This window comes from Phoenix dactylifera, chromosome 11, assembly GCF_051530095.1.
Source record: "Phoenix dactylifera cultivar Ajwa chromosome 11, Ajwa_hap1_PhDact_Kaust_v1.1, whole genome shotgun sequence".
Lineage (NCBI taxonomy): Eukaryota > Viridiplantae > Streptophyta > Magnoliopsida > Arecales > Arecaceae > Phoenix > Phoenix dactylifera.
In genome coordinates, this window is record NC_143200.1 from 28046952 (window position 1) to 28117360 (window position 70409).

The 70409-nt window shown below is 37.8% G+C and overlaps 6 protein-coding genes across 29 annotated transcripts in view; 3 read left to right on the top strand and 3 right to left on the bottom strand.

Annotated features, from left to right (window-relative positions):
• The window catches only part of LOC103710416 (U-box domain-containing protein 45-like), a 2974-nt gene extending 1897 nt beyond the window's left edge, over positions 1-1077 (top strand). The window contains exon 3 of one of the 3 annotated variants that reach the window (XR_604621.6): positions 681-1077. The gene's annotated coding sequence lies outside the window, so the exon portion shown is untranslated. Of the gene's footprint in view, positions 35-680 lie in introns of those variants that run through there. The other 2 variants (XM_008796112.5, XM_017843613.5) reach the window with 2 other exon arrangements.
• A 3697-nt stretch (positions 1078-4774) lies between these two features.
• On the bottom strand, positions 4775-10161 carry LOC103710417 (stromal cell-derived factor 2-like protein). The gene is made up of 6 exons (XM_008796113.6): positions 9769-10161; positions 9531-9671; positions 6574-6714; positions 5525-5574; positions 5313-5442; positions 4775-5118 (listed from the first exon to the last, which is right to left on the bottom strand). Exons 1-6 carry the CDS (start codon positions 9868-9870, stop codon positions 5035-5037), a joined length of 648 nt encoding a protein of 215 aa, XP_008794335.4. The 5' UTR covers positions 9871-10161; the 3' UTR covers positions 4775-5034.
• A 5514-nt stretch (positions 10162-15675) lies between these two features.
• Positions 15676-23286, top strand: LOC103710477 (NADP-dependent glyceraldehyde-3-phosphate dehydrogenase). Of its 4 annotated transcripts, none has more exons than XM_089926271.1 (11): positions 15676-15881; positions 15959-16270; positions 16591-16941; positions 17731-17924; positions 18011-18139; positions 20592-20711; positions 20810-20946; positions 21050-21205; positions 21520-21898; positions 22615-22731; positions 22927-23286. In XM_089926271.1, exons 3-11 carry the CDS (start codon positions 16797-16799, stop codon positions 23038-23040), a joined length of 1491 nt encoding a protein of 496 aa, XP_089782397.1. In that variant the 5' UTR covers positions 15676-15881; positions 15959-16270; positions 16591-16796; the 3' UTR covers positions 23041-23286. The 4 variants fall into 4 exon arrangements, with proteins under 4 accessions (XP_089782397.1, XP_089782395.1, XP_089782396.1 ...); XM_089926270.1 differs by having other exon boundaries at positions 15746-15881; positions 16588-16941; XM_089926269.1 differs by having other exon boundaries at positions 15732-16270; positions 16588-16941.
• A 3659-nt stretch (positions 23287-26945) lies between these two features.
• On the top strand, positions 26946-48414 carry LOC103710418 (sister chromatid cohesion protein PDS5 homolog C-like). Of its 17 annotated transcripts, none has more exons than XM_008796116.6 (16): positions 26946-27104; positions 27249-27422; positions 28661-28864; positions 28989-29170; positions 30293-30419; positions 30517-30714; positions 33118-33168; positions 33262-34131; positions 35458-35550; positions 39868-39953; positions 40926-40977; positions 41088-41174; positions 41256-41299; positions 46778-46852; positions 46939-47607; positions 48165-48414. In XM_008796116.6, the coding sequence occupies exons 2-15, from the start codon at positions 27321-27323 to the stop codon at positions 47558-47560; spliced, it is 2793 nt and encodes a 930-aa protein (XP_008794338.3). In that variant the 5' UTR covers positions 26946-27104; positions 27249-27320; the 3' UTR covers positions 47561-47607; positions 48165-48414. The 17 variants fall into 17 exon arrangements, with proteins under 17 accessions (XP_008794338.3, XP_088563790.2, XP_088563786.2 ...); XM_088707664.2 differs by having other exon boundaries at positions 46942-47607; XM_088707660.2 differs by lacking the exon at positions 48165-48414 and adding an exon at positions 47699-47958.
• Positions 48415-52036: 3622 nt separating this feature from the next.
• Positions 52037-55834, bottom strand: LOC103710419 (bHLH transcription factor RHL1-like). Of its 2 annotated transcripts, XM_008796121.6 has the most exons (7): positions 55045-55833; positions 54861-54947; positions 54615-54764; positions 54329-54394; positions 53343-53408; positions 53047-53115; positions 52037-52751 (listed from the first exon to the last, which is right to left on the bottom strand). In XM_008796121.6, exons 1-7 carry the CDS (start codon positions 55705-55707, stop codon positions 52329-52331), a joined length of 1524 nt encoding a protein of 507 aa, XP_008794343.1. In that variant the 5' UTR covers positions 55708-55833; the 3' UTR covers positions 52037-52328. The 2 variants fall into 2 exon arrangements, with proteins under 2 accessions (XP_008794343.1, XP_088563800.1); XM_088707674.2 differs by lacking the exon at positions 53343-53408 and having other exon boundaries at positions 55045-55834.
• Positions 55835-62899: 7065 nt separating this feature from the next.
• LOC103710420 (ubiquitin carboxyl-terminal hydrolase 23-like) overlaps positions 62900-70409 on the bottom strand; it is a 10191-nt gene continuing 2681 nt past the window's right edge. Inside the window, exons 3-10 of one of the 2 annotated variants that reach the window (XM_026805933.4) lie at positions 68721-68831; positions 68363-68535; positions 67943-68269; positions 67725-67850; positions 66435-67259; positions 65661-66348; positions 65461-65554; positions 62900-63348 (exon numbers count right to left, since the gene is read on the bottom strand). In XM_026805933.4, the coding sequence (XP_026661734.4) occupies positions 63192-63348; positions 65461-65554; positions 65661-66348; positions 66435-67259; positions 67725-67850; positions 67943-68269; positions 68363-68535; positions 68721-68831 (2501 nt within the window). In that variant the 3' untranslated portion in view covers positions 62900-63191. The remainder of the gene's footprint in view (positions 63349-65460; positions 65555-65660; positions 66349-66434; positions 67260-67724; positions 67851-67942; positions 68270-68362; positions 68536-68720; positions 68832-70409) is intronic. The other variant, XM_026805934.4, reaches the window with a different exon arrangement.

Consider the following 70409-nt stretch of genomic DNA (forward strand, 5'->3'; position numbering starts at 1 on the left):
GTCCCGGACTCTGTTTTGTTGTCATCTGGCCTTTTACGTCATTGGGTGAGTGATGGAAGTGTCGTCCGTTTTCTCAGTTTCCCACCTCCACGGCCGAATGGCAGACCAGAGCCAGATCTCCTTCTCTGCCTCTTAATTCCCCCGCTTTTTAATACATATACATACTTTGGCCGTTGGTATGGTTTTGAGCAACGGCTGTGATATTTTAAAGTTAAAGGTTTCAGCATGTTACACTGTGGCCGTTATTTTGATCCTGTGGACTGTTTCTGGAGTAATTCTATATCTATTTTGGTGTTTCGTTGATAACACATGCGTTCATTCTGTAAAAAAATATAAAATATATAAATAAATTTATATTATTCTATCATAAGCTTTTGAAATAATTAGTAATTTCAACATGATATTAAAGCAATTATTATAATTTTTGCAGTACATATGGTTACTGTGACGAGTTGGGAATCTTTAGGTCTTCGGGAAATGGCATATTAGAGCTGAAAAAAAAGAAGAGAGAGCATGCATGGATCTTAAAGCTGAACTAATTTCTTTCTAGAACATATGGTTTACAGAGAGATCAACGCTATGCATACAAAAATCCGCTGAAACGGTTTACTTTGTCTGTTTAATTTATAACTTATTTTACTTTAATCATGCTTGCTGATGGAATGCACGTGTTGTTACAGGAGGGAGGAGGGAATGCCAGGGGAGAAACTTGTAGTTGAAAAGCCCTCTCGATTCGTTGTCTTCTATAGGTAACGGTCTCGTATAGTTACAAGTTAGCTGGCCTCTCTTTTCTTTGTGTTTGTTTCGATCTGTCTATAGGAGTTTATTTTATGTGAATTTAATGATAATGGTTGTTAGATTGTATAAGAGAAGAGCGAGTGGATGTATAAAGAGTTAGTGTTGAATGTTGGATGAACCATCTCAGTTCTTTAATTTTTTTAGTATTCTAAGAAAAGGGTAGGATTAGAGGTCCAAGGCAGTTTTGTCTTTGAGATTTTTTCTGCAATGGACCGGCCTAAGACGAACTCACAGAAGGTCTTTTTCTTTTCTATTTTATCTTCGAGGCCTTTTCTGCTATAGGTCTTCTTTGGATCGGGGCCTTAGACGACTGCCTCAGTTGCTTAAGGATTGGGCCGGTTCTATAGAAGGGACAACCTATACCAAAAAAACAAGGAAACTTAAAAGAAAGGAGAAGGGGCAAGAGATGCAAGGGAGACTTGATGGTTGGTAGGGTGGAATGGTACTCCTTTTGGAATTATGGGTGGTTGGTGGTGTATGGCTGTCATGGCCAGCCGCTTTCTAATGCCTGAGCTGTTTGGTGCTGATGGAAGAAATGGATGAGAAAGCGAAAGGGGCAATTCAGGGATGATGTTTGGAGGTATCTCTAGTTGCCGTACGTAAGACACTTCTTTACTTGGGAATGCAATGCCCTGTGAAAGCATGAAGATTTTGAAGTTTTGTGCCAAAGCCACTAAAATGTTGGCTTCTGGTGGTGAGATGAAAAAGGAAGTTGATAGGAATGTCTCTCTGGTATTTATTTTCTAAGGTGGTTGGGATCACATTTTATTTTTGAATATATTCGTCCGGACCAAGCTAAACATAATTTTAGCATCACAATAATTTTTTTTTTCCATTTTCTGCTGTTATAGTGCGAAAGTCATTATTCAGTCCATAGTATGTGTCACTTCTAGAAGGTGCACTTTGAAAACTTGGATAGTTTTTTAAGGTTGGTTTGTTGAGAAGGTAAATTTTCTAGCATGCATTGATTGAGTAAAATTGTTATGTTATTCTTATTTATTTAGTATTTAAATAAATATTATTTAGTATATCAGATATAAATATATTCATATAGTGATTGGATAAAATAATTCATTTTGCTCTTAGATATTTTCATTATTTAAGCAATATTAATAATAATTCTGATAATAATTATTAAAATAAAATAATCAGTAATAATTTAATTATTCTATAATACAATAATAGTATAATATAATATAATAATATCATCATTAATTACTACGATAGTCAAATAAAATAAATATAAGTAATATAATCAATATTAAATTATTAAATTTAGAAGTAAAATAATTAATTTGGTAATAGTATTATATTATAATGTAGTAATAATATTATTATATTTTTAATATAGTAATATGTAATATTATTAATAATTATTATATAATAATATAATGTTTATTAATAATAGTATAGTCATTTCTAAGCTTCATGGCCATTGGATAAAAGTCAGTTTATTTTTTTCGCATCCACACATTGCAAATGATCGGATATGCACTTTATGAGGATTTGGGAAGAGCCCTGTATAGAGTACTGAATAAGAAATAGCCCATCCCATGGAAAAAATCCCTTTTATCTTTCTCCATGTAAAAATTCAAGATCCGGGCAGCTTATTCAAAGCCACCTACTCCTCATTCCACCCTCTACGAGTGCTTGGGCATCATCTCACTATCAACCCTATCAAATAAATGTTGACGGTGTTTAAACGTACAGGTTTCTATAGATTTCATATCCATCGGCACCGAGTGAAGCGAGTTATTCTATTAGTAGTTCACTACCTCTTCATGTTGGTTTCTATCCTTAAGCTGGAAATGACGCTGGTCTCTATCGCCATGCATTTAGCGAACTGGACCGGTCTGCTTCAAAGCCGGTCCCGTTGGGCCCGACATCCGGATTAGCACCCAACACCAATCATTGCCGGTATTTGGCAAGCTAATTAATGCAGGCTAGTAATTATTTTACAGTGTTCCTATGTGACAATAGAAGAGCTCCGGCACATCATGAACAATTTCGTTTCATGCTCTTCGTTCTATCCTTCTTCGGAAAAGGGGAAATATATATTTATCACTTGTTTGCTGTATCCACATCAGATCATGTCCAAGCCACTTGAAAAAACAATGTCACATTTTATTACATATTTTTGCTCTTCAATCGATCAGATGGATCACGTGATAGTAATTCCCATTACAAATAGAAAATGATGGAAAGGAAATATAATGCCAAACATTTTACTGATTTACTGAGATGGAGAAATAAGAGAAAACAAACAGAAGCAGAGTTGACGTGGCTTATGTAAATCTGGAAGGGGCGGAGGTTTGTGGTTGCCTTTCTATGCTCACACCCAACAGCAACCTCCCTCATCTTCACGCGCCACCGCCTTTTTCTTTTCTTTTTTTTTGGTTTGGTTTGGTAAAAGCGGTAACTTATATAGCTCTAACGTGAGTATATTCTGCCAAATCACGAGAAGGTAAAGAGTACAAGGAAGAGAGAATGTCTTCTATAGATGTTCAGAGAAATTCTCCGAAATGCCGGACGACGAAGGAGGCGATCCAGTCTGCTGCCCTGTTCGCCTTCTGAAATACATGTATTGCCTGGAAGCCGTCCATCTCCTGATCCAGTCTACGGATCTATCTAATGAGAAGATGATCATTATTATATCTATCCACACCTCAGATCCAGTCAATCACCACAGAAAAATCTCCCTCGAGATACACCGGCTCGGCTCCGAGAGACTTCCTTGCATATGACAGTCCCTTCCATGTAGCCCGAAGCTCTGTTTCTACAACAGTGAGCCCAAGCATACGCCGACCCCCGGCTGCATGTTTTTGCCCCATGTTTATTAAAATATTTTTTACCGTTCCCATCTATCCAAGCGCCATTATGAGAACAAAGAACACTGCATGGTTGGTTCCCCCTATGATATATCCAATAAGAGCAAATGAATGTTATTTAAAGGAAAAACGCAGAGAGAGAGAGAGAGAGAGAGAGAGGTAACTAAAAGACTGTTGCTTGCTGGGCCATCCTAATCTCCGATCAGCACGCCAGTCTCATGCGGCAGTGGAATTGCCGTGGAAGACGGTCACGTGATGGACAGGTGGTGGGCTCCATATATCAATCCCCCAAGCAGTGCCGGCCCGTCTCCTTCTAGTCGTACTCGGTTCCTGCATTCGTTTGGTGTCGTCGATTGACTGCAACCCAAGTTCCGTGCATGAAGGTGCCTGCAATTATTTTTGACAGCAGAGAAGGCTTTGTACCCGAATTGCCCCGCCCAATCATCAAATCTAGAGCAGTAAGTGCCTGGCTTTCTGCGTCGCCGTCTTCTTCTGATTAGCTTCCGCCATGCCCCCATGGAATTCTTCTAGATCCATGCCAAGGGCAGGAGAATAAAGGTAGTCCACACAATATTGAAATTTAATATATATGTACATGTGCGGGTATACATACATACATACATACTACAAATCAATTGTTATTATAAAATTTAACTTATTGTTTATACACTTTTAAAAAAAATATTTTAAAATTTCTGCACCTAAAAAAATGTTTTTCTGATATTTTATAAACAGCCAAGGCAGATAATCTCCAAGAATATACCTTCACAGTTTAGGAAGGCATGCACAAGATGGAACTTTTGTGCCTTGTTCTGTTGACTTTTTATATCAAATGATCAAGACTGCTCCCGAAGTCAATGGCTCCAGGTAATATCCAAACCAGAGCCACCATTATAAGTCCAAAAATTTGCTGAAACAGAAATATACCCATTATATGATTTTATTCCTTTCTATTAAACTACTGTTCAGCTAAATTCAAATATAACCAGCTTGCAAATTTATCCGTGGTTGTCAAATTTGCTACTACTTCTCAAATGTTTACATTTGGCAGATTGATCAGAGATTACGTAATAGCATGAAAAGATGTGATTCACAAGGGTATGCATGTGAAGGTATATATATATGCCGTACATGCCTGCAAACTGTAATTTCTGTAAAAAATTCAGATCTAATGTATAATTTAATAAATTAGAGAAGGTGGACCTCTCAAGAGAATTTCCATAACCATTACAGATATTGCCACAAGACAAAATGAAATAAGAAAGAACCAGCCCTTGTAGCTACATTTTACGCTTAAGCAAGACGTGTGCGGTGCTACGTTCAGGCTTAAAATTCTGCAGCCTCCTTAATTAGCATCAGTTCTCTATGAACTAAACATTTCTGATCCAACTTTAATAAGAACAATCCGTTACTTGCTTCCACTAATTGGAAGATACACACCCTCTGCTGCTGACCAGACATTATCAGGGCGCCTATCTCCAACACCACAGACCTGCAAGAGTACCAAAGCGATGTTGAGCAAAAGGGAAGCCTTAAATCCAGATAGTTGCTGACATGACAAGTCTTCAAAATAATCTTCTTTTTGCTTTTGGATTAAAAATAAATGCAGATTTCAGTTGGGGAGCTTCTGCATTGCCCTAACCGTTGGAGAGAATAGATACAAGAAACGATAATTTCTCTTCTTACCTCTTGCTGCCCTCCAGCTATGCGAGTGTACTTCTTGTCATGACTGTGCAGGTAACCACCAGTATCAACATGTTGGAGCCTTATTCTCTGGTCTTGCCTCCATGTTTTCCCACCACCCTCAATTTCAAGCCTGAAGAAAAGTGACATGAATGATGGACAAGAAATCTAGAGTCAGATATTAGAAATCTTCTATATTGACATGCAAGTCTCACCGCCAAAAATCACCAGTATCTGACTCGTTTTCTCCTCCAAAACAGCTCACCTACAGATGATGGCAAATAAGTCGTCAGAAATTGAAAAAAAAATCCACAACTTTATACAAGTGAAAGTAGGGACTTTATATAACTAAAAAAAAATGCAAAATGAGTCAGAAAGATGCACCCGAAAATGATACTAGTCCAAAACAAATGGATCAAATAAAACTGGAATCCACCGCGTACATGCTGACACTCATCTTCTTTGATGAAATTGTCAACTAAATCTTTTGAAAATGTTCCGGGACAATTAAACATCAGTCTCCTGATGGTCTACAGAAAACCTTTACGGCATTTATTCATTTGAACTCCTAAAGAATCTGCTCAGGTTTCATGCAGATAGGTGTTTTGGGTGCAGTAACCTTCTGGGCTTTTGATGCCTATTTGCACTCCATGAAAAAGGGCCTGCCCTTAGTATGACAGTTTCTATATTACATGCCGTACACACTAGCTGCATCAATATGTCCATGGTTCCATGAGACTCTCAACTGCATTTTGCTGCAGGCTCCAATAGTATCCACCTGCCACTGGGCCCATCCCCATCAGCAAAAAACCCCACAGCCCTCCTCCCCAAATAATAGTAGTAATAAACAAGAACAATAATCAAAATTTAGAACAACAATAAAATGTAGACAGGCTAGATTCTTAAACTTATAATTAGTTTCAAATATAATTAATCTTCTCCAACCAATAATTTCCTTCCATCACAAGCATTAGTTACCAGGAGTACATCATATGATCAAAAACTCGACTTCATTATATTGAGAAAAGTATTGCTCCTACCTTGTATGCATGATTTCTGATATCATAGTTTTTGACTGCACAAATGCTCAGTAAAGCACTCTTACAACTTTACCATGACTCAAGCAAAAACAACAAAGTTCAACAATGTTGTCTCCTATAGAAACAAAATAATCACTACTAACCAATTGAACGGACAAAATGAAATAGATACATAGATTATCATAGCTGCATGATACAAAAGTGAAATTCAAATCCCGACTAACCTCCAAGTTGCCAGATATTGGAGAAGCATGCAAGTGGCTATGTAGCCACCTTCGAGTCCTCATATGCTGAAGCCTGATAATAGTTCCACTTTGAATGACATCACCTTGTTTGGCAACTGAATCAAGCATAGGCCTTACAAACTGCAAAGTTTAATCATTTTTTTGAGAAAAAAGAGAGATGTTAATGGATCAAACTAAGCCAAATAAATTAAACAGTTCACACAACCTATTGAATGACCAAACGTCACACAGACATTAAATAAACTTAGACACTAAGAATTGTTCTCACAAAGACGCCGACTCTCTAAATATAAAAAAAAAATGGCATATGAGAAACTAAGAGATCAGCAAGCTATAACAATGGTTCTAACCTACACATCAAGTAAATTGCAATAATAGGTTTGTTTGCTAGATATTTAGAAAATCAAACTGTGAAAAGATGTTTCAGAATGAACGGTTTTTATTGATGACATTAGTCTGAGTTTAAAGAAAACACATGGTTGTTAATAGGTCAACCTAAAAGAAAAGAATCATTCTGTCCTATTTACATGAGATCATAAATGCAATGCAAATAGTCAGTTTGATAATAGCGTGGGAATACACGAGGTTGTAAAGAACAAGATTTCAAATCCCAGCGGGACGTCCTGCAGGATGCCGGGGCAGAGTACAATCTCAAGTGGCGGAATAGGACCATCCGACCATCATTCTAACATACCAATTGACATGTCCTAGGAATCCATGTCCCAAGTTTGTCAGGACAAAGCGGGACAGCGATGCATCCCATTCCATGGAAAAAATCGTGATGGCCCTGTCCCGCAAGATTTAAAATCTCTATAAATAATTGTTATATGATTTTTTTTCTTGCATTTTGTACTAGTGTTCTTTTCTACCTTTATGTGATCTGTGCAACAACTTAGAGGAGATTGTGAATCCGATCATGGCTAAACATCAATCAATTAGCTGCACCTGGAATATCATATATGAAAGTCTTTATATTTGCATGAAGTTCAGCTCCATACCAAAGTTGCTAGATCTCTTGTCAGCTCTAAACTTCCCAGAGAGACAACAAGGAGTGCTCTGTTATGCTGGGTGGAACCTCAAAATGCTAGGAATGAATGACTTTTTTAACGTAAGGTGCAATCAGGAAATGTGTAGTTATTTTGGCCATCCAGCAAGCTAATGAGTACCACAAGACAATAGGGAAACGACCTACACCATTACTACTAGGGATTGCAGTACCAATGGTGCCCCAAGCTCCTACAATTCTTTCACCATCTTAATCAACTGGATACTTCCATCCCTTAGAATGGTTCATTTCAACTATTATGGCTTCTCAAGGGACCCTTTTGCTGATGCAAGCTTTACATAACCAGTGCTCAGTGCCAACTACATAACCAAGGGCTGCTTGTGAAGGACTACTGGCAGCCGCACATAGACTAGAGGCTAATTTGATTTGGTTACAAAGAGATTCTATGACAATCATTTAATGGGTTAGGAACCAAACTTTTGGTGATCAACATTAGAGGGAAGATAATCAACAGCAGATTGGATATTGGGAAGGGAAGTCCATAATGATCGCAAGTTTGGCCCAGGTGGAAGTGCCTTGACAGCTCTCTGCACTCATTGTAGCAGATTCCAATACTCTTTGAGGCCCCTTCTCCCTCTTTACCAAAACAACAACAACCGCAGCCAAATAATTAAAGATAGTTGCACGAAGCACATAGTCCATCACTTCAATAAGTTGGTAAGAAGTTGAATAAAAAGAGGATCCTTTTCCTATTTTTGAAACTTTATAACAGGAGCAGTGTTATAACAAGAGCTAGAAAATAATTATCATTCCCACAATATTCATATTTCTAGCAAACAGATGTCCTCTCACCCACAATGATCGGATTTCAAACACTAAGTATGACCTGAATATAAAGTTGTATCTTTCAATCAATGACCGCACACCTCATATACTAAAACTACAGAGCTGAAATATAAGCTTCATCATTTCCACAAACTCCTATACATAAAGGAAAAGCATTCTAACTTCCTCTAACTTGCAACATCTGTTGACCTTCCAACCATAAACAATCCAAGCTGACTCATATTACTTTAGACATTGAATTGGATAACTGGATCTGCAAAAGGGACTATATCCCATTAAGGGATCAAATCCTAGTTTTACATTAGATTAGAAGTTATCTTTGAATCTTTTTGGCTGAAAATTAGGGACAAAATGAACATATGGACACTGAAAGCAATGATATCCACATCCTACAGTAATCCTCAAGCCCAAAGACAAAGGTGCACAAGGAACGGGGAAAGAGTAGAAAAGAGACACGAACCAGGAATTGATTAACTAAACTCAAAATTCTGGTTTATATAAATTTTCTTCTCATTTTATTACTCTGAACTTGATTAAAATTTTTTTAAGGACCATGACATTACACTTTCAGACTTTTCCTAACAAAAGGCAACCAAAGACTTCATAAACAGTACATTTTCGAACTCATATGCATTGAACCATTAAAACCATATTTAAAACACGAACACAATGACTCTAAAACATTCCTAACAAAGGTTATACCAAAAGTAAGACGTGTACGATATTTCAAATCATAAGAAAACTCAAACTAGTAGCAAATGACTTAATAATAGAACCCTAAACAAGAAAATAATAGCAATGGCTCCCGATTGAAATATAGGCCCCCTGAGACTAATACATATGCTTTGTAACCTATCAAGAAACTCATTCCACAATGGCAAACTTCTCAACACATCACCCTTTTTCCTCGCTCTACCATAGGGGCGGGGGAAAAAAAATCATAGTTCGAAGTTAGTATAACAATTAACAACAAAATCAGAGACTGAAATTTACAAGCGCACGACCTGACGCTAAATAGTATACGCCTAAAGAAATTAAGATCAAAGGTGAAAAAGTCGATGATTAAATTTAGCATAGTACCCACCCAATAGCTATTGGAATCGTCGACATTGGGAAACCCGGTGACTGACTGTTGCCCGCTCCCCGACCCGTAGGGCACCTCGTGCGAATGCAATCGAAACTTCGTCCTCTCGTGCATCAATTTAATAACACTCCCATAGGTAATCTGCCCGGAAAAATCCCAACAAAACAAAAAGATAACATAACCTGGAAATCAAACAAGTGGCCAAAGATCTGGAGATCTAGCGTTCTAGAAAGCGAACCTCGACACCCTCGGGGGCCGCGGCGGCGGGGAAGACGGAGCCCTCCTCCAGATCGAGGGCGAGGAAAAGGAAGGCGGCAAGAGCGAGAAGGGAGATAGCCATGACAAGGAGGAGGACCAAGAACCAGGTCTGCTGCCAGAAGGGGAAGTCCGGGTGAGGGCGAGGGCGTCTAAGAGAAGGTTGGGATGGCGGAGGAGAGGGGGTGACGGGATTCTTCCTTCGAGAGAGGCTCTGTGGCCCGGGTGGAGCCACGGCGCGCTCCGCCCGGCTCTCCAGAGCGAAGGACCGGAAGCAAGAATGGAAAAAGGGAACCGATCCGGTCGTCTTCTTTGCTTTCTTGTTTAGATTTGCTTCGCCTCTGTATCTCTTGCCGGCATTAATGTGCGGAAGCTCAACTCGGGTTTCCTTCTTTGACGGGTCCCTTTGCGTTTGGGTCGGGGAAATGCGGGGCCACGTCACGGAATGGTTTCTTACCAATGAGACAGCGCCACCTTCACTTGAGGCTGTCGTGGATGGATTCCATTGGTCTAGTGATTGGGAACCGCTTCTAAGTTTGGTCAAGTTAGATCATGAGCTGCGTTATTTTAGGACTTGTCCATGAGACACAGAGTGGAAAAAAAAAAAGGTTGAGGCTGTGTTTGGCATGATGAGTTTCTAAAAAAAAATAAAAACAGAAAAATTAAGACTATATTTGGCATAGTAATGATTTTTTAAAATAAAAATAAAAAATATATTTTATTTTTAAATTTTTGATAAAAAAATATGTTTCCTTTGCTTTTATTTTTTTTAACAACAAAAACCAACGGCCTGGCCGACGAGAGAGAAGAAGGGGGGGGGGATAGGGCTGGCGACCTGGGCAAAGATGAGGAAGACCTCGACGTCAAATGAAAAGATAACTAAAGAAGCAACAATGGGTGAGGGAGTGGAAATAGAATCGAAGATGCAGCCTGGGATAAGAGATAAGTCAGCATCAGATATAGAGGCAATCAGCGAGGTCCGACGAGCTAGTGTAGTTGGATGGGGGCAATAGGATCAAGGGCGAGATAGCGCAAAAGAAGAGAGGTCAGAAGAAAGAGGAGTAAAACTCTACTTTTAAAAATAGTGGGAGTGAAAATTTTTATTTTAAAAAAAAAAATTAGTAGAAGTTGTTAAAAAAAATAGAAACAAGAGTAGAATAACCAAACAAATTTTCAGTATGGATTCCATATTCTGTATGGATTCCAGAGATGGAATAGCCGGCTATATGACACAATAGAAATTGCATACCATCTTATCCTTTGCATGTTTGTGTACCAGCATCGTCTAATGTATTCAGTGCAGGGCCCAATTGGGCATTGCACGGCCCAATTGGGCATTGCAGGGCCAGAAATCCTCATCTTAGGATAGAGGAACATGTCCTATTAGATGAGAATGACCCCTAATTGATCAAAATTTGCATCATCACTTTATTTTATTTTAAATTATAGCTATCCCACTCGATGCTTCAAAGTCAAGGAAGAAAGGTATGGACTGGTTTATAGCTTAGAAATCTAGAACATTTGCGAGTAGTGAGCTGACCCGAGCTTAGAAATCAAATGTTCGAGCATTGAGTGGTTTATCCCAGGATATTTAAATCTTTCAGAAAATTTTCCCGTAAAATTCGTGGATTCGCAAGTTCGTGCCCAGGATAGACCCAAGTACCTCATCTCTTCTCGTATGGGCTGAAATTTTCATCCTCTATTTTAAAAAAAGGGTTTGCAACTATGAATTGTTACATGAAGGTTCATGTGTAAGTGCCTCTATAAAAGCCAAATAAACAAATGCTGCAAATTATTATGTAGAGGTTAAGAATTGGATCATGGATTATTATGTCATGGGTTCCTGTTCATGTTTTTTAACTTTTCTAATTAAATAAAATATCAGTTAAAAAAAATTATGACAAATGGAAGCTTGCTTAAAATCAAGGGCCTCTTCGCATCTATACAATGAATTTCACTGGTCTAGATCCCATTGTCGTTAAACATATTATGTCCAAAGTGCATAGTTTATTTATTGGGTTTTGTTGTTGTATAATATTGCTTGCTGAATATTTATTTTAATGCCTTTTCTCAAATTGAAACCCATGCTTTCATTATTTAGGGCTAATCATATAATTAAATCAAACAATTTTTGATTGGATCGATGTGATTTGGCATCAACATTGGTTTTGATCATGAGAATTGATAGACAATTAAGACTGGACTGGTTTTTAATTGATCTCTAATTATAGCTAATTTAAATCACGTTCATCATTGTTTGGTTGCTTCGTATATATCTGAAAAGAAAACTAATGGTCGGGTCCAAGATTTATCATCCTACTTCTCTTTGCAACAAACAACTTGGGTAAATTTAGCATCAATAGAATGAATGCTGACCTTTGCACTCTGCAGGATCTACGCAAAGCCCCAATAAGCTCGAGTAGGCCAAGAAATTATATCCTACATCATGTGCACCAAGTCAGCAACAACACCATAGAAACAAATTGAGACGAGATGTGCATGGCAGCCATCCGAGATGAGTGTACGATGAATGGAGCCTACACAAATCGAGACATGTGATACGGAGTGCAAGTGATGTGGAGTATAAATTCAAGGGTAGGCCCCGCAATCTCATGGTTCCAGCTCAGCTCAACGTGTGGTCGCCGTTGTATCTAACCCGAACACCATCCTCTCATCAAATCCACTCGTTCTTGGGCTCTGCGCTGCTCTTCGCATCTGTTAGTGGCTGCCCTTCCAAACGAATCCTATCCACAATTTGACTCACCGTTACCTTTCCCAAAAACGTGGACGTGCTACCAAGTTATGCTATCTTCCTTTCCACCTTTCCAACAACTATTTTTGTCATGAAATCCCACTGATTTGTGGAGCTAAAGCACCAAACCTGCTGCGTGGAAACATTTGGGCACCAGAGTTTTGTTTGTAGGCGATAGTCTAACCACATTAGGTGGCAATCATAGTGCCCATCCCCTCTACTTTCCTTAAAGAAAATGACTACCATTTTGCTTATCACAATCTCAAATTTTTTATATCAAGATTGTATGGTTTTAATACTAAATTTTTTTTTTGCATGAATATTATTCTAAAAATTTAAATTTGTGTGAATACTCCTTTAAAATTTATATTTATTTCTGTACCTTTATAAAATATTATTTTTACACAAATGCCCCTAATATAACGATTTTTCTAACACCGTTAATAGAAATCACATTTATTTTAATTAAATAAAATAAAATTTTGAAATTATTTTGTTGTCTTTCATCACAATCATTTTATAAATGTTTTTTTTTTGCACATCTACCCATTAAGAATATTTTAGTCATTTTAATTTGAAATCGTTAATTTTTTAACGGCGTTGGATAGGGTGGATACATATGCAAAAATAAGAATTAAAAAGAGAGAGGATAGAATAGTAAAATAAGTATTTTACGAGGATTTACATATAAATAATAATTTTGAAATGATATTTATGTAAAATTCAATATTTAGAAGGATATTTGTGCAAAAAAATTCTAATACTGATAAAAAAAAATGTGAATGCAAATAACTTTCTATCATATAGTTGTTGCGAGTTAATTTGTTGGGCACTTTGTCCCAGCTAGCACCGGGCGTGAGGCAACTATGCTTTAGCTATATTCGTGTTTAAGAATCGATCCCATCCCTCTTCATGCAATAATGTTTATCAAAAAACATGACCAAAAAAAAAAAAACTTAATGGCGTTCATCACAAGTTTTGCCCCTATCCAACACCGATATGTTCTAGTCTTACACTAGTGGAGGTGTATATAAACTATAGAGCCAGTTTGGAAACAAAGTAGTTTCTTGTATTCTATTGCAGCAGCAAAAATTTTTCTCTCCTTCAATTTTGTCATAACAAGTGGTCAGATATTTTTCCAAACTGTAATTATCTGCTAGATTTCATTTGTCCCGCGCTTTTTTTTTTTTTTTTGTGAGTGTGAATGAATAGATGCTTTGATATATGATTGCTTCCTAATAGAGTAAGAGTTCCGCTTAGGCGGACCTTCGTCATGCCCGATGTATTTTACGGACCAATTCCATCGTTTTAGAGGGGACTCGGCCACGGTTATCAGTTGGATCCGGAGGGCTCAAGGAGTAATGGTTGCATCCACCCTTTGCTTCGAGATATCTGGTAAGGGATGAAGGAGTCTTGCAGGCCAAGCATGTTTTCCATGAAGCTAATGAGATTTCAGATTGGATGACTGCTTATGTAGCTAGTCATTCCGGTAGTATCTTATGAGCTTCACCAGTTTTAGGAAAAAAAAAAAAAGAGTGGGAGTTCCAACTAACTACATGATGTGCTGTTACACGTGAACCCACCACACTTCCTACCAAACCCGTCCGACGGCAATCCGCAGCTAAAGCGAGACGGTACAAAAGTTACTAACTAACAAGCTTCATGAAGAAGCTTAATAATGTTCGAAAAAAGACACTCAAGGTGCGTGGGACTTTTGGGTAAAATAATGCTTTGCGGACGTTCAGATGGAATCTTTACGCGGTCCCCTCGGAGAAACATAAAGATCTCTCACGTTTTTGCCTGGAAAGTAGTTTTTTGTGTCCTTCGCAATCTATAATCAGGTTGCTTGGCTTCAGTCCAAAACGTTGTGCCATAGTTAAACAACTGCTGCAGCACGTGGAATAGACTCATTTGGTTCGCCCCCCAAAAAAAAAGTCACCAAAAAATTGAAGAAATATCTTTTATTTGATTATATTTTTTTAAAAAATAAAATAAAACAATTCTTTATATTTTATAAAAAAATATATAGAATAAAATAAAAAAATAAAAATAATTTTTGAAAAAATATTCTTAAGCTTTTAAGGCGAAGAAAATATGTATTTTATGTAATTTAAAAAATAATTATTTTTTCTTTTCTTTTATCGAGAAAATATTAGATTTTTACCAGGGAAATTCATCCTCACGTGGATTTGTTTAACATACATTCCATAATATCTTTAAAAATATTTATAACTTTAGACATCTATGCTTTAATGTTAAGGGAGACCATATGTTCTCTTTAATTCCCATCCACTTTGTCCTATATTAATCTCAATTTGATTTACAAGGCGTGGCACGTAAATCCTTAGAATAAATGCCCTTTAATCAGTACCCACTACCCACCCAACTTGCATAAGTCCACATTTTAGTTGCAAAAAATTGAATGTCAAATTAACTAGAAAACCGCTCTCCTCCTAGACGTGCCAACTACAGCAACAAAATTTAGTCAAAGGCAAAAATCTCTCTCATTTAAGAGAGTTTGGCGAGGAAGTGACATGCAACGTAATTTGAGATAGGAGCATGCAACTAACGTCGTATAATTTTTTGCACAGCTTCCAGGTGCTCGTTGTGCAAGTCCTCTATGTTCCAATAAATTGGTCCACTGAAATTCATGCACTAAATGAATTATACACAAAACTTGGTGCATATGAATCTCGCCAAGCCAGTAGGGACATGAAGACTAGCTTAATTTCATGCATAGGATTGCCCTTTTTTTTGATGAAATATGCACCTAAAATGATGGTCTCAAACACCCGAAACAACCATTTTTGGTCTTCCTTAGTTGTTATCGGCCTGATCAACTCTCGCATAGCTCAATTATACTGACAGCTCAAGACCGATGCACGTCCCTTGCTATCGAATTGTTTCCTTGCGACTATCTCATAGGCTCGTCCTGTCCAAGAGAACTTGAAAAGGGCCAAGATCCACTCCGAACGAGACACTAACCCTCCATCCTAGACTTCAACTTACCACACTCATGAAACCACTGCCAAACGCTGATGTCTAATTATATGCCTCGGAACTAGCCATGGCAAGTCGACCAATGAAAGCTCGCCATGTTTTCAACATTAAAAGCATATGCAAGAATATTTGAATTTCGAATTCATCCTAGATGACGTCCAATATAGCTTAGCCTAGGATCGCACAAACGAGATACAGGGGCAAGAACGGAGGACACGACATGCGGGCGTAGTGCTTGAGCGGATTGCCCGAGTTGTTTTGGAACAATCAGCGTACGTGCCTGATTTTCTCGGCAATGGACGTTGATCCTTGCTTATATATATTTCACCCATGGAGACCCTCCGGTAAGTTTTATAGACTCGTCATTATGCCGCCACTTTGCCATCCAAAAACTGTCCTATTTCTTTGAAAATCGTGCCAGGTCTCGTGCCAAACGCAGTCTGGTAAGTGGACTTCCATGCCTTCTATTTTAGGTTGCATTTGGCATCGGAATCCTCATCCAAACGCAGCCACCACCATCTTTCCACACTTTGGAGGTGTGCAGCGAGCCTATTCTGACCCTGCCGACTTGATCGGAAGCTTCGCCAACCACTTCAGCGACCTCGACAACTCAATGCTTTGGTCGGGCTGGGTTTTAGCAAGGTTAGGGGATGGGGCGTTACACCAGAGAATAAAAGCCCTATACGAAAGGAAAGTCAGGTTGGAGGCAAGAAGAGGCGATTGCAGAGCAGTGGTAGGTCCATAAATTTTGCACAAAAGGATGGCAAAAGCCAAGGGGCTCTTCGTTGAAGCATGGCTCTTAAGGCTGAAATTTAAAAAGATACTAATATATTCATATCTAAATTTATTTTGTTTGATGATTAAAATAAATATATTACTAAATAAATAATAAATAAAATTATTTATTTTTTTAAAAAATAGTATTATATAAAATTGAATAAAATTAGATTTTTTAAAACAAATTAAATAATTATGTATTCATATTTATATATTTTTTTATAAATATTTGTAAAAATTAATAGGATGCTTAAATTTTTATTTATATTCCAGCAGATTCGCATATGAATAGATCCGGACACAAATTATCAGTGGCTCTCTTCGTCTCGATATAATTCCCCACTCCTCACGCTCGCCCCCTATCGTTTGCTCTTCTCCTTCTCCACTATTCGTCCTCCGCGCGGTGCCACCGAGAGTTTTGAGTGCAAGGACTGCCAAGGAGAGAGGGGAAGAGAGGTAGGAGAGCTCGGAGGCTTACGGTAATGGCTGGAAAAGGGGTGTTCGAGGAGATCATCGACGGGGATGTGTACAAGTACTACGCGGATGGGGAGTGGAAGAAGTCGGCTTCGGGGAAGTCGGTCTCCATCATCAATCCGACGACGAGGAAGACTCAGTACAAAGTTCAAGGTGCTTGACGTATTTTTTTTTTCCGCAGCAAGCTATTTTCTTCATTTGTTGAAGTTTCCGATATCTTGCAGTGAGTTTTCTGGTGGTTGGGATGTGATTTTAACTTGTATTTTCTTAATTTTCTGGAAAATGGGATTTTTATGAGTTTTTCTCCTAAAAAATGGATTTTCCCCCTTTTTTGTCCGGGAACGGGAGCCTCAGTGCAAGGCCCGGGATCTTCGGATTATACTTTAAAATTCCTTATACTCTTTTTAATTCAAGATATTACCTTAACCGGATTTTCCGTCTTCTTGTAGCTAGTTTTCTGGCAACTGGAATCAAATTTCTTCTGGTTTTTGTTCTCGGTTCTCACTTCCCCAACTCCCTACAAAAAAGGTTTTTTTTTTTTACATTTTTTCGGTGTGAGTCTGGGGCTGAAATCACTTCCAAGATACGCTTCTGTTTGGATTCTTGAGTTTTCAAGAACAGGGATTTTTATGTTTCTCCCCGCAATAATTGGATTCTTTTTGGGAACCAGGACGATAAGCCTCGGTAGTCAGTACAAATTTCGAGCTACTCGTTTTCTTGAGAATTTCTTCTGTTTCATCGACACTTTAAAATAATTATTAATTTCGTGGGCGTTTTCGTTGTAACGAGTTTTTGCCTTCAACTTTACCATTCCCAATTCCGGAAAGGGGAAGGGTAAAAAAAAAGGCAAACTTTGTCGCTCTTTCTCCGTAAAAATTGGATTTTGGATTCGAGTGGTTTGAGGCCGGTTCTCGCTAACCGGAGAGCGTGTCGTGGTGGTAGCATGTTCGCAGGAGGAGGTGAACAAGGTGATGGAATTGGCGAAGGCGGCGCAGAAGTCGTGGGCTCGGACGCCGCTGTGGAAGCGGGCGGAGCTTCTCCACAAGGCGGCAGCCATCCTCAAAGATCACAAGGCCTCCATCGCCGAGTGCCTCGTCAAGGAGATCGCCAAGCCTGCCAAAGACGCCGTCACTGAGGTTAGCTCACGTCACGGTTCTTTTATCCAACGTTTACAAGAACCTTTTCTTTCCTGGTTAAAACGTTCTTTTGTTGATGTTTTTAGGTGGTGAGATCGGGGGATCTGGTGTCTTATACCGCGGAGGAGGGAGTTCGGATACTCGGGGAGGGCAAGTTTTTGGTCTCGGATAGCTTTCCCGGCAACGAGCGCAGCAAATACTGCCTCAGTTCTAAGGTATAGGCCTTCTTTCTTCTTTCATTTTGTTTTTCTTTCATTAAATATTTTATGTCTTATTAGGAGCCTCGAGTTAATTAAGGCAACTCAAAAAGACCTGATCCTCTCGGAGCTTTCATTCCATTATATGTTAAATGGATACCTTTTTAATGGAGATAAAAGGAGAATTGTAAGTCTTTCTCTATTGTTTTTGGAATAAAATAATGTAGTTACAATAGCAGTTGTTGGTCGTTATAACAGAAAATGATAGTGAATATTTTATATTTCCTACATCAACTTTGTTCACGGGTAGTAGTATTATTTTTTGAATTAATTCATCTGTATATTTAGAAGCATGGTGATACAAAATGATACTTATTCTGAAAATCATGAAAATAGCAAATAATGGCATTTATTTTTGTTGTGCAGAAGTGAAGACTTACCTAAATGATGTTTAATATACATTAAAAGTAATGTTTGTTATATTGAGCCATGTTGCGAGGTGAAAGGCAGAAGGGGGTCTGATCAATCTTGCCAAAAGTGAAAGGGTGAACAGTTGCTACATTCTGATTGTTGGTCTCCATGAACTCAACATCTTTCCAACTTGATGATATCCTATGAATACAGAATTTGCATCATAACGATATTTTTCTTGAAACTAACAATATAATAGGCTGGCATTTCTTGCAAAACTTGAGACCTAAACAAACGGGCAGAGGTTTTGCTGTCAAGTTGAATGTCTGTGATGGGAAAAAGGAAAAGCAAGAAACTGATGCCAAAACATTAGACAAAATTTAGCTGATTTTGGAAAGTACAGGGGTTACGTTGGTTGCAGAATGAGAGAAGATTTTCGCTTCAGCATTAAATACGATATGGCTTTAACTTTCAGGGGGAGAGCATGGTTTAAATTCTTGTAAACCCAATGATAGGACCGCTGGCATCTCCTTTTGGACACCAACTTACAGTGTAGTTGCATGGTGATCAGGTCCATCATAAATTTGTAAATACCTAAACTCTAGTGGTATCCTCAACAGGAATTTGTGGGAAGAGGCATAAAGCCAACTACAATATGGTTGGGTGGGTATGACCTTCGGTTATATAGGGTGCTAATTCAAATACCAGGTTTACCATCGGAACCAAATATCATTTCTGTATTACTCTGTACTGCTTTACCTCACAAAGTTTGAATCCTTTTTTGGATTGTTGATTAAAATATCCAGCATTCAGCATTCAGTGAGCGCGCGCACACAGATTTGTGCGGTGGAAAAATAGTGTAGAAGTTGCTGAACGGTCCCTTGGTATAGCATATGGAGTATGGACGATTGAAAGTGAATAGAGCACTTTTAAATATCGACATGCTATACCAAGGGAATAGGAAGCACCTTCTACACTATTTTCCACTGCATGAATCTGTTTGTGTTTCTCACTGAGTGCTGAATGCTGGACATCTAATGTTTTCTGGAACTTGAAAAGACTGCATGGACTATGGAATGGCAGATAGGGTCCTTCCTCTCAGCTAAAATTAGTTGGTGAAACAAATCGTTCTTCAAGTAATATCTTTAGCGACTAGTTGTACCACTCCATCTGGTTTCCTAAAGTATTTGGCTATTGTTTTTCTACTAGTTATGTGACATCTTTATTGACTTCACATATATGTTGTGCGATTCCTGCCAAAGTTAAAGTCATGGTGTTTCTTCATCTAATACCTTTTTCCTGGCTTCATTATTGCATCTAACATTTCTTTCTTGAGCTATGATGGTCAGCATCTGATGATGCTCCTGCATTTCTAATAGCATCTTATTAAAGTTCTGGGTCAGCGCCATAAAACTTATCCAAACCAAGGAAATGAACAATGAGGAGAGGAAACGGAGCCCTCACTCAGTAGTTATCTCGCTGAGGGTTCTTTTGGTAATTAAGTACGCTGAGCAAATGGAGCTGCATCGAGCTAGAACCACAACTTTTGATAATGTAACTTGAGTGACAACCAAGTGTAACTTCAATAAACACTGTTGACTGCTCTCATGACCTGCAACTCAACCTTCAGATCTTCAATCTAATGCTCTCCCAAGTCCCCACTAATCTATCCCCACCACTTTAGATAAAAAATGGAAACGTTGAATGTTGAAATCACCACTTATCCCAAAAGCTTAAGCTGATAGGTTGAGATAGATTTATTTATATATTTTATTTCTTACACTTCCCCTCATATGTGGGCCGGACTTTTTTTTTTTTTAAAAGGCGAGCCCAACATGTAAAATTTTTTAATAATAGGGTTAAAGAGTGCGGAGACAGGGTTCAAACTCAGGACCTCTGCTCCGATACTATGTTAAAATCGCCACTTGTCCCAAAAGCTTAAGCTGATAGGATGAGATAGATTTATTTATATATTTTATTTCTTACATTGAAGACGTAAGATTGCAGTTGCTTTTCACAATCCTTTCCTATTTACAAGCTTGATTGCATTTGGCCACAGATCCCTCTTGGAGTCGTTTTGGCCATTCCACCCTTCAACTATCCTGTCAACTTAGCAGTCTCCAAAATTGCTCCTGCACTAATTGCCGGCAACTCCCTTGTGCTCAAGCCTCCCACGCAGGTATTATACATTAGTATAAGCACCAATTCTCAGTCCATAAGCTGTGCACCTCTTCTGAAGCAGTTCTCTCTCATTCATAATTTTTTTTTCCCGATCAGGGTGCTGTGTCTGCTCTACACATGATACATTGCTTCCACTTGGCTGGTTTCCCAAAAGGCTTAATCAATTGCGTCACAGGCAAAGGCTCAGAAATTGGTGATTTTCTGACCATGCATCCGGGGGTGAACTGTATAAGGTGGCACCCTTTAGCTGCTGTAGCATCAGATTGTTTACTGAAATCATTCTCTATCCAATCCTTCAGTAACCTGCCTCTAATACTTCCTTGATTGTCCTCACAGCTTTACTGGTGGTGATACTGGAATTGCCATTTCAAAGAAGGCAGGCATGATCCCTCTCCAGATGGAACTTGGGGGGAAGGATGCGTGCATTGTGCTTGAAGATGCTGATCTTGATTTGGCCGCTGCGAATATAGTGAAAGGGGGTTTCTCTTACAGGTAATATTCCTAGCCTGCCCCCGGGCAATCTTTTACTGAAGTAAATTCACGATAGTCCTTATCTAAGGTTCTTTCCTATAAGCATGTATCTTAATCCCTTAAAAAGCCCGAGAAACAGCTAAAGCTTGCAAACAGAACATTTGCATCTACTATCAATATTTTTTAATTGTAAACTGGCATTTTATATATGAAAAGATATCTAGATTCCAATAGTTAGTGTATATCAGGCCCTGTTATCAATATGTAAATTAATATTGAATTGCTTGAGCGACTAATTTCAACCAGATAAACTGCTCTGCTTTTGTTTGCTGCAGTGGTCAAAGATGCACAGCTGTTAAGGTTGTCCTGGTTATGGAATCTGTAGCTGATGCTCTCGTAGAGAAGGTGAAGGCCAAGGTGGCAAAACTCACAGTTGGTCCACCAGAGGAGGATTGCGATATCACTCCAGTTGTGACAGAATCCTCTGCGAATTTCATTGAAGGCTTGGTTATGGATGCCAAAGAAAAAGGAGCCACATTTTGCCAGGAGTACCGAAGAGAGGGGAACCTCATCTGGCCATTGCTGTTAGATCATGTCCGACCTGATATGCGGATTGCGTGGGAAGAGCCCTTCGGACCAATCTTGCCAGTGATCAGGATCAACTCTGTTGAAGAAGGTATCCATCACTGCAATGCTAGCAACTTTGGGCTCCAGGTATACAATTCTTTCTTCATTGTTTATTTTTCGTTTTTTTTAACCATTGCATAAGTTGCAAACTTCAGATGATTCATGATATAATGCTTAAAAATTTTGTAAAAAACGAAAAGAAGAGTGAAAAAAATTAGCAACTTATTGATTGATGTGGATACATTTTTCATAAGAATGTGGAATTCTTCCTTGATATAATTTTATTCAGTCTACTTTGGTATTGTTTGTGAAATAAATTAGGGACTATTGGCCTGGTTTTGTGTAAGGAAAAGATAAGGATTCTGTAATATCGTACTACTTTTGATCACCGGCTTAACTTCCCTATATTGGCGCACCAAAGTTTAGGGATCACCGGCTTACTTCGGAATGAATAAGAAAATAGTTACAATATCAACATTTCTTAATTAATCTCTAATTCTAGTTTAACAGTTGATAGTATTGTTTTTGGTTTCTGCATTAGCAATTCAAAGGAATGGATGTTTGCAAGGGCTGTGATACTTGTAATACTGCCATCATGAGATTTGGTCCTGCTTGAGCCTAGCAAGGAGTGCTTGACCTGCATAATTATGAGGAGAGCATATTCTAAAACTAATGCACTTGATTCTTGCTTCATGCTTAATATCCCCGTTCGCTAACCACTATCATACATTTTAGGCTCTATTTTTAACATTTTCTGGTGCATTTTTTTCTTGAGAAATCTGACCGATTCTGTTGCGGCACAGGGATGTGTTTTCACAAGGGACATCAACAAAGCAATAATGATCAGTGATGTTATGGAAACAGGAACAGTACAGATCAATTCAGCACCGGCTCGTGGGCCTGACCATTTCCCCTTCCAGGTATAATTTATCCCTGATAACCGTGTTGTAGAATATATATATATATATATATATATATATATATATATATATATATATATATATATATATATATATATATATATATATATATATATATATATATATATATATATCAAAAGTCTTGTATTTCCTGCTACATCTTGTGCTAACCATGGTATGGCTGGTGCATTTCAGGGTCTGAAGGACAGTGGCATTGGATCACAGGGAATTACTAACAGTATCAACATGATGACGAAGGTTAAGAGCATTGTTATTAACTTACCATCTCCTTCCTACACCATGGGCTGAAAGACTAAAGTAGATTGGTCCAGATGTTAAATAAGCACGACAGAAATTGTGTGCCTTTCTCATTTTAGTTCCAGTTACATTTTAGTATTAATTGATGACAAATATAAGATGGATGCCAACTAGTCTATATTGGCCTGCTATATATCTACTTTTTGCATCTAAGAAAAGGCAGACTTTGATGTATTTCTTGAGGTGATGGTTATATGAAATCAATAAGAGCTGTTGCATTGGCTGTATTTCTTGTAATGCGAGGACATATTTTCTCTGAATGGATATCTGAGATGATATTTTTGAGACTGTGTATGGCAGCAAAGCATACACTGTGATGTACCCGTCTTTTTCATGCTTGTTAAGCTAAAATGGATGAGAAAACCTCTCTTTGGATCCATTGTCTCAGTGATATGGATGACAAGTTTCGGATTCAGACAATTGTCTTTAATTTGGTAGGACATTTTTATTGGCAAATCATTCTTGAAAAAATTCCAGAGTTTAATAATGACAAGAAGTTGTCTTCGTATTGTCAAACAAACTCAGGAGGCAGTGTTAAATTACATGGCTTTGTTCCTCTTTTGGAGGGTGTCAAAACCCTCTTATAGGGGAAAGACAGAGAAAGAGAGAGATAGTGGAGGGGCATGATGTTGACGTTTAATGCTGGAAAAATAAAACTTGGTAAAGGGGCAAAGCAACAACGGCTTGACATGGCCTCCTATTCGCATTAGCACGGGACTTCAGTAAAGCCCTCCTCTGCTCTTCCTTTACGACCGTCGTTAGCTATGATAATGATTACAACGGCATTTTTTTTTTTTTTTTGGTGGACATCCTGTCTCAACCAAGCTTATTATGAATTATAGCATGGCCCAAACCAAATCCGAACTAGACTCAAATCGGACCCGAATTTTTTGGATTTGGTCTAGATTATGCATGAATCTGACCCGGCCCGAATGACCTGTTGGATCAAAAATTATAGCCGTGGACCTGATCCAAATGATCTGTTGAGTCAAAAATTATAGCCGTGGACCCAAATAAGAAACCGAATTAGGTCGAGATTACTTACAACCTGGTCCGACCCAACCTATTTGTATTTCTAGTCGCATATGTCTTTTGTTAACATTTAGTAAAGATATTCAGAGTTCCTATGTGGTCAATGTAAGCTGATTGTGACGTTGTGTTGGGATAGGGTGCTCTAGCTTGGAAGTAATGATGCTTCTAGCCTCGGAGATAGACATGGCTTCCTTCTCTTCTCTCTTCCTTAATTCTTCAGCAAACTGAAATTTTCAGTTGTCTATTAATTACAAATGAACTTTTATTCTTTCTCCTTGCCAAGATTTGCATCTTCTTTGGTTAGATTTATACGTCTTGTTAGAAATTTTATATCTAGTTTCATTACGTGAGGATCCATATGGATATATGTTTAGTCCCATATTGGTTATATATTAGATAGATTTTGGGTACTTATACAAGACTAAAAAACCCAAATAATATCATCCGGCTAGCATTTTTAGGTGATGTTCCGAATTGTAATAAATGGTATCAGAGTGAATTCGGTCCATAGGCTATGTGGATTATGAAACACTATACCACATATTCATGAAGGCTGACTATGGGCCGATCATGATGTTTGTGATTAGATTTAAATGAATTTGAATCCTTATCTTGGCAAAGACACCAGGGCTTAAACTAGACGAGTAGGTGTGGATCCGTGCGGGCGTCTGTTTAGTCACACATCGACTGTGCGCTGGGTAAATTTTGGATATTTGTATAAGATCAATGAACCTAAATAATACTCTCCGACTAGTTTTTTTAGGCGAGATCCTGGGTTGTGCCATATTAGGCTTGAACCTAACTCTACAAAAAAAATAATATACACATTTTCTACTCGCCAATCCATGGACGGTGTACCTTGGAGACAAAGAAGTTGGGTGTGTTTTAATTTTATATTAGGATGAACCTAGTAGCCCAAGTGTTTTGTGATACATCCTGTCAAATTGTGCCTATGTGGTTCTTGCTCTGAAAATATAAAGCAAAATTTATTGTCTATTAAAAGCTCAATTTTCAAGCAGTGTTTGCGAGGCTCCTACTTAGAAGGTCCTCTGTTTTCACACATGTTTAAAATGCATTGAAAATGTATAACTTCGGTGGTTGTAGTGTTTGATTGGTTAGGGTTACTTTAGGTGTATGCATGTGGATGGCAAATCTTGCACACATCTCATGATAAAGATGGTTTATTGCATGGTCATTGACTCATAGGAATCAGTCTTTTGAATAAAATCACTGTAGTTGATCAATGCTATGCAATTGAACGCTTGTTACGAGAGGAACTATGTCAGCTCACTAGTTAATATGATTAAATTTTAGAATCTGAATTTAGTTTGTAAATCAAAGGGAAAAAATCACAAAGAGGGAGAAAGAAAGTTCAAAACTTTGTAATTTATATTTGTTGATTTATTAAAATCAACAAGTGATGTGGTGTGCCTCATATATTTAATAAATAATTGTAATAGTTTGCAAAATTATGTGTATTGTCGCCTTTTAATATAAAAATACTTTTAACAATTTTGATGTAGGATACAGGAATAAATTGAAAAATTAATCCACATAAAAAGAGGTTGGGTTTAGATGCACTCTATTTTTTAGACCATGTGTCACTGGAGCCACATTCGAATTAATATCGAACATGGAATGTGTTTTGGTGAAATGATTTGCTTCCCTAAATGTGAAATTTTAGTACATCTAATTAAGCTTAGTTGAGTTCAGCATTGTTCCTATTAACACTTGCTGACTAATGAAATATTGGATTTGATAAAAATCATTGCCACATGCACTCAAATTTGTTTACGAGATAAGAGAACAAACAAAAGCTGTGTTATAATAAATGTATCTGTTTTTATTTTTGGACAATCTTATCATACATTTTGAACGTTCTATCAGAAGTATTTGGTATATCCCTCTAATCTATTTTTTCGCTCGTACTAGTTTGCTCTGCAAATAGCATGTTTAAATATATTCACAATGTCCAAGAACAAAATTAAATAAATTATATTTATTCTTAAAATCATAAATGCAGCTTAGCAACTATTTATCTTTCAAGGTTAAAGCATTAAATTTAGAGCATCTCATATATAATAGCAAGAGTATCCATGTACATCTCGATGGCATCTATGTACATGTTTAATATATAGCAAGATTCAATTAACAAATACGAAAACCGTGCTTTAAGTAAAATATCTATTTTGTCCTTTATAATAACATATTTTACAACTAGATTAAATAAAACTTTATTAGCTGCAAAAGATATTATAATTTATAGTAATTTTAAAATATTATAACTCTACAAGACGGTGCGTACCAGTTATGAAATCTAATTCCTCTCTTGGTATTAAACATCTCTGAAAATAAAATTATAAATAAATTTATATAATAATTTATAAATATATATCTAGTGTCAAAAGTTTTTACAAAGCTACTAATTGGTTGAGCAGATAAAATACTAATGCTAGTGATACGCTGTCATCATCCTAATTCATCGGGGCTTTCCTCATCATTGTTTTAGGAAAAAAACATTAAACTCTTAAACTATCTCTAAATGCACAAATGTTTTCATAATCATGTTCCTGGAGTACTTCAATCAAATAAAAACAAAAATGAAAAGAAAACCTAATAATTCAAACACGACACCACGATAGTCTCGTAATCTCATTGTTACCACAGAAATCTTGAAGGGCAAACCGGTCAATTCATCTAAGTCCTAACGCGGGACCGCCGATTTCTTCTCGGACCTTCCCACGCGGGACCCGAGAGCCAAGGGAAACCCGTTACGGACGCGAAAGTCCTCGGCAAACCCGATTGCATAAACCCTGGGGAATCCGTCAGGTCCGCTTAAAAGCTCCTCATCCCTCGACAGTTCTGTACTCATTTAGCACTCATTCCGTTCCCCTCACGGCTAGCCCGCAACACCACTTAGAGCGAGCGAGTCGGCGAGCGGAGCGAAATCAAGAAAACAAAATAAAAGCGAAAAGAAAGCCGTTTTTACGCGAGCGAGAGAGGGAAAAACAAGAAAAGGCCAGGTAGATATCACCGAGCTCGGTCCTCCAAAACCTAGCTCTTTCTCCCATTCGGAACCCTATAATTCGATTTCTTTTCTTGCTTTTTTTCGCTCTCCAATCCGTTCTTCTGGGTTCTTGATTCGAGTCCTCACGGTGGGTTTCTAGGGTTTTTCTAGGGTTCCGATGCCCTGACGCTTAGGGGGAGCTCGGAGCGCCGGCGATCTCGAGGCTGGAGGAATGATGTCCGCGCAGAAGGAGCTGGAGGACCGGCTCCAGGAGGTTGGGAACCGGCTTGCCTCTCCTCCGTCCGCTATCGATGAACTCCTCCATCTTCTTGATGTAAGCCCTAGTATCGTCTTTCCGTTAACTTTCTACTTCGCTGTCTTTTTTCTTGATTTGTTTTTTTAAGCCTTTGTGGTGGGATTTATCTGACCAGTCTGTTGCCGGTTTTTAGGATATCAGAATGCACGGGGTTCCCCTTGTGTGGATTTACTATTTGTTTATTTCATTAATCAATCTATCATTCTAATAAGCAGGGTTTAGGTTTTCTTCTTCTTCTTCTTCTTTTCTTGGGAATTTTGGTTTAGATTAGCCTCGTTTCTTCGCTCGTAGGTATTCTGATTTGTTACTTGAAGCTTTATTCGGCATTTGATATGCAGCTAATTTCTATTTGCATATGTTTTGTTGATTAGAAGTTGAAAGAGTTGGATTTTAGACACCTGTGGAACCGTAGGGAATGATCACACATGAAAACAGAGCAGACTCTTAGTGCATTGATGGATGGAGATGCGGGTCTATCAGTTATTCTTTTTTAAGTTTTGCAAGTTTCTTTGTGGATTACAGTAAATGAGTTCTGGTGCAAGGCTGTATGGAATTCCTTAATGTTCTTTTAATTTTAAACTTTGTTTAGTACTGCATGATAAAAGTATTATATTCTACTTCATTCTGAGGAACTGAGAATATCAGATTGTGAAAACTTATGTGTAGATGCTCTACCATGCGTGTTTTCTATATCACATAATCAATAGGTGAAACACACAATTCCTTCTAGCATGGTAGAATGCCTTCCTTATGTAAAAGATATGTACAAATAAGAGCAGGCATGCAATTCTTTCTTTTCTTTCCTTTTTTTTGTTACTTGGTCTGCTTCCAGAAATCATTTATGATAGAAGGTTCTAATTTGTCATGGTTATAGCTCAATATTGTCAAACTAATTGTGGCCTTCAGGAAAGTGTGTTATTATTGTACATTGTTTTGTCACATTAAAAAGCTGATAGGCTATTTATTCTTCAACTTCTGTATCTCCTGCCCTTTTTATTTTTTACTTGTTCTAATGCTGATCAACCTTTTATTCACTGTTGAATAATCTTTCTTTGGAGGGTTATTGTTATTATAGTAATTAAACACCTCTTTTGACTTGGCAAAAATCAGTACTCTAGAAACATATTGAAAATATCAGAGTTTGATCACTGCACTGCTTTCTCTTTGTACATACTAGTTCTTTTAAATGCACCTCCTAAGTTGATTCTTCCATGTGCCGTGTTCCTTCATGTGACTTTGGTTCTTCTAATTTCCAGCAAACTGAGAGCTTTTTAGCAAGAGTGGAACAATCGCCATCTGAGTCAATGTCCAATGCGCTTCGTCCTGCAATGAAGGCCTTGGTTGCTAAAGAGTTTTTAGGACATTCAGACACAGATGTGAAAGTTGCTGTGGCATCATGTATCAGTGAAATCACAAGAATAACAGCACCGGATGCTCCATATGATGATGATTTAATGAAGGTTCGGCAAACAAGCATTTTTCTATTGAGGCATATTGCACTGTCTGAAAATTTATGAAAGACATCACAATTTGTATGATGGTGTTTATAATTTGTCTAACCCCCTCTTTTTTATAAACATCCAGGAGGTATTTCAAAAGATTGTTGAAGCCTTTGAGAAATTGGATGACATATCTAGTCGCTCATATTCCAAGAGAGTTTCAATTCTTGAAACTGTTGCTAAGGTCCGGTCATGTGTTGTGATGTTGGATCTTGAATGTGATGCTCTGATTCTTGAGATGTTTCGTCATTTCCTGTGTACCATAAGGTGAGGAAGTCTGTTAATGGTGTTACTATTTTATGCCATATCTCCAGCCCCCCAAACCACTGCATGCTGGAGTAATACAAACTGTTATTCTTTTTTCTTTTAAATGGAAAGGCACACAGCTACTTCTGGTTTTTGCATGTTGGTGTTGGGTATTATACTGTGGGGCATGTATGATGCAGTTGTGTTATTTGGATCATTTATTTTTCTAATGATCAAATTCTGCTGTTCCAAGAGCTGTAGAAAACCTGGGATTTTTTATTAATTAAATGTTTAAATTGCAATGTGGTCGAGATCTTGGGGGAAACCATTTTCACCCTTGTGATCTTGAAACTGCTGCATGTATGGTGATATTTGTAAATGTTCTGCGAGCAAATGCTGCAAAATTGTGCTGTTTATGTTCTTTTTAGCTTATTTAAGTTCCATTTATCATTAAATTACTATCTAACCTGATCATATCTGGAGGAACCTAAGGTAGCTAATAGTTGGGAGGGTGCAAGCCTTACCGGAAATTCTTGATAAATTCTGATAGTTAAGGTCACCTATGGTGTGTCAGCTACTGTTTCAGTGTTTCCAGAGAATATTCAACATGTGGAAACAAAAAAAAAGTGGAGAAAAAATGAGAGGAAGAATTCACTATAAACAGTTGTCATCCAAAATCTTGGCTCTAGTAATGTGCCATCTCTCATTCATGATACAAATTTTCTTTTTCTCCACATAATGCACATTGTTTCCAATTTTCATGGTTCGTCTTTTAAATTTTCTAGCATTCGACTATTTATAAAGAACTAATGATGTTGTCATGATGGACATCAGGATGTGTAATTCGTAGGCTTTATAATGAGTATTTACTTTTATGTAATGGTAACTCTATTATGGAGAGTTTCTGGAGTTTCTTTCCAACTTCAGCTTTATTGGGTCAAGTGTACCTTGTTGTGTCTTTCACTTTACTGCTCTTTTTTTGGTTCCATTTTATATAAAGAGTCCTCATTTCATGCTTTCTGTGCACTGTCCTTGCTGTTTGTGTTTCAGCAATTTTAATTTTGTACCTGTTTCTCTTGTCAATTGGTTTATCGGTTGTGTGTTTATGATTGATGGACTTTATCTATTTATTTTTCATCTCAGGCCAAATCATTCAGAAAATGTTTTTAATTCGATGGAGACCATTATGACACTTGTATTAGAAGAGAGCGAAGATATTCCTACAGAGCTTCTCACGTGCCTTCTAGATACTGTAAAAAATAATAACAAAGTAATTTTTTATCTCTGTAATGTTGTTATCTTCCCCTAGATAATATGCATTTTTTAATCCTAACTCTTCTTCTTCTTCTTTTTCTTGGTTGCTTTAGGATGTGTCACCTATTGCTTGCAGACTGGGGGAGAAAGTGATGAGTAATTGCACAATGAAGCTCAAACCTTATATGAAAGGATTGGTTAGTTCCATGAGTGCTTCTTTAAGTCAATACAGTAAAATTGTTGGCTCGATATGCCAAGAGAATTCTGATGGCATGGAGCAGAAAGATGCAAATGTTTCTGGTGAGGTTATGGTATGTCCATCTTTCCTCTGCTTCGTAAAAATAAATTGTGTTATCTATACAGCCATGATTAGCAAATTATGAACATTGTACTTTCATTTCATGGAGAACTGCTTTACTTATGGACATGGATGAAAAGGGTCAAAAAGATGTCCGACTTTATCTTAGCTTAATAAAAGAAAATGCCTCTCAAAAACTCTACTGCTTTCGTACCCAAAAAAAAAAACTCTATTGCTTTTATCGTTGATGTTTGAAACAAACTCCAGGGGAAAAAGTTCAATTTTTCTTTCCTTACTAATATCATCGAAGATGATTGTGCATGTTAAAAATAAAGATGCTTCTTGGTCATGCAACAACTCATCTGTACGCTTGTTAGCCAATAACTTGTTATTTCTAGATTGTGTTAATAAGGTCTTTCTTATTGAAATACTTGCATGCGCTGATGTTTCTTCTTTAGTAAGTGGTTTTGATGCTATTAACCGCAAACTACAATATATTAATTTCTTTGTATATTGGCTTGCTCTTGCTTACATCTTTTTGTCTTTTTTTGTCAGTTGATAGCTTGAATTTCACTTATTTCATCATCTATGTCATAAAACTGTACATAGTGATGATCCTCCACCAGATAACAGCCTTTCTGTATTCTCACCATGAGTGCGATGACCCACAGTGTAGTTGGAAGGAAATGACTGTTCATAGAATTCTCTCTTTGTTGCCTATCATTCCAGGCACTGGTTACCAAATGTGTTGTCCAAAAGTAAATACTATAACATCTGAATTATATCCTGTAGAAATGGTCCAAATCCAGCATCAGCTGCCTGAATCAGTATTGTAATGACCCCTCTGGACTCTTTTCCACCCAAACACAAGGGGCTCCGAATTTCACTATACACAAGCATTGTCTTCCCTAAAGCCTTGAATCTCTGCTTGTTGATATATTGAAGGTTTTGCCCTGATTCTATAAATTGCCCCTTATGATCTTGGCTGATATAGTCACAACCTGCATGAGGCAGTTTGGGTGAAATAAGACATAGTTAATCTCAACCATTCCCATTTTGTGGAGTTGCTATTTGACAAAATGATATTATTTGCCTCCCTCCCCTCCTTGCTTGTATTCTTTGATGTTCAGAATAGGATGTGTTGTGTTAAAAGATCTTTGCGCACCCAGTCAGTCCAAAGATTTTTTTTCCTTTCTGTTGAGCATTTTTTGATGATCCACTCAGCAGATTAATTGCTCTTTGACAGGCCAACTATTCTATTATTTCCATAGCGCATAAAAAATGGTTATTGGTGTGGATGAATCTTAGTTTTTTTCCTATCCTTAAGTCTGTGCCCTTGAACTTCTGCAGCCATCTTTCAGTGCCATGGATAATGGTATTGTTTAGATTTCAATCTCAGAACCGGCCCACTTCTTGTAAGAGTGGGGGCAGTGGACAAGGATATGGTTGAGATGTTCCTGAGAAAATTTGGAAGGGTGACATTTTTTCTTAGTGACAACCACCCGCCCTTTGTGCTAATTTCACCCAATGTTAGTATGTTTCAAGTTTCTGAAACTAGCTAACCTGGAAGTGATTGAAGTTCATCTGTCTGGTCAATGCTGGTGGCAAGTATTATATGATCCCATAGGATATTGTTGATATGTTCCCGAGGAAATATGGAAGGGTGACATTTTTTTTAGTGCAACCCCCTGCCCTTTTGCGCAAATTTCAACCAATGTTAACATGTTTCAAGTTTCTCAAACAAGCTAACCTGGACGTGATTTAAGCTCATATGTTTGGTCAATGCTGGCGGAAAATATTATATGATTGTATGATAAGTGATTCATATGATTGCATTTTGTTCTGCTTTGAGTATTATGATGGTTGGAAATGTTCTCAATTTTATTTGTCTGTTGACTTCTTCTTCAGGTATGCTGGAGCTATTTTATTCATCATATTCATTCAGTCAAGATGCTTTTTTATTGGTTTCCTTTTTCTTTTATGATCTATTAATTTGTTTCAGCTGTAGCTTTGCTACTGCTTCTGAATGTCGTGACGTTAGACCCTGAGGATTTTGTTGTATTTCTCTATGTTTTGGAGTTTTTATATTGTCATTTGCAGCATGTCCAGCAATGACATTTTCATGGCATTTCTGTGCGTTCGTCCTTCATGCTTCATTGAATGTCATGCTATCACTTGGCATTAGTTAAAAAATATTAGTATGTCCCATGTGATTTCTTTTAACAGGTACCATATGGTGTGACATAATTCAATGGTTACCATATGTTACCTGTTGTTGTTTTCAGATGTGTTTGGGGATAAATCATCACTGGTCAGTTTGCATCTTTGTAGCTTCGAGCCTTCGAATGCAGTTACTGTTTTTTAAGATAATTGGACTAGCCATGATATGTTCAGTGATTGAGTTTTCATGCTTCAGGCAGATGACAGCAAACAATCTGAGAGGACTGTTTCTGATGAGCTGCGTCAGGCATGTAACTTACATGGTTGCCCTTTGTTTGGTAAAATTATTTTGGCAATTGAATCACAGGATGCTATGCAATTTTTCCTTTCCTCATTTCAGGGTTCGGCGAAGATGGAGCAAGAGGTAGGCTATGCTGAAGAAGTCGGTACTGCTGCAGACAAGTCACCTAGATCAGTGATGAGCAACGGGACTGTTCAGCTAGGCAATGGAGAATCAGTGGTGGAACCAACATCTCCAAAACAGAGGCCTGAACGCTCTCATCGCAATTGTCAGCCCAAAAGTACTTCTGGAGCTAATAGACCTGATTCAGATAACTTGGAGTCATTCCCTGCAAAACCAGAGAGCACCTCAGATCTTAACACAAGGAAAATAAGGGGCCGAGCCACTGACCATTCTCGGATCGACAGCGACAAAGAAGCTCCTGCATTACCTAGTAGGAGGAAGGATTGTGGCAAGGAAGCTGATACTGCACAATTTGTTGGTTCATCTGGAAAAGTAGCAGACTCAGCTGAGGAGAAAGATGAGATTCAGCCCCATTCTGGATCTGATAATGGAACTGGTGTTGTTGCATCACCAGACCTTAGTGAGAGTCCTGATGCGACTCGACCCAGAAGGGGCCGACCCCCTGGGTTAAGGATTTCCTCAAAGAGAGGTGGTGGTCATGATCAGGATGAAGCGTTACCCTTGAAAGATGTTGATTCTAAGAAGGAGCTGGAGGGTAGTGGTGATTCAGAAGGAAAGTCTTCGAGGCGTTCCAGCAGAAAACATCCACGGAATGCTGATGATGGTGCAACACCAACAACTGTAACAAGTGATTCAGAAACAAAACCACAGAGACAGACTAGTAAAAAGACACCCACAAGAAGGGTTGCCGATGGGGAGTTAGCATGTAAACAGCTAAAGTCCAATGTCAAGCAGAAGGAGAAAGGAAATGCTGACAATGATGTAGCTGCAGAACTGAGGTTGAAGGTAGTCATAGTAAAGTTGATAACCCTTCTTCTTGAGTGCATAGTCATGTAGGTATATGCATATTGGCTCCTGTCACTAGCTTTTTACGTTTCTCGCTTTCCTGATGAAAGGTTGCTTCCTCTGCTGGTTCTGACCTTTTGGAATTTGATAGCCTGATATCTTTTCATGTCATTTTAGTCCTCCTTTCCATCCAAGTTCTTCCATGACAATTAGAACAGCTTCTATTGTTGTATTCTGCACAGATTTTCTGTCGGTAGCTTATACCTTCTCCATTGGGCTTAGGTCCTGCATTGGTGTTATCCTATAAAAATGGGAAGTTTAGTTGTGATCCTCGTCTTGTTCTTCAAAGTCATTGACCTCTCATGGTACTGCCATGCTCTTTGCAATCATCTGTACAAGATTATAACCTTCTTGGTGGATCTTTCTGGTGTCTGATCAGAATTCTCTTGGTGTTTTTAAACCCCAAATCATGGCTTTTATTATCTTCATATAATCTTAGCGAGATTCAGAACTAGAATATCATAAGTAATAGTTTAATCTTGTGTGATACAATTGTTGTTAGGTTGTCTTACCAAAGTGGTTCACCATTCATTTAGCATTTCACTTGTCTTAAGAATATCATTAAGTGTGAAGGGTAATCAAAACAAGCGTAGCTACCTGTATGCTTTTCTATATTTCAGTCGGTTTTTCATTAGGCTATCTCACTTACCTTTTTGGATTCAGACATCTTGTTTATTACACATCTGTTTCTTCAATTGCTTGTATTGTATAATGACAGACATGCATCCTAATTGGTCCTGATAATCCCTTCAATGAAAGTGACTCATTCGTCAATTGTCTTAACCTCACTATCATTTACCAACTACACACACACATCCCTCTTGCACCTGACATTGTTTTTCTTTTACTTGCCCTTTAGTTTGTAAATCATGTCATCTAGTTGTCAGCCTTTTGCACGGACACAATTGCATGAGGCATATTTTATTTTATTTTGTTTTATTTGCGCAGTGCCATTTTCTTGTTTGTTCTAGATTATGAATGTTTTTCGAAGCTTGCCATGTCACCTATCTTTTCCCTTACATAGAAACTCAAATACTCACCATCACAATCTCTTGTAACTACTAGCTGTGTGGAAGCAAGAATTCAGCGGTTGATGAGTTTAACTAATAAAAATTTCACTTTGCCACATAAAGAAAACAAAGATGAAGTTGTGATTGCTTAAGATTTTTTTTATTATTTTATGCGGTAAGTTGGATCCTTGTATTCTTGGGAAGTGGTTATAATTGTTTTGTTTCTTCTTTTGGGGAAATGGTTTCTTCACCAAAGTCTGCTTTGAAAGCTGAAAGTAAAGATGAAGGAAATCAGGAGAAGAGTGCTAATGCAAAAACTAAAAGAAAGCGTGCTCAAGGGACTGAAGAGGTACACTGAAGATTGCTAATAAAATGTGGTGTTTTTGACAATCTTGAAATAGTTACATCTTACTCCTATAGGATTTGTTAGTCAGTATCATACATTTTGCTAGATGTGTCGTAGGCCATCTGTTGCAGCATACTGCACACCATTAGTATGTGCCTGTGATTGAGGATCAAGAGGGCTTTATTGCACTTCCAGGGTTTCCTTTATCTTTTCCAACGTTTGGATTGCGTAGGACTATCATATTTTTTTTATCAGTTATGTGGTTCTTAAATACTGGTATATGGAACTGCTCCTTGTGCAATGCATGCATCTCTGATTGGTGACTTCAGGGGATAAAAATAGATTACCATAAAGTTGTGCAGTGCAAACCATTTCGTGGTAGGGTTGGTAATTATTGCTGCCTCTGAAGTTAGAAAGAAAAATATTAATGCATTTCCTAGCTGTCGGTATAAGGTCATTTTGAGATTCTGACTCTTAAGGTTTGTCATTTGTGAGGAATGAGAAAACTTGAAATGCCATTTTCATTTTAGAAGCTGACTATTGGTGCTTTGTAGACTTCCTCTTTTTTTTGTTTTTTTCAGGGTACTTCTCTGCTTTATGCGTATCATTTTCTTAGTTTAGTTGCTGTAGTAATGCTATGATCTTTAAGATTTTATTGTGTCCAAAAATGAAAGCTTTATTAGGTAATGATTATTACTTCATTATGCGTTTGGATGTTGATAGAATGAGACTTATGTTTCAACAGGTTCATGCTCATGCTCAGCTTGAGTCTATCATCTGTAGGCATTTGGATGCCAAGAGACTGAGAGTAATGTGCCTTTGTATTGATAAACATTATCGACAAGTTTATGCTCGGCTCGAGTGTTATCTAGAGTGGTGTTATTGTCTTTGGATATAATATACTGGAATGTCCTAGCTCTGTGGTTTGATATTCAGGCATTGGGAATAATAATCTGTATTTTAACTTTGTTCTAGATTCTCTCTCCTTTTATTTACTCGCGCATATTCCTTCATTCTCTTCCTTCCTTTTTCTCTTGTATATGCCTTTAGTTTCTTCCTTCCATTTCTTTTCTCTCTCTACTCTATACTTGACGGCTTGCATGCTGCCAAGAGCTTCCTCTTCCTTTTCATTTCACTTGTAATTTTGTCTTTTTCTTGGTTCAACTTGGAGCCAATCACACATGCTTTCCACAGATCATGCCATAATTTAACCTACAGTCTTATTCTTTTGAATAACTTTTAATTTGATTGGAGCTGCTTACGCTGCAGTTTGAAACTAGTGCAAGGATTAATTGCCTAGGGAGAACTTGTGGAGATTGTTAGAGCAATTGCGCATAGAAGGTTCCACATTTGCTAGGAGCTTGTAGTCACAAAACATGTTGATTCTTCAGATATACCGTTAGTAGAAACTCTCTAATACGGGCAAAGACTCTTGAAGCAAAAAATATGTAAGCAAACTAATAGTTGCAATTAATGACCTCTGCATTCAGTGAATCTAAAATTAACCAAGATCTTCAGGAATGAATATAAATTGGTAAAGCATATTACCATTTAAAGTTTAAGACATTCTTATATCATCAAGTGCTAGTTATATGGGCTTGACTATGATGGAAGCAGCTTAGGCTCCTAAAATGTTGTTGTTCGGTAATAATCTATAGCATGCAGTGCTGTATATATATGATTATTGTCCAAAACATGACCTGTGAATATATGTGCATCCAGTGAATTTTAAAATTAAATATGATATATTGATATGTTGGAGGTTAATGAATATAAATAGTTAAAGCATATAATTGTTGAAAGTCTAGGACATTCTTACATTGCCAAGTGAGTTATGTGGACTTGACTATGATGGAAGTAAAATGATGTTTGCTAATAATCTATAGCATGCGCATGCTGTATGATATATGATGTCTGTCCAATGCATGGGGTTGGCGCTGGTATCATATCGAGAGCGATCACTTGCAGGCCTTGACAATGATTTTCCCAACTGTTTGTCTTTTAGTTTATTTCAAACGATTCTTAATTAGAAAATATAATAATCTAAAGTTGAACAAGTAATTAATCAATATCATCATATGTGAAAAAAAAATCCTTTTGAAACAGAATATATTCAGCAATCTTATTTTATCTAAGTTTTAATCTGAAGACTGTTTATATAATTTATAGCATGAGTTTTAATGATGTGCTGCAGATGTACTCATAGGCCGTGCAAAAATAATTGGAAGGTAGCAACTAATAGCAGTGATTGATATTTGTATGAGTAATAACTGACAAAAGAATTCCAGCAGAATCAATCATTTTGTGATTGGGTCCAATACCCATTCATTTTGGACAGTATTTGACAAACTTCATTCGAACACGTCAAAATCTTTTTGACACAAAGTATTTGGACTGTTTATTCCATTGACACAGTTTATTGTCTAAATCTTTTTGCTCTTCCCCCCTCCCCTCTTTTAGGAATTGAATGTTCAATTATTAAGAATTATTCTTTGTAAACTAATGTGCCTGAAAGTTACTATTGCTCGTTATAAGCGAGGCCAGTACTAATTCAAGATCAATATTTGATGCTTCCGTCTATCTTGATTTTCATTCAAGTGAATTAGAAAGGCCATAGGAGTTCTATTGGGAACTAGGAGAGTGATTTGGTGGCTTGGACTTCCTCTTGTGAAGCCTTGGATGAAGTTTCGTGGATTGTGCAAGGAATCACTTTTTTTGAGCCCGAAGTCATATTTTGGTTTGGGTTTATTTATTTATTTATATTTCTTTGGGATCGTGCAAGGATTTTCTTTTTTTCTTTTGGCTTTTTACTTTTTAAGTTTTAGGGATTCTCTTGGGGCTACCGGATGCCCAGTTATAGGGATTCATTTATTCTTCTCATCAGCATCTTTTTTATAGAGACACTCAAATTAGCTAGTATTGGTGGCAAATTGTTTGCTGTTCAATTTCCTTATGGAGTTCTATGTAAAGTCAACCTGACCAGCTATTACATGGCAATCTAGGTCCATCAAAAAGAGATAAATTGGCTGATATATACTCTGATTGGGACTTGGAAGTCCTAATAAGTCTTAAAGGGGAGTCCTAGGAGATCACAAATGATGGACATTTTGATTGCAATGATATGTTAACAGGACATTAAACTTATGATGCAAAGGGGCGCATGATTCGTGATCCTAGATCTTACGATCTATATTTTGATCTTATGACGAACCATTTTTCTGAGTTGCCCTATCCAAACTGTGGATCATGGGATCCTGGCAATGATGTGCCTTCCTATAATTTCTTTAACATTATATAATCTTTTCTTTCTCAGATAATAAATATGCTGACATTTAATTTCTGTTTCTTTTTGTGTTGACCTTCTTCATTGAGTTTAGGCCTAAAGAGGTCTGAGAAGATAGTACCTTCTTGAGTCTTGTCTTTGGTTAACACGTAGGCTTTTATTCCAAACCCACAATATATAAACATATTATATATATGTATCTGTATGTATATGTGTATATATATTGATCTTCAAACAATTTAACTTTTTGTGTCTTTACACTCAAATATGCACGACAGGTCTATGAATGCGAATTCTCCTCCATTATGTTTTGGATGACCCCAATCTGGATTATAGATCAAACAATTCTTGTCAGTTTAAGATATTATCAATTCACTTTTCCTAGTTCCGTTGTGGTTAAAATTTTATGTGCCCATTGCAGAGTTTTTTATTTGTGTAAAACTGCTATTTTTTGGATCATCATTTCATGGTGGATTAGTTTACAAGATGGGAGAGTGATCAAAGCAATTGGGTGTAGTGGTCCTTATCATTTTACATATGGGCCTTTATTTTGGACATAAGCATGGTCTAATGTTTTAGAGGCAAAAAGTTAATCTCGACCTACTATTTGGTTCAATGCAGAAGAAAAGGAGTTCTGGGTTTCGAAGTATTTGATAGAACATGTGGTAAAGCTAGAGGCGGCCCTTGATAGGAATGATTGGTGAATAAGGGGACAACTTTTATTATTTGGGAGCATAGTTGGGGATTAATGTTATTGATACTTGTTCTTGCTTTGTAGATATGGACATTGATGTGAACTTAATTTGGAATCTTGCTTTTTGGTTTTAAAATTCTTAACTTATCTTGTTGCACTCGTTTTGTGTTCCATTTAAGTCACATTCAAATTGTTATTTGTTGGATATGTTTCTCTGCTTGAATATGTTTATTTATTGTTTATTTCTGATTCTTCATTTGATTTATTACATTTAGTATTATTGTTATTGAGTGATTTGTTGTTCCTCATAGCCTTTTTGTTCTAATTATCATGTTCATACCAGGGTTCTGGTACACCAGCTCAAAGTACACAAGTAGATCGGAGCCTCGTTGGTTCTAGGATTAAAGTATGGTGGCCAGATGACAAGGCGTAAGTATCACATCATTTCAATTCTTCTACCAATATGATACAATCCCAATAGTAGCAAGGCAGCATGTTCTTGATGGATTTTAAATTGCGCTTGAGGATTGTTCTTGAAACTTTCTGAGAATTTTTTTTTGGAATTGTCACTTGATTATAAAAATATAAAATATCAGTATTCTTGGGTGAAGCTGGCTGTTGCCATTATGAAGATAAGCTTGCAATTTGGAAAAGGAAATGGAAATTAGCTTCTTTAACTGGTATTGGCTTGATTAGTGGGAGAGCAAAATCAGGATGTGGTTTAAACATTGTCTTATTCACATAAAGGTTTATTCTTGGCACCTGCAGTCCAGCCTTTTTCTGTTGCCACAAGACGGACACTTTTGAAAATTATCGGCCACCTGCACGAATTTTTGGTGGCAGCAGAAGTTCTAGATTTTGTTAGGTTTTGAGGACTACGAATCACTACCATCTAAGATGATGTGCATAAAGTTTACCCTCTTCACATTGTTCATTTACACTATCTGGTTTCATTTTTGTCAAGTCTTAATATCTTGGTTGTCGTGTGAGCTTACCCTTTTAGTGGAGAAATTGAAGATTTTACATAAGGTTTAGTACAGCTTTGTTGCCCGTACTGGTACTGTGCATTTCTTGGTACCAGCACCCAGTATGTGGGATCCTCGTGTTTGTCTGTTCCCTACCAATATTGTATGATATGCACAGTACGGATTGCTATAGTCTGGTACTAAGGTGTTGATGTTTACGAGCAAGCGAATACTACTGCACTATTTTAATGATCACTGACTCTGAAATTTTGCTTAAAAAGGAAATATTCCCGAAACAAATATCAGGCATCTGACGTGCTTAATTTTTTGCACACTGCAGTTCTTAATGAAGTTCTCTACTTAAATGGTCACTTGTCATTTTTTATCAAGCAATTATCATATTGGTTATCCTCATTTAGACTGCTTTCTTCTGCAGGTTTTATGATGGTGTTGTCGAGTCTTTTGATCCTGTTTCAAAAAAGCATAAGGTAGAATGCTGCTGTACAAGTATGCTATATTTCAAGTTGTGTATTTCTTGATCTTGAATGTTACTTTATGCCACTATTATTTATAATAGGTTGAATTTGGTTTTATTTAGATTCTTTACGATGATGGTGACATAGAGATACTGTTGCTCAAGAATGAACGCTGGAAATATGTCGAAGGGGATGCCAGAATAGATGGGGTGAGTTAATATTAGATCAGTATCCCATTACATATGTGATTGTGCGCTGTATTCTAATTCTGTAATCCTTTGATATATCAGGGACTGGCAAAAGATATTTCAAGTCCTGATGCTTCATCAGAATTGTGAGTATTGCTTTTATATGAATATCATACATCATATGATACTTTTACTGTGTGGGTGGCAGTTTTGGTGCATGTTTTCCTCCAGTATAGTAGTATTGCAGCCACACTTCTTGTTTCCTTAGCTTAAGCTAAGCAATACAATATCACCATTTATAGTGTTGATCTCATTAGTGATCAGAAATACAAGTTTCTCGTAGGGTTGTACTCTCCATCTTAATTATCCGATTAAGCTCTTCTAACATGCTCCTCACTTCTTGCTGTTAGGGATGGCAAAAGGTTGGGTATGGGTCGGGTCGGGCGTTACTTGTCGGGTAGGCCATTATTTGTACCCGCCCCGTATGCGCCTGGGGGTGGGGCAAGGCGGGTAGAGTTAGGCAGGGCGGGTTGGACGGATTGGCTAAAGCTGCAATTATTTTTACATAAAAATCAAACAAATAAAAAAGAATATAAAAATAAATCTTAGTATTTCTCGTAACATTGAACGAAATAAGAGCTGAAGGCATAAAACATAACAAACCAGAATTTTAACAATAATAGATATATAACAAACAAAAATATTGTTCTTTAAGAAAGTCAAATGTTCCTTGAACTAAGCCAAGCAATCAACTAAAAAATTGAACTAAAAATATTGTACGGCTTGCTCGTTGCTATGTATCTTTTGGAACAAAAGCCTGCGTACAATTGGATTTGAGCCGCTGACAGAAGGATTTTCAGTTCTTTGCTCTAACCTGCTGAGATTCTGAGGCCAGCCTGACTATTAGATGCTCCTATCATGGTTGCCAGATTTTGAAATAGGATGATAGTTATATGTTGTCACATTTCTGTATAAGCATGGAGTTGGCTGACAAGCGGAAAACGAAGGATGAAAGAAATGTTGCTGGGGATTTAGGAATTCATGGACTTAGGACGGTGGAGTTAAAGGAGGTGCGATTGGTTTGATATGTTGTAAATTTATCATCCGATGCTAGATGAACTTTGATGTCTGACTTAGAAGTACAATGCAGGGTAAAATTTGGGGAGAAGGGTATCGTAAGTTATGAAAGTTTGGAAGACAATGACGAAATTAATTTACGAGTTGAAATTGTTAGTGTCTTAAACAAGTCTGAAACTATTAATAAAGTTCTTAGGGATGCATTCCAGGTGAGATTTGTGGAACTTCAGTTAATATCTTTGCATATTTCTTGTACATGCATCGATTTTGCAGCGATGGAAGTTTAAGGTTGTAAAACAAGCTGTGTTGTAAAATCTGAGTATTTTTCTTGTACATTCAATGAGAATTAAAGAGAAGGAAGAGAGAGGGCAAAGGAATTAATTTGACAAAAATGTGGAAGGGCGAGAAGGGGAAAACAAAGTTGTATGAGGAGGAAAAAAGTGAAAAGTAGAAATTTCATATTCTGCCAAGATTAAGGTTGCGATTGAGTTCCTAAATTCCATAATCATAATCTTATTTTATTTCTTTCTTCAAAATTATTTGTTTTGAAAGTTGAAATTTTTAGTTTGTATTTCTTGCTTGAAAGTTGAAATTTTCAGAAACGGAAACTTGTAGATGGTAGATGCTAGAATCGTGAACTTGCAAAATTCTACTCAATTTCTAATTCCATAATTTGAGGGATTTTGGGGAATTTTGTTGTACTGCTGGGCACCAAGTTATTAAAATGATGACTTGCATTTTCAAAATAACAGCATGTCATGAAACAAGTGACACTACGTGCTAATTTCTTAAGCCCCACCTGAATTATGTTGTTTTGGAAATTTGGTCCCATATTACTTGTTCAGCCTGGGTTCTACTGTGGTCTGAGGGGTCCATATTTTCCTCAAATTTTCCTTTATAGCTGATGTCATCAGCTTGTTTTGGATGACTTATATTCCGTATTATTTGTTCCAAAAAGAACATTCTTAATAGAGAAAGTGCTCTCACCCTCTCAAATATGGTTGGTCAATTAAGTGTTCTACTCTTCTACCCAGTTTTTTAATGGTATTGAAGAAGTGAAAGTTGGGGATCCCATTTACCTTCCCACTGGATCCATCTTCACTCTACTGAATCTGCCACCTTCCCTCTTGGTGCTTGAGGTGTCAGCCTACACAGTCCTCCGTCCCACCAAGTCTACTTCACTGTTGGTTGATCTTTGCATTCAATTTGAATTGGTTGATGACGACATCAATCAGTGGTTTTCCGGGCCTGGATATTGGCCCAGATGGCTGTAGCCAGTGAAGACATGGGGCCTAATTAGGGTTCATGGAGTTTAGGTACGGTTTGAATGTCAATCCATTGATTGAAACATCCGTTTCAATGGTTCAAAATGGTTTTTTTCAGAAGTCTGGTCATAACACAACCCAACTCTTACTTGTGTGACTGGTCAAATGAGTTGACTTGCTTGACTCTTGACTTTTTTTTTTGAGTGGGGACCCTGACAAGTTTTAATAGACTGTTAAGTACATTTATTTGGGTTGAGCTAAATTGTCTATCTACATCTAATAACATGTAAATATTGTTTCACCACAATTTTATTTATGATATCATTTGAAAACAAGGCAGCAAGCTTGTTACCTCCTATACCAACGAGGACTTTAAAAAAAACATTGTAAATTTCAGTAGGAGTGTAAACTTTGGAACTTGAGCCAATTAGATCACTTAGGTTCAAAAGTCGAGCAAGGAAATCCAGGACCTCTGAAATTGGTGATCATCATGAGGGGGACGTAGTGTTGAGGAGGACATTGCTGACCATCATTGGTCTTAGCCTGAGAGTGGCTGGATGTCCACATCTCAGTCAACTGCCTATTGATGGGGCAGGCATGAGGGTGAAGATGGAGGCCACGATGATGTTCTGAAGCTGATGGAGTTGGGGATGACTCAGCATGTTATTCCTTTTGATTCTTTCTTTAAGTTCATGCCTGATAGATATCATACTATTCCTTCTTTGCCTTGTTGCTCATATTTTTAGTGCTTCATTGAAATTGCATTTTATCAATTTCACTTAGTGGCATTTTTTGTATGATAAAGAACAGTCTTCATTGCCACATTTTACATAAATGGTTGCATGCAGCAGTGATGCAAGGAACAACATCTGTTTCTTTGATACCTGAGAATATACAATTGTCTCCCTCCTGTTCTTTCCATTCTAATATTTCTTTCATCTGTAAAATGCTGTCATGTTGTCATCTGCTTTAACATTGCAAGCAAGTTAAAAGTTGCTGCAATTTATATTCATATTTTATTCGATCATGATGCAGCTTCATGCTATTTCTTTACTTGACTGCAGCTCTTCTCTGACGATTCGAGCATTAATGCTGAAATTTGAGGCTGATAAAATTAGCTTTGTTGGTTTTGGGGTAACAAAATCTCAAATAAGTTAAAAGTGAAGATTTGAAACTCATGCATACTATAGTGTTAGAGAGACATTTGGATTTTTATGAGATGCCTCCATGTACCTTCTGAGTCTGTCAGCAAGATAGAACAGGATCTTCAAAAATTATGTCTTGGTGATTATATAAAAAAGGTAGAAAATGATGACCTACAGATGGATTATTCCGTAAGCATGAAGCAGGAACTTAGTTAAGGCAAAGAATGATAAAAAGTGGAAGAAGATTGGGAGTTGAAGGGTAGAAAATGGGAGGGGAAGGTAAGTGAAATAGGACTCATTTGGTTTGCGGGGAGAGGAGGGGGGAAGGTGTGATCAATGGACAAATAAAAAATGCCTCATGTTTGGTTGAAGTTTTCAAAGGAGATGGATGGGAAAGTAGCTTGCTCATGGAAATTAGTTTTCCATTTTTCATGGGAAAGAAAAATTCATGTGAAAGAAAAATTCATGTGGGACATGGGTAAGCCACTTTCCCACATGATAGAAATTGCAGTATTTTTTTCTCCAAAAATACCCTTATTCCGTCATATCTTCTTAGTAGCTATTTTAATATCTAATCTTAAACTATTAAAATATACTATTAAAAATAACCACAATATTAAGAAGTTGTGGTAATTTTAATATAAAAATATACTAATAACTATTTAAAATGATCATAATGTAAAGAAGTTGTCTAACTATTAATTAAAAACTCAACCAATAAATATTTTTAATAGTTATTTTTAAATATTTAAAAGTATTTTTTTAAAAAAATTTTAGATTTAAAATATTTAAACATAGCTATTAAAAATATATTATGAATCATGGTAATTTTAATAGTTAAAAATACTTAAAAATAGCTACTAAAAATACATTCTAATCTTTTGGTGTTAAACCTTCGAAACCTCCAGACTTTGGTGTTCCAAGTATCTGATTTTGAAAACTATGGATTTGATGCTTTTTCCTTGTAGTCCCTTTATTAAGGGTATAATTGGTATTTTAAACTACTTTTCTAGGAAAGTATATGCTCAGCCAAATATAAATCACTCTAGAAAGTGTGTTTTCTATGCTACTTTCGTATGGTCAATCAAAGATGCAAAAACTATTTTTTCAGGTGTCGTATACCCAGGCATCAGTTTTTCAGAAAAAATATTCCAGTGAAGTAAAATTCTTTCCACGAATCAAAAATGAGTCCTTAATGTTAATGAATGCGGGAAGAGGACTTGGTGGTTATAGACAAAGGTAGAAAATGATGAACATACAAAAGGATTTTTTAGTAAGCACGATGTAGGAACTTAGTTAAGGAAGGTGGAGAATTATAAAAAGTGGAAGAAGATTGGGAGTTGAAGAGTAGGAAATGGGAGGGGAAGGTAAGTGAATAAATGTTAATGGATGTGGGACGAGGAAAAGGTAATGTACTAGCTTGCCAAACATTTGGAAAGAACAACAAGGATTAATGGAAAGAGAGAATAAGAAGAAAGAAAAGAAAAGCACTGCTGATGAGAGGATGAAGAAAAAGGGTGGTACTCTGATTTTTGTACTTCTTTTCATATGCCTGGTTTTGAAAATTTATTTTGCCTTGGTAGTCGGCTTTTGGTTTTTATGCTGAAGAATTTAATAGTCTGATTCTGGCTAGACCTGGATCGAACCCAACCTTGGGGTTCATGATTTAGAAGCAAGCTGGACTCGTCACTAAGTGGGTCAGGTCTAGTTGAGGTCTCATATTGGGTTTAATCCAGATCAGTCCTAAGTGTAATGTTTTTGCTTGGATTTTGAATTAATTTTGTGAGATATATTCAGGACCATATGGTTCTGGGTTGTTTTCGTACCCAAATTTGCAAGAAAAGTAAGTCTTGACTAGAGTTTGTGTCTCAATTTGGGATAATACCTTGGATCTAGCTCGTGAGGGATTTGCAGGCCTGGTATATTTATATACTTGCTTGATAGTATAATTGTTACATTTTATTTTATTTTTTGGTTAAATCTCAAGGCCTAGCCTGAAGTGGGCATGCAGAAGCATGTTGTTTACACTTCCATTTCCAATTTTGATTAGTTGGCTTTTGATCTCTGATCATGAAGACTATTTTACATCCTTCCAAATTTGTTATATGGTCTTTGATATGCTGTTTACTGATATTAGGCGACGAGATAAAAAGACAAAAACAAGTTTAAGTTCTGTTTCAAGACATTCAAAGATGGAGACACCAGTAAAAAGGTAAACACTGCTATCTGTTTTCATTACTGCATTTTGTGAATCATTTAATAATAATCGATCTCTGTATCCCATGGGTTTTTGGTCAGTAGTGCGGGGTCCAGCAGTGTTGCTAAGCGTAAAGGTAGACCCAGAGGTGGAATAACAAGTCCTGGTGAGCTGTCCAGCGATTACAGTCCTAAAACATCAGGCAATTCAAAGGAGAAGGCCGCAAGCAAGCATGATGATGACATCCCTAGGACTGGCAGTAGGGTTAAGAAGGATACTGGTAATAAGTCCAAGGATGACACTTGGAAAACTGGTGACAAGTCTACTGATGAAACTGGCAGTAAGTTTAGGGACGATACACAGAAAGCTGGCAGTAAATCCAAGGATGATCTCCCTAAATCAAGCAGAAAGTTAAAGGATGACACCTCTAAAACTGTCAGCAAGTCTGGAGACGATGTGATCAGTACCAGTGGCAGGGCCAAGAAGGAGGCAATTAAAGGTAAATCCAGTGAAGAAACTCCCAGAAGTGGCCGGAAATTCAAGGGCTACTCTACCAGCCCCAAAGCTGGGGGTGCGTCCAAGGCAAATGGCACTTCAGAGAAAGGAAAATCAAAGGCTGATGAAATTGAGACTTCTTCTGGAAAAGTGCAATCAGATTCAGTGAAGGCACAAGAAACTGAGGCTTCAACTGGGAAGAAGCGCAGAAGAAAGAGCCAAGGTTGAATACTTTGTGGTAACATATGTTTGTGTTTACTCTTTTCTTCTCTCAGGTAAATACACCCACTTCATTTTCTTTTACTGCCGCCAATAGGCGTTTCCTCTCTGTTTTGCATTGTAACTTACCAGTTGCCTATCTGGTAGTTCTGCGGCTGGTGACCGTGAAGTGGCCGACAGGTTTAGGATTCATGGAGGCTTTGTAATGTTTGGCATTACTTTGTCTCCTCTTGTAAGGAAAACATGTTACAAGCCTCCAGTAGATGACTTGATGCTTAACCTATGTTAAAAAGTTATCCTAGATGGTAATGCAGGTTGTTGCTGGTGGTCTATCTCCTTTTTTTTTTTTTGGTAGTTCGTACAATGGAAAATTTACAAGAAATCATTGTTGTGGGTAACTTGAACAACGTACTCTCTCTCTTGGAATCTCTCCCCCCGTGCGCGCGCGTCCCCGTGCCTGCACATCATGCCTCCCATGAAATCTCATTTGGATTTCAAAGTTTGAACTATAGTGGTGGCAATCCAATTCTGGTTGGTTTTTGTGATTCTTGTTCGCAGTTTGTCCCGTGGCTGCTTGATTGTTTGTTATAATTGTTTATGCTGGCATGGGCAGGTGAGACAGCATGGTCGGTCGCATTAGCCTTCGCATTGCCGTGTCTTTCCAAACCCTGAATCCGAGAGGGTCGATCAGTTCAGGAGGTTGCTTATATCTGGAGCAGACGCTGCTCACGTGACTGTAGTGTGTAGGATTGTGGAAATGCTCGCGTTTTGTGATCATCTATTTCGTGACATGATTATGCGTCTGTTATATCACATTTCATGAACCTCATGTCAATCAATAGCATTACTACACTTCCTCGTTTCATCTTTCTGTTTTCAGGTTTTATAACTAGCTTTAGGGATGAAGCGTCACCTCGCAATAAATTTTGGGGCTATCGCATGTTTTATGGATGTTTATGGCCTTTTGGTTCTTGCGTTTCGGACGTTAGTTACCGGATGCTGCTTTGGTGAGGAAGCGAAATGGTGCTTTTCTGTAAAATTGCTATTGGAGCAACGCTTCAGATCTTATGGAAGGAGTTTATTGGTAGGGACTTTTAAGTATATATTTTAATATATTTTTAAACTACGACGAGAAAAACATAACTCATGCTTTAGAAGAGTTCCGTAAGTTCGGGTTTTAAACCTGATTGTTTTTTTGTGAAAAGGATATAAATAAGGACAGAAAATTGATTGATAAGTTATGGATTCGAGCTGCAAATGGAAAATGGTGACGGATGCATCAAGCACGTGCCGCTCAAGACGTGTACGTGCAAATTTTGGGAGGCACTCGTTAGATGTGGGGAAGCTCGTATTTGCATTGAAGTGAAAGTAGAGTGGACGGTAAGAGTCCCGCGGAAAATGCTCAGGGGTCTGTTCTATCGTCATGATCTCCTCATCTCGAATGCGATCTACCAAAATAGTGTATATGTTTCTGTGGGCAATGGAGGCGACTCGACCTCGTCTTCAAAATAAGACCAACGCAAATGAATCCTACAAATATTGTAATAATAGGCCTCCGACCATGGTGCGAAGACGGTAATAATAAGTGATGTTTGTTACATGCTCGCAAAAAAAAAAAAAAAAAAGTCCTCCATGTATGCGGCACAGAGGGATTCATAAAACTGATGAAATTTTGGTGTAATAGATGGGGATGGTTGAATTTTGAGTTGTCCGAAACAGATATAGGTTTTGTATGAGTATATTTATATCTATATCTATTTTTATCTAATAAATACGGATACAAGCATGGATATTAATTACATATAACAGTTATGTTAATATTTATTTCAAAACAAGCGAGAATACAAATTCGATATTAAAAGTGTCGATACAAATGCAGATGCAAATTGGACAGTTGAAACGTTATGGACCAGCAAATCAGACATTCACTGTATGAAATGTAAATTTAAATAAAAATATATTAATGTTTTTAGTTATTTTATTTGCAATTTATAAGAGGTATGTGAGACTAAACAGGATTTCGAATGGAATGTAATATTCAAATATAAATTGGATATGTATTTATCCATATATATATATATATATATATCTTATTTTTTGTTACAAGCACAAATATGGGTATTAACTTGGATCCTAAATCATCTCTGAATGTATTTAGAAACAAAGATAAATCTGGATAGATGAAGTCGATCCATTTTGACCTCTAGCCCCAAAGCATTTTCCTTTGTATCCTGTAATGTTCAACGAAACTTATGCAAGAATAAACCTTTAACAATTATTGCTGGATCTTCTTTTTTGCTCTTGAGATAAGATTATATCATGCAACTTATATGTTGTGTTTGTCTTACAGAAGATGATGATCCTCTTTCTTGTAATTGCTCTCACAACCTGCACTTCATGGACTAAAACATTGATGCTGTCATTACCATCACCAGCGCTAATAGATCACCTGACACTATGGATGAATAGATCTTGCGACGTTCTTGTAACTTGAGATTACTTCAACCAGTCATCATGAAAATTGGAATGTCTACCCTCTATTTATGTTTAAAGTCAACAGCCTTTTTTTTTAAAAAAAAAAGTTTTAAAAAGGATACGGTGGCAATCTATCTTTCATGTTTTTACTGAAACCTGTCACCAACGCACGCACTAATAAGAGGAGTTACAACCACCGGGCCAGGTCTCCTGTCCTTGCTCCTTGATTTCTAGTCATTAACTTCAGACATTAAACCATTCTTCAGCCTCTTTAACTTATGCATTAAGAAATTCAAATGACATTTCTTTTTATGGAAGATGTCACTTTAAATTGCAGGCTATTGTTTTAGATGCATGCCGTTATGTTATTCATCGGACAAGATCACTAGTATGCGTGTACTTTGCATAATCTAAGTAGTCTTATTCTCTAGCAACATGGTCAGATTATTAGTTGAAAAATTTAGTGGCACTATTGTGTGTGTGCATGTGTGTGTGTGTGTGTGTGTGTGTGTGTTCATTAATATTTCACTGAATCCCTAGCATTTTTATTTTTGCACGGGATGAAACCCTTGGTTGATTGGTTCTGGATAATTTTGCATTTGTGCAAATTATCAACCTTTTTGCCTAAGCGTCAGACCCATGTAGAAGAGACTCATATCAGCTTGTCAATGTTGTAATCAAGTGCACATCTTCAAGAATTATGACGAGAAAACTTTAAGAAAGCCTAATTGCTTTCATAAAGAATATGCAAGTAGTTATTTGGCCAGACTTGGATCTTCACTCAGCTCCATCATTAGAATAAATGTGCATTGCAAAACAGTGGGTTATGTCCTGGGTGTGAAGTATATATATTAGTTTTTAATCGTGTAAATGTTCTGTCTTTGTATCGGACATAATGCAACGTTTTGTGTGCTACCATCACGAAAGCACAGAAAAGAAACATTTAATCGCTCTTGCGTCTCTTTCGTCCCTATGCATGAGCCAAGTCCATGACATAGAATTCGTAGAAGCAACGACATCTTTCGATTTAGTCTTCACCTTGTGCTGTTAATATAGCTTAAATTCTGGATTCCGCTCTATATATGCTGGTGTCGCCCATCTTTTTTTCTTTTTTTTCTTTTTTTTTTTGCTTTTCAAAAATGGCAATACCAACTACTTTTATGGAGATGCCATATACTATGTTGCATGATAATTCTTAGTTCACAGAAGAGAATAGCGGACGAGATGGTGCACATGAAGTAAACTAGAATCTTGTATTATAATTTTCTAGTGCAAGATTGTTTATCTGATACTCCTTCCTCTAAGGATGAAAGAAAACATAAATAGGAGGACGTAAAAAATAAAGAATATGAGTGCCACGTGCCCTGCATTCGATCCTCTATTCCCATGCCTAGACGAGTTGCAGAGAGCCGCAACCCCATATATATATATATATACATATAGAAAGCAACCACGACGTGCAAGTGTGTGCGTGTGAGAGAGAGAGAGAGAGACGAAACACCACCTTAGTCGGATGCACATCTCTCCCTTCTATTATTTATTATCATCAAAGCCATATCATATTATCACTGCCAAACCCTTATAAAATACTACATATTATATGATTGCTACTTGCTCGACGCTTCACGCTATCACTTTATTATTCGCGAATTCCTTAATTCCCACACAAAACAAAATCGAAAGTCTTATCAATCACACATTACATTATCACAACCCAGTTATAGATCATGCAGTAATCCTCACTCGACCTGCACTATATATCCTTTTACTCCCAAGAGACTACCTACCCTTATCTTCATCATTTTTATTCAATTATCCAAGCATCCCCACCTACAAATATATCATCACCACCGGCATCATTTCCACCCTTTGACCAACTATTAAACCCCACCACCTTTTCCTCCTTTTTCTCTTTTTAAATTCAAAGGGAAAATGTTGCATAGTATTATCTATCATATTTTAATGTTAATCATTGATCCGGAGTAGTAGTCATCCATGCAGAGCCAATCATAAAACGACAAACTTCGATTAAAAATTAAACGCAAAGGTAGGCTTAACTAAAGATGAAAAAATAAAAAAGTTGACACAGAGAGAAAGTAAAAAGAAAAGAAAGCTGATGGAGAAAAAGGGTAGAAGAAGGGAGCTGTGGGGCGGTGGGACGCCTTCCTCCAAGTCCAAGCAAATACGGCCGTCAAAGCGTCGACGTCCTCCTTTCTCTATCTCTTTCTTTCCGGCCCCCACATGCATAGACCCAAAAAGCCTTCTCCTTTTCTCCCCCAGACTTCTGAGGAGCTTAGCTTAGTTAGGGTTTGGAGACGGAGGCGGCGTCCTTGACGGAGGTCCGGGAGACGTCGGTGTCGGCGCCGTTAGCCATGGCGGACTGCACCGTCAGGACGGACATGCTCGGCGAGGAGGGGGCGTCGCCTCCTCCGCCGGCGCCCGAGGCAGCTGCCGGGTTGTTGTGATTGGAAGGTGGTGGGGCCGGGATGAGGCCGGGGTTGAGGTGGTGGACCCCTCCGCCGTTTCCGGCGGCCGCGCGGGGGTGGCAGGTGGCGGAGGAGATGGCGGAGGCCAGGGAGATAGGCATGAGGCAGAGGCCCTTCCCCTGGAGGTACTGCATCGCCGACCCCATATCCTCCTCCATTAGCTTTGCCACCTGGTGCTCCGTTACCGTTAGGGTGTCGTTACCCGCCGCGCCGTTACTCCCGCTCCGCCCGCTCTGCCCCTGCATCCCACCACCGCCTTTGTCTTTTTAATCCGAAACCATATCACGAAGGAAGAAAAAAAAAAGGAAACAAAGGGTATTCCGGGCATTTCATAGGGCGGCACGCGTGCCGCTGTTGCTGCTGTCTTGCTCAATCGCTATCAGCCCGTATAAGATATTCCAGCGTATAAACAACTCCTTACCTTTTCCGGATTAGCGGAAAGCGGAGGATTAAGTTATACGCCAATCCGTGGTCGGATTATGCTATACCAATCAATACCAAGACAGAAAGGGAGAGGGGACGAAAGATAGCTACCTCCGAGGACATATCGGACACAAGTGGGGCGACCGCCGCTGCTCCGCCTAACCTACTCATGCTCAGCACCTGATTTGGATACGGTGTACCAACAACAGAGAGAGAGAGAGAGAGAGAGAGAGAGGATATCGATTAGTTGCAAGTCTAATGGTTAAATATAATTGAAATAAATAATTAACTTGCATGGAACACGAGAAAGATTCGATATGGGTTGTTAATTATTTATTTAATAACAGAGTAAGGAGAGACGAGAGAAAAGAAAGTAGGAGAGAATTTGTTGGGAGGAGAGAAGTTGCCTTGACTTGCAGCTGGAGGAATTTTACGTAGTCGATGATCTCATCCAGCATCGACGCCTTGTCCGACTGTCATTCCATTAACTCATTTTAATAACAATTATCGGTAAAATAAAGCTAAATTAACATAATGGAAAATGACAAAATATCCTTGTTCCGAGACTATTGGCTTGGAATTGCGGTCCATTATGCCGGTGGCGTGATGAATGCTCCTCCAACAACGAACGGTGATGCGCTTGGTTTCCATGCGTGGGGAACCAACACGGCGTCCGAGCAGGGATGTCGCCGGAGAGCCGCCGGCACACCATAAGATATATTCAGTTGTAATTATAATCGAAAAACTAAGGGTCGGTTCCCTTTTTTTCAACGAGTATCCGACAAGTGGACACACGGTTTCCCAGTTGCCCCAGCTCCCCAGAAACCCAGGCTCTATGGCAATCGGAATTGATGTAAAAGTCCCTTCAAATTTATCCTATTTGGAAGTTCATTGATATTTATCATAACCACAGAGATTTTTTTTTGGTAGAACAAAACGACAGAGATTGCTGCACTATGGTTACAATTAAACAACTTCTTCTTTCGACTTAAACTGCTAGATAGATCAACAGACCTCATTCTTCATGCCTTTCTTCACTAGCTTTTGACCAGCTTGAATTTGTTCAAATATAATAACCACAGCCATTAGCACTAAGGCTTAAACCAAAACTACCTGAGATGATTTAACGAGTCCTCGTTCACCAATGGTATCTAATAAGGATTACATCTGATGTTGCTGCAAATTTAAGTGCAAATCAACTATTGCCTTTCTTTTTTCCTTCACAATTTTTACTGGAGGAGCATAAAGGATGATTATTTTGCAACTTAAAAGGCAATTATGACTAATCCGACAGTTGTTGATGCCAGGACTTTTCGGTCAAGCAGTACAATTTATTTGTGAATATGGATCTCTATTAAAAAAAATATGAGAGTGAGGAAGAAGACAGGAAGACCTTAATGGCGTTTGGCACCAACTCCTGGAGAGCTTTCATCCTGTCCGCGATTCTCTCCCTGCGAAGCTGTCCCCGGAAAGGAACAAAATAGAAAGCCAACAAGTGAATCAAATGCATGCCTACAGACGGAACAGAAGGAAAATCCAAAGCAGTAACTGCCACTTAGCATTTAATGCTCCGGCCTAGGTTTCTGGTCGGTTTAATGCACCCATTTTTATGGCGCAATTATTAACATTTTGAGAATAAAATAAATGTGTAAACTTTTCTTCATGGCTTATTGGCTTACTCGTTCGGCGATGCTGTGGGGATCCGTGGCCTGGCCTCTTCTCGCCCGCACCCGCTGCCTCGGCGGAGCCGTACCGCCACCGGCGGCCGCCGCCTGCCCCACCCCGGGCGACGGCGCGCCTCCGAAGTTCTGGGCCGGCATCGACGGGCCCTGTACTTCTTCGAATTTAATAATTAATACCAAAATGCTTGTAAAAAGAATTTTCTTTTAGAAGAAGAAAGGGGGAAAAATTGGGGTTTTGGGAACCTGGGGATGGTGGAAATGCTGTTGGGTGGCCGTTTGAGATGCTCCCTGAAGCGATCCGCCGAATCCATTGTACAGGCCTTCCCCTCCCTGCCCCAAAAAAAATTAAATTTTGAGCCCCAAAAAGTTATTTTTCTGAGGAAAAGGAAGGCGAAGAATTGAAGAGGACTGGAATAAAGAAGCGTACGGTGGGATTGGATCCGAAGGACGGGTCGAGTTCGTCTCGAGATCTGTCCACGAGAAGGCGGGAATCGGCCGAGCCGCCGCTCCCTAGGGACAGCGGCAGCGGGAGGAGCCCGGAATCCCCACCGCTGGCGGCCACCGGAGATCTCCCTATGCCCTGTAGCAGCATCTGCTGCTGCTGCTGCTGCTGGTGCTGGTGGTTGAGCTGGAGCAGCATCGGCTTGCCCGCCGGCGAGCTCCCGCCGCTGATCTGGTGCTGCCGGAGCCGGGAAGCGAGCAGCACGGACTCGTCGTAGGGCGCGTACTGGAGCCCCTCTGCAGCGACGGCGGACTCCTCCGGCGACTTCCCGGCGAGGCCATTCGGATTGGAAGAAGAAGTCAGGTCCCAGGGGACCTTGGGGTTGCCGAGGTCAGGCCAGGAGGAGGGGAGGCTGGAGAGCATCTGCTCGAAGAAGTCGTCGTGGCCGCCGGCCTCACCGCCTCCTGTGGAGTGGTCGAAGTGGGCGGCCGGGACCTGCATGCCGGGGTTCTGGATCTGCTGCTGCCGGTGGCCGTTGTGGAGCTCCTGGAGGGCGATCTGGGCCGCGGCCGCCGCAGCGCCGGCGGACGATGGTATTCCATTCAACGAAGACGCCATCCCTTGCATTTCCCTGCTGCTCTGCTGCATGGCCGCCTTCTTCTTCCCGTAACCAGGGTTAGGGTTCGAACTGGGGATTCCAGGGAACAAGGTGAGATAAGAAAGCAGTGGTGGGATTTGGGAGCTGAGAGCCCTGGAAGAAGACGGGCATTTCGAAATCTTGATGCTATTTATAAGTGCATTAATGACGATTAATTAATCACCATAATTTCTGGATTAATTTGGGTAGAATTTTTTAAACGGGAACAGTGGTTGGGATGCGGGAATTGACCATGGTTAGTTTAAAGAGGAGGGGCGGGCACGGATACGTCCCTATCCGGAATGTGGGGGCCAGCAACCGTGGGGGACAGATCACATCCGTCGGATCATGAGATCGTTGAGTCGGATGAAAGCTGCTTTTATGGTGGTTCCAAGTAATAATTCGGTGGTTTGACCCGAGAGATTACACGGAAGAGTGGAAGGGGGGTCAGAGTCAGAGCTTTAGGTAACACGTGCGGAGTGATGAGAGGATAAGGCCTGCACGCGCGTACGTGTCCGATCCGGTGCAGCGCTGCTGCTTGATTTGATGTAACCCAACCGGCGGGCCATGTTACTTCATCCGGTTTAGGCTAATTAGATTGCAGTACATGCTGCATGCTATGTATGTGATTTTTATCCTTCATGTTTCCAGCACTTGCATGCATATATGCTCATGCATGTCGAGCATGCGGCTATCATTAGAACACGAGCAATGTCTCTCATATTGAAGGTGGTATATATTTTTGTCATCTTTCAATCTAATCGAGATTGAAAGATGAAGGTCTTTATTATTAGTTTTAGATTGAATGATGAAGATCTCATATCGATGATCCGAGCTGCTAGGTTTGATTTACTACTTCTAATATATTTATATAATAAAAAATTATATGATTTGAAATTATTAATCTATACATCAAGTTCAAAATATTGAACTTAATAAATAATATAAAATTATATTTATCTTTTTGGATTCTTTGATACATGAGTTAGGAGTTTTCAAATCATATAAATTTTGGTATCTAAATAATTTAGAGCTAGTATGTCACATTTAACGGTTTTCATTTATCAATATAGGACTTCTATTGTGTGTTGTAAATTTGACTCAATCTGTCTGAATGGAGATCCACTCAAGTGAAGTCAAATCCAGCTCGACTTTCGTTTGATTGTGTGTTGCAAAATAGTTTAGTTCAAACATTTGTAATTGGACACACATCACAAACTGCAAGTCAAATTTGGCGTCTATATCTTTTTGTATAACAATTAAATTGTGTAGTAATAAACTAATAATAAAAAGGAACCTATAAAGCTTAATAGCCCAAGAATTTGCTTGATTCCATGACATGAAGATAAACAAAGGGGCGTACCGTCACCTAAGTCAAAAAAGAGGGATATCGAATCCCTTCTAATAATCCCCCTCAACTCTGTATGCTCGCCCTCATCTAGATTAAGATTTTTTATAACAAGATACCTACTCACTCAGATTGACGTGTGGATCACACCTATGTAGTCATCAAATGCCCTTGAGAGAGTGTGTTTGTGTGCTTCAAAAACTAGGCATGTCAACTAATACTCTTAATTGATATGTTGGCTAATTTGGGCTCAAAATATTGATCAGACTCTCGCCTTTTTTAGATTGTACTCAGTTGAAAAAAACCACTTTAGTTTGGAGCAAAATCCAACAATTTTCATAAATCACACCATTTTTTTTGGTGAAAAAAGAAATAGCCAATCAATTTAGAATAAATATATTCGTGAGCATCAGAAAATTTTAAAAAAAAAGACAACTCAGAATGAATATATGTCAGCCATTCACAACATAAACCCTATGTATCTAGTAATATATAATGCCATTCAGTCTGCTATATTGTTAGCTTTTTTTGATATACATATTTTACTTCAAAAATTTGAAGAGCCACTACCAATGTCCAACGGTCTTTAATCAGCACAGATACATGAAAATAAATCTATTGGATTGCTCCATGCCCCAAAATATTATTTATCATCCAAGCGAGCTAAAGCTAGTTTTTTTATTCTTGTTATTTGATGGTTTAATATAACACATCAAACATATCCAGCTCTAGGTTTTGCAAATTTGATGATTACATAAGCGTTGCCATTCTAAGGATCTTATAGTAAAATATGCTCCTCTTTTACTCGCCTTTGTCATATGGTCGTGGTGGTTTCAGAGCATGGACACGTTGTGTGAGGATAAACTTTAAAGATTTAGATAGCTTTCGGAAAAGAAATGCTATATACTGAGGCCAAAGTATGTTTATTAAACAAGCCTTCAATTCCCGGGAACAGGTCAGCTTTATATTATCATCAGTGAAAAGACAAAAAGTGGGTTCCCGTTGGCGTTATCTTGCAACGCATCGTGGATGGAATGCGAAATACCTAAAGAAATCAAGCACAAAACCTTGTAAGAGAGTGGTGGTGAACGAGAACGGCATCAGCATGAATGGCTGGTGGTGGAGCCGAACAGAAAAAAAAAAAAAAAAAAAAAAAATCACGTTAGAGCCTTGTAACAATATTTGCGAGCCAGATACACCATGCCAGTCTGAGTTCGATTGCCAGATACACCATTATGGTGCAGCATATAGGTAAGAATGAAAGTGAATCAGATAATATCAGTCCGAATTCATTTTCGTATTCAAAACTATTCAGAGGTGACTAAAAATTTAATTATTCAACTAATATCCGTATCCATATTTATATCCGTAAAAATAAAATGGATATAAATATGGATATGGATAGATAAGTATCCGAATATTCGATTCTATTTGTGACCTTATTTAATTTTATATAGCATTCACAAACTTTTAATAAAAATAAATGACTAAATTAATATGCTATTAATTTACTTCATAATATTTTTGATTTTGTAGTTTTATTATCCGATTTATATCTGTATTTATATTTCTATCCGTTTAAAACAAATATTGATATAATTTTTGCATTCGATTAATATCCATATCTGTATGTGTATTCTTTAAGCAAAATAAATATGGAAATGGATATGCTAGCATCCGATCTGATTTCATTCCTACACGTATGTCCTTGATCTTGTTATTTCTTTTATGTTGCATGTACTATTAGATGAAAATGTTCATTATCACCTGCATACAATGTTGTGTAGATTAAATTATTTTTTTCCAAGGTTTTGAGCACAAGATTGGAAACAACAAAATTAAGATCTCAGATAAAATGAAAAAAAAAAAAGAAAATAATAGTTCGAACGAAATGGACTAGATCCACATGTCGAACAAACGAGTAAGACCTTCCAATTAGAATACAGAATATTAAAAACTAAAAATAGCTGTCATATCCAAATAGAACACCTTGTGCCATAACAAGTACTAGAATATCACATATATAAACTCTTTTAAAGACTTTCCATTCACTAATGGCTAGAGATAAAGATTAAATTTGAGATCTGAAAATTATAGCCCTAAAAGAATAATGAAAACACTAGTGCATTCCACCTCTCTCAGTCAAAACGTAGAAATTGAATGGCCCTTCATATAACATTCCAACTAGAAAATCATGGTAAAGAAGGCTAGTTAACCTCAATAGATAATGTTTCATCACTGGACCAAACAAAGATAAATCTTTGACATTGTGCAAGAAAGATAGGGTAAATGTAAATATTCTAGATGCATTTGATATTTCATGGGAAGCTGGGTGTTGCATGGATTGTTGGGTTTTTTTTGTCTTTTTATTTTTTTTCCCTTTTCATCTTCTCTCTTCCTCTTTGCTTTTTTATGTTTTTTCTTCTCCATTTTTTGCACTCATTTCATTTCTAATAAAATATGTTGTAATCACTTTCGCTCTTTTGCAATATATATATATATATATATATATATATATATATATATATATATAGACACACACACACACACACATCTCTTTTGAGCTTAAATATAGAAGAAAGGAATTCCATCATCAAGCTTAATGGGCGAAGATATCAGCTACAATTAGCAGAGCTGTTCAAACATCCCCTTCGAGACCAGGCAAAAACTTTATCAGCTTATAGGTTTAGCTTGTATAAATAAGTATTAAGGGACCCCAGTGCTTTTTGGGTGGGGCTATATGTTCTATACTCTATTTCGATAAAAATATATATATGTAGTTAAAAAATAATTTTTGAAAAATACATAATTGGTGTGTAATTAGCTTCACTTTATGTTATATAATGTATGGGAAAACGAGAAATGGAAAAAAAAATTATCTATTGGTTGCTACAGTAGCATTGTTCATTTTGATTTGCTTACTTGGCATAATTTGAGGACCCCACCTGACAGGCCAATTAGGCCTCGACATGTCAGCTTAGAGAACAATATCTCATGTGAAGTCCCCATTGGTTTGCCACCATTTGGTTGACGGAGAACCAAGCTACTTGTTTAATCGCATGGTTTAGAGCTTTGATGGCCAATATGAGACCACCCCTCTTTTTTTTGGTGAAAAACTGCAGGCAAGCAACATGAGATGAACAATTACTAGGAGTTGACCATCTTTCGTAATCAGGACAGGGCTTGCTTTAGACCAGAGATAGCCTTAGCAAAAGCTGGTTGTCCTGTTTAAATAAACAGGGTATTGATCCTTGTCTTGTTTCAATCACAAATCAACTTTCCTTCTTTTCTTTGCTAGGCCACACCCTCTTTACAGCACATCCACAAGCATAACATTTTAGAAAGCCATGGCAGCCTTCGGAATTGCATCCAAAAGCCTGTCCTTGTAGGGCACTCAGTCTACTACATTCACCAAAAAGAAAAGGAGACTGATTTGCTCCATTAGTACTTGGAACTCAACAGGCTATCATGAGTTTGTCTTGATAAAAAAGTTCAGGATTTGAACATCTCACCGTAATTAAACAGGAGGATACTTTGCAGAAAGAAAAAAAAAATCCATGTTACTTTCAACTTTTACAAAAATGGGTTACTTCTATATTTCTTTTTGAACTTTATTAGAGACTATTAAGACAGCAAATGCGCTTATTTAGTTCATAAGGCGTACGAAATGCTGACGAATCTCTACCTTCCAATTTGAGTTGCAGATGTTCTAGCTCAACTTCAAGCTCTCTTTCCATTTGATCTGTCTTCAAGCACCTTTTGCATCATGATGCTGTATCAGACTGTGCATCAGATTCCATCGCACCGGGAACCCTTTGCGCATGGTAAGATGCTTGATCATTTCGCAAAGAAATAGAAGTACTTGTATTCCCATTTCCAAAGCTATTAGATGCAGAAGAGCCAAACTTTGTATAGTTAGGAGGTCCTTCTTTCCTTTGAATTCCATTTGTTAATGACTTTAACTAGCATTTCCATCTGCTCCCGCAGTTCTACCATCTTACTGAATTCGTTTGCACTTCTGGTTAAAAGAAAGGCCAGACCTATCACCATACCTAGGTTTAAAGAGACTTCTTCAGGCTTGGTTCCTGAAGAAAGAATAAATTGCCAGTGAAGGATTAAATATTTTCATCAGTAGGAAAAAAAAGAGATGATTACAGTATGGATCAAAGGCTCCTTCACATTTCAAAAGGAGAGTTGAAATTCAGTAAAATTACCTGTGGTCATGTCTACGGCTCTAGGATCTATCACAATGTTACCAAAAGAAACAGTTTCAAATGGCTACAAAATTACATAATAGATTAAAACATGATGCAAGTGATAAATTGCTGTGAGAAAAAAAATAATTATTTGTTTCAACAAGGAAAGGCAAAGCAAGATGACAAAGCCTTCAAAATAGTTCCAAGAAAAGTTCTTCAATGAAATGCACAAGTCCAATCATGCATACACTAAATGTTAAGAAAAACAGGATTCTAGCAGTGTTTTCAACTTCCATGGGAATCACAATAATGAAGAAAAGAGACATAAATAAACAACAATTGGCGATCAACAGATGAGTAACGATCATTGGAGATAAATTTTGAATTAATCATACTAAAACATTAAACTATTGCATATCATTAGCAAACATAATGAAGAAAAAATTGTAAATGAGATAATAAGCATTAGAAAAGCTCTGACAGGAAACCAACTGCCCTTTTCCTGTCAAGAAGGGCACAGGAATAGAACCCTTTATTAGAGATCTTTGATGATCTCATGAGCAACAAAAAAATCATAAGCCTTAACTACAATCCAAAGGGAAATTTAAATAAGAATGACACCACCAAGAATAACAGATTCGGAGAATAAACAGAGTTGTGAACTCAAACCATAAAACTTTGAAAGAATAAGACAAAAATCCTTCCTTCCGATCAGAAAAAGCAACAGCACTAGAATCATATGCAGGCATCGAAGCAAGAGGAATGGAGGAAATGGAAACCACGAGACCGAAGGAGACGCAGAACTCTGTTACCTTTCTCCCCGGAACCCATCGTGCCTCCTTCCGCAGTAGCCGAGTCCAGAGGAGGTGGGGCCCTCCATCCGCTGGCCGGCGACTCCGACATAGGTGAACCCACCACCTTCCGTTCGCCCAGCTCCGACATAGGTGCGTGTCCATATATTTTCACGTGCATGCGTGCTTCGTGATTAGGTTCAAATGCGGCTGCATGAGTTCAAGCAATAACGAGCCGAGTGGCTTTGCCTCCCTCTTCATTGCGCAAATATATATATATATGTATATCCAAGTAGGACCCTACGCAAGTGTTCATGAATTTTTTAAATTATTTTTTCTCACCACATATAACTTGTATAAAAGCTCCAGCGTACTGCGGGCATTTATGATTTCAATCTCGAAGGAATGCGTGGAGGCTGGACGAATACTCTTGGGCGAAGAAAAAGGGAGCTAATGAAGGAAGGTGATTCGCAGGCAAGTCGTGAGGCATTTAACGATAACAATAAGTGATAACTATTAAAACATGCGTACTTGTTTATCAAATGACAAGAATATCAAAGGCGGCCAATTATTGGACTTATTTCTCATGGACCCAAACTCAATAATGGCTATTTATGCAGTCTTCTGGCTCCATCTTCGTGGGCACATCAGCAAATTCTCCGTGAATAAATTCGAATAATTTTAAATTGGATATTTTGTCTCCGTTTGGCCAAAAAGTGGAGAAACGACAATAAATAATTGTATCTTCTTATTTTCCTAAAAAAATATATTTATTCTGATCGAAGAAACAAATGAGCAGAAAGATCTTAGAATCTCCAAAAGTACCTCTGTACAAACTTTTCAGGATAAAATGAAATGAACTGTGAAGTAAGTTGAAAAAATGATTTTATTTCCAGGTAGCCCCAGTTAATCCCACAACTCGACACTGCTTATGAAGGAAACGGGTTCGCATGTACTCAGAGATGAGCCAATGATGCAGGAAGTGGGGAAGGACAAAAAGCTCATCTAGCTTGTTCATCCTCAACTAGGTTGTTTGCAAGTAATAAGTCTTGGTGGCTGGTGCCCACTCCGCTCTTCAAAAGAAAAACAAAACATGAATCAATTATAACACCAAAACAAGGGCCAAAAATAACAACAATTTTCTCCTTTCTTTTTCGCCATCATATCCTGAATGGTTGATTCCCAGATCTAATGTAGTCCACCTTCATCTTCTGCTGTGCTTTCACGTTGGAAGTCTCCTGGAACGGGTTTGGTCCGTTAAAAGATTGTCTGGATTTCTTTACCTTCTTCACCTTCCCTCGGTCATACTCCTCATCCCTGAAAATTATCAGACATAATGAGGCCTTACAAGAACAAATTAGAACAACTATTGATTACTGAAATTGCCAAAATTGGATTATTCGAGGTAGGGAATGTAACTCGGTTTATCATAGATTAGACATTGGAATGCAGAATCTAAAATCATTTTTAAGCGGCCGCAGGTAGGAAACATATTTAATTCAGTGTCAATGACTGTTGGAACTTCATGTCAGACCGAAAGAAAATCATATTGCCAAGTCAGATAAGTATCAGACTCATATGTCTGATGGAGAGTCAAACTCTTCCAACAGTGAGTCCAACAAAGCACTCAATAAAATCCATCCACAATTTTCTTGGAAGTGTAGCTTTTGTTATTTTGGGTGCCCGGTTTCTTAAAACTGCATAGAAAACCATAAAACTCGTAAGATTTGAGGTTTCAACTGTAGTATGGATGAGAAACATATACTCTGATCACTAAATCTACCGTAACCCTCGCAACTTTGTTACCTATTCAACACAATTGAACATAACGATACTGTGTTTGTTACCTACCATGTTTGTGTCCTTATAATTCTTAACACTAATGCCTTTTAGTTGTAATAAAATATAACAAATGAAGAATTTTGCTGTCATGATTATTACTTGCTGCCAATTTTAAGGTCCATAAAAGCAATATAGATCAGTCCTACATATTTTAACATACAAGGTAGATAGAAATCAAGCACAATCTTCTCATATGTATTGATTAAATACTAAGAAACTAGCATTTTACTACAAGAGAAGCAAGTTCTCAAATTAATAAATATAATTTTAGTAGTTCATGTTCTACACTATTATAAAAACTTTCCCTGCTCTCTTATCTCTCTTCTCCTTCCAGCCAAATCAGACACTCAAATGTACCCTAATCCAACTCTTGCATCCATATCCATGCAACACCAGTTATCTTGTAACACCATTTGTTCCAGTAAAGTAGTAATAGCTAATTGCATTCAGACAGTGCTGAGAAAGCTGTCTTAGATGATCCAACAAAGTCTACTTGCAGCAACTGCATAATCATGGCTAGAAACCGCCAAGCCAATCAAATTTGTGGCTCACTCTATATATGCCCCCTTTGCCATTCATTCCGTCAGAGAACTGCGTATGCTGTCGTTCCCAGCTTATTGAATTCTCACATCTTTTATCTGCATTATCTTCTCTTTTCCTTGCTTGACCCTTTAATGCAAATCCAAGCCCCTATCATTATCAGGCTCTTGACAGATATTACTTGAACATGCTCAGACAATTTTACTTGTTCTCTTTGACTTAAAAATTGACGGAAAGGTTATGCGTTCACTATACTCACTTCAAACCCTCTTTATAAAATATAGCCAGCAAAATGAATCGCTATGTTACGTAGACTTGGGTCTGTGGTTAGAGCAAGAACACGTGTCAAAGTGCAGGATCCTTCCAATCTTTAAGAACTTCTCACAGACGATGTCTGTCTGCCATAATCATACCAATTTGTCATGGGTTTTTTGGAGTAAATTGAATGGTCCAGCCAATGTAGTAGCACCATAAAATCATAGCTTAAAAATCTGTAATTTATACATGTTACCTAAAACATTCTGGTTTTGGCATAGCCAGGGGGGTCAGTTTATACCTTCACAGGTTCATTTAAATAGTCAGTTTCTTAGTCAATGTTAAATTTTCTAATATTCTTCTGCATTTTGACTAACTTAACTTTCACTCCCAGAGTCAGGGAGCAGCTCAAGTTTATGATGCAGTGATAATAATAATATATTATATAAAGCAAGACCGTTTCATGACAAATAACCTGATAGTACATAGAAATTAGATATAAGATTCCAACATCAATGCATTTGTGCTTTTATTGATTGAAGGAAGCTTAATCAATCTACAGGATGAATATTGAAATCAACACATCTAGATTTTTATATTCTATCTCTCTAATCTCTCAACCAACTTAAAATGGCCACGCAAAGCTTATTGGACGTGGCTAGGTAATTATATACTAACCACCTAAAGACTGATCAGCCAACATAATATCTGACAATCTAGTTAATCATAGTTTTTGGACTCTGTGATATAATTCCTAGCTCATTATTTATCCTGCATAGTTAGGAAACTCACCACTTATCCAGCACATAACCGATGCTGTTATTTCTTGAATTTTCTGGTCCCCGTGCCTCAGACTTGGCCAATTCAAAGTCATCCCACTGTGCAACTGCATACAAACTTGATTAGCTTGCTACAATTCAAGTGCAAAAAAGATAAAAATGAAGGGAATCAAACAGGAAAGGCAAAACCCATAAAGCATGGCAAATACACACCGGTGGTTTCTTTCAAACCCCTCATCAGCATACTCATAAATTCATGCTGCTGTGGCCCTTTCTCATTTGCATCTGTTTCTCTTGAATTGCATTCATTTGCTGCAGAGCTCAAACACCTTTTCACTCGCCTTGATGCAGCAATTATGGAAATATTTTTATCATTTCCCTCCTCTATTTGTCCATCAGTGACCGCAGAATCACCATTACAATAACTATTATCAATCGCTCCCTGGCTATTATTATCTTTGATAGAACTAGAATGGGAGCGTTTTCTGTGGGAATGTATACCAGCTTTAATGGCCTGAGATGTCAATGTTGTTTGCTCACTTATGCCAAGATTGTCTAGAACTCCATTTTGGGTCATGTTTCTAGAACTTAACTGGTGTTTTCTGCTTCTCTTGCCTGTTCTACTTTTATGAAGCCTTAAAGAAGCGAAAAATAGCCGCTTGCGGCCAAGATACATGTGCCTCAATGAACATTTTGCAAGCTTCTTCAGCTGCCTGTCTGTTTGGTAGAACTGGGCAACTGAATGCTCTCTGCCAGTTTCTGCAAAAGCTTCCTTCTGACCATAACCATTTGAAGTGCTTTGTTTCATTGAAAGTTTGGCCAACCCAGGTTCACTCAGAAGGCTTCCCTCATCATTCTGGCAGGGAATGTTGCTTGAATACTTATTCTTACTGCCAGGGGCCTGGATAAACAAACAGAACAAGAACTTTAGCTTGATTCAAGCAAATCAAACATGGAAGCTGCAACATAAAGTGAAAAAAATGCTACCTGTTGCTCCACGTGTTTTTCACTAAACACTCCCTTCTGAATGGACTGTTTCATGGGACTTGATTGGTTGGGGAAAATAGAAGGCTTATTTTTGCTGTCCATCATGTTGTTCTCTGTGAGAAGTTTCTTGGCATGTTTCTCAGTAATTTTGGGGGAGGCGGTGTCATTCGGCTCGGCAGTAAGGATATCTGACTTCATGTCTGCATTACAACCATTACAGAGATGAAATCTATCATTTGATTGGACGCCATGGATAAAGGAGGTATCACTTCCATGATAAGTGGTGGTGACAGTATTGTCCTTTAGCAAAGCTGGCTGTGCTAAGTCTTCCTTCAACTTCTGGTCCCTAGTGGATGTTACAACAGGCATCTTCGGATCTTTACAAAAAGGTAGCTTTTTAGGAGCTGGCAACGTTGTTTGCTGCAGTCCCTCAGATATAACACCACCATTTCTGAGCAAGTTTAAAGCATCTTTTGGCATCACTTGGCCATTATTCTGTGAGTTCTGTAAAGAAGAAACCACTTCCTGTAAGGGGTGATCTGATGAAGTACCACCCACAAAATCAGATTGGCGATTACAATCAGACTTAATTTTGGCAGAGATACACTCTGCAGTGCTTAATCTTCTTTCAACTCCACTATTTTTAGCTGCTCCATTTGAGGTTACAGCAGATCGAGTAACTAATTTATTTACAGGGCCATTAGCATAAAGGTTATCTTTGTGAGCAACATCAACTGATCTCTTGATTAAAGAACTTCTATCACGGACATAGAATAACATGTAGGCTTTCTGTGCCAATACAGTCTTCTCACTGACTTGTCTGACCTGCAATGACATGAACATAAAACCCACTTAAGAAAAATATAACATAATACATGTACATAAAACAGACTTCCATTGACATGATTCGTTCTTTATAACAACACCTAAGTCGGTTTCCCATTTTTCATCCATTAATTTGCTTCCTTCCTTTTCTTACAAATTCTCTACGCCAAGAGGGAAAAATTTTCATCATTAAATCTTCCAAAATTGATTGAACATGGGGTATAAATTCATCCCTCTCCCTCTTCTTCTCTTTTTTTAACTTTGTTATATTTGGTGGTAAGCTGTGCTGATATATGAGCAAGTTTATCAGGAAAAAATCATATATCCAAAATTTCAACCAGAATGAATTTCAGAAGGATTCACCAGGTATACAAACATAAAGACAAAGTAAAACATCAATAAATGAATTAGCAACAGAATTATGTAAATAAGATAATGACATGGAAAGTTATCTCTGATCTCAACCTGGTTATCATCAAGCGAATGCCACGTGCCACTTGAAGTACGAACATAACAGTAATAATGACCAGAGTGGGTACTCCAACCCGCATGTACTAGTACACCATAAAGAGTATATTTTAAATTTCCTTCCTGCAAATACGGATGAAGAGTCGTATAGTCAAAAAGGAGAAGGTAATGGAATTTTCCAAGATGATGAAAGCCCAAAGAATGTGTACACTGACATGTGCATCACTGACGAAGGGTTTCAAGTCTAGAGTGGGCTCAAACTCAACTCTTTTGTTAATCTTTTGTCCAGGAATATGAGAACCAAAACGCTTAAGATGAATTGTGAGGACACATGGGGCCTTATCAATAGTAAGCTGCTTCAGGGCTCTAACTTTTTCTTTGCACCGTTGGCATTGGTACTGCCTCCCCCCTCCATCTAACTGCTCCACTTCAGTGAAATGTGCAAGTGCCTTGCGCAAAGAATCAGCCTTCACTATTTCCAGACTCAAATCTAAGAAGGGATCAAACTTATTGGAACAGTAGGAACATTGCATGCATTTCACCTGCAGCACATTATAGAGTGCTCAGCCATAAACATGTTTGAGAGAATGTTTTCATTGGCAAGCGTCTGTTATAGAAGTACATCCCTAAGTTACCTGACTCCTGAGACGACCCCCAAAAATCTTGTGGACCAAACTTTTTTCATAAGCACAAGGAGACTCACTTGGGACTCCAGAAGGCAAACAGCATTTGTGCATGGACTCAAGCAAGTTAACCATGTACTCATGTGCATCTTCTTGTCTGTAATTGCGAAAATTGCGAGATATGCCTGACCATGTAGTCAAGAATTTCAACTCTCACACCAAAATAAACAGCAAGGTCAAGAACTACCATACTGATTACCATTCATGAATCATCCATTCCAACATTTTAACAAAGTCTAAGAAGATGTTTTCTTAATTTGTTAAAAAAAAAGAAAAAAAAAAAGAAAAGAAGAATCTGCATTGAGGATACATCGCAAGTTCTTGACAATATGAGAAGGTGACAATATCTTCCCAGTTGATTGTAGAGCAACCATGACATGATTCTGAAGAGCGCACATTGCACAAAATCCAGTGGTATGGCCTACAAAAACAAAGATTGACTAGAAGTTAGTAAACAAAATAACAATAACTAATAGCAGCAACAAACTCAACATCTACTACGTGCAGTTTATGTATTGAACTCATGCACTTGCATGTATACAAGGTTTATTTTTAACTGCATAAATTAGAACACTAATCACGTCATTTCATCAATTTGTGAACAATGTTTTGCTTTATTTCTTAAGAGTATAAGCCAGAACAAATATTCATCACATAGCTAACCTATATCTGTACTTTTTTTTTAAAAAAAAAGACAATTCTAAATTTTAGCAATATTCAAGGAATATTATGTCTGTCAATTTTGTTCCCAAATTAATTCAAGGTTGCTGGTCATTTGGATAGGTTTCCCCTTTTTTGTTACTAATTAACACCAAATCCAATCAGATCTTATTTTCCTTTCCAAATATAATCCTATATTAAGTGCCATATAATCTAAACTCCACACTTCCTCAACTAATATCTTTAATATGAGAAAGATAAATAGAGAGAAGCTTTGTTTGGGGGAAGACTAGCAGGGAGGAAGACATTCTTTTCTCTCCTCAACCAATACCACAATTCCATATATATTTGACTGTCCATCGAGCCTTGTAGCACTTTTCAATATGTACTGCAAATGTTCTACTTTCACATAAATATTTCCCACATGAAACCTGCTCTACATCAATAGCTTGCTCTTTTATCCAGCACACAAATATCAACTTGCCTTCCCAATTGTATTGAACTGAAAATATGTTCACAAGTAATTGCTTTTAACACTTAAGTATGCAAATGAATTTCTAAGACAATTTCTCAAATAAACTCACATTTTTGTGAACCATAGACTATGGATCAAAAAAAAAAAAGATATTTACTACAAAGCATACGTAATTTGAATGATTAGCCAGTGTAAATTTATATACCTTGACAGCTAGTATTGACTATAATCATATAAAAATATTGACAGTCTATTTAGTATCGCATTGGCAATTATATAATATTGTGAAAACAGTGTATCTTTTGTAGAGAAAACAAGGAGTAACAAGCATGCCCATAGAGCTACTAGAATATGGAATTTATAAGAAAATCCAAACAGCAGAAATACCACACAAGAAAGGTAAGTCTTCCAAGTTATAGGAGAGTTATAGTGAATTTATAGGAAACAATACAAAATCAGGGGGGAAAGGCAATTTTGCAAGCTCACTGCTATGAAATTTTTTTCATATTACACCGAGAAACAAGCTGCCAATTAAACAACTATCTAGTAAGAGGCCTATGATTACTTGTCCACTCAATACCTTAGATTATTGAAAAATAGTGCATATAACTGACACATAACAGAACAACGAAAGGACCTCTAAAACCTAACTTGCAGCTCCATTCACTTAACAAAGGCTTTAGAGATTATACCGTTAATTGGAAAATAACATGTGGAATAGCCAGCATGCAGAAGACAACTCATACAATCAAGTACCATCTAAGCCCCAGATACGACATGCAATCCCGAGAGTGATACAATTCTACCGCAAATTCATTTACTGTTAGCTAATTTAAAAGACTGTTAGGTTTCGCCTATAATAGC

Coding starts and splice junctions, on each gene's coding strand:
- LOC103710417 (XM_008796113.6), bottom strand. CDS start 9,870: ATGGCTATCTCCCTTCTCGCTCTTGCCGCCTTCCTTTTCCTCGCCCTC. Junction 5,575..6,573: donor CAATATCTGGCAACTTGGAG/GTTAGTCGGGAT, acceptor CATCATCTGTAG/GTGAGCTGTTTTGGAGGAGA. Junction 5,119..5,312: donor TAGCTGGAGGGCAGCAAGAG/GTAAGAAGAGAA, acceptor GTACTCTTGCAG/GTCTGTGGTGTTGGAGATAG.
- LOC103710477 (XM_089926271.1), top strand. CDS start 16,797: ATGGCTGGAAAAGGGGTGTTCGAGGAGATCATCGACGGGGATGTGTAC. Junction 20,947..21,049: donor CCGGGGGTGAACTGTATAAG/GTGGCACCCTTT, acceptor TTGTCCTCACAG/CTTTACTGGTGGTGATACTG. Junction 22,732..22,926: donor CTGACCATTTCCCCTTCCAG/GTATAATTTATC, acceptor GGTGCATTTCAG/GGTCTGAAGGACAGTGGCAT.
- LOC103710418 (XM_008796116.6), top strand. CDS start 27,321: ATGATGTCCGCGCAGAAGGAGCTGGAGGACCGGCTCCAGGAGGTTGGG. Junction 28,865..28,988: donor ATGATGATGATTTAATGAAG/GTTCGGCAAACA, acceptor ATAAACATCCAG/GAGGTATTTCAAAAGATTGT. Junction 35,551..39,867: donor GTGCTCAAGGGACTGAAGAG/GTACACTGAAGA, acceptor TGTTCATACCAG/GGTTCTGGTACACCAGCTCA.
- LOC103710419 (XM_008796121.6), bottom strand. CDS start 55,707: ATGCAGCAGAGCAGCAGGGAAATGCAAGGGATGGCGTCTTCGTTGAAT. Junction 54,948..55,044: donor CCTTCGGATCCAATCCCACC/GTACGCTTCTTT, acceptor TTTTTGGGGCAG/GGAGGGGAAGGCCTGTACAA. Junction 53,116..53,342: donor TCCTCCAGCTGCAAGTCAAG/GCAACTTCTCTC, acceptor TATCCAAATCAG/GTGCTGAGCATGAGTAGGTT.